Genomic DNA, 70,982 nt, shown 5'->3' on the forward strand with positions numbered 1-70,982 from the left:
CAGGCAACCAAGGATTTATCAATGTTCAAGGACATATTCCAGCCAGGCAAAAGCACTCAAGGCAAGTTCAAGGCAGGTCCAAGTGAGGAGTGTGGCCTGCAGAGAGCCCTTAGGGCCAGACAGAAAGGCTTTGAGGGCCACATTCTCCTCCACCCCCCTTGCCCTGAGGTGCCCGACTCCTTTAGGGGTTCTGTATCTTGGGGGCATGAGTTTTGTTGTAGCAGTTGTTCCCCAGCTTTGAATTTGAGATCTATTTAGAACTCGAGTCCTAAGAAGGATCATTATTCTTTTTATAAACAACTCTGAGGTTTTATTACTATCAAGTGAGATATAAATGCTGGGAAATAAAATAAATAACTAAATTCCCTAACAGTCTTTTTTTTCCTTTTCAAGTTGCTGGGGCAGTGAAGTTTAAAAAGCAGATAAAGAGGTTAGGGCTTTTGCAGATTTAATAGGAAGAACCATTGGTTGTTTTTTTCTTGAAAAATAGGTGCCCAGTACTCACCCATGAAGTTGTTACAGTAAGTGAGACACTTTTTAGCAACAACGAAAAGACGTGCCGCTACTGCGTACACCTGAGTACCGCCTGGGAAGCACTGGTAGGAACTACCTCTTTTATACGAGAAGAGGTTAGGCATTCGATATCTCGGATCCAACGTCTGAAGTCCTTATCCCCTTTGAATCTGTTGCTTTTTAAAAAGATGCCTTTGTTGAAAACTAGCCTCCTTTCTTTTCATATGCAAAGCAGGAATATAACAATGATCTCCCATCAGCTGCTTCCGTTTGTCTGTGGAGAGGCTATATTCACCATTCATGATGACACTTGATTATGTTGGATTTTATCTATTCTGTGTTAATCTTTTTGCTTTTTGCTTTTTTTTCTTTGTTTGTTTTATCTGGGTGATGGTATTTTATGTGTTTGGTGATTTATTGTTTAAAACCTTTAATAAATATCTTTAATATATATATATATATTCACCATTCATGCCTTTTTAGGAATATGCTCGCAAAGACATTGCCTGCAGACACAGCACATAACTAGACTCGCACGCACCCAGGTATTATTGCCCACATTTTATAATTGTTTCGGAAAATATATATTTTTTATTGGGGGGGAAACCCTTAAATGGGAAGGAAGACTCAAGAGTCACCTTAACATGAAAATATAGAGATCACTGAGTTTAAGGGAAAACTGGACCTGCAATTTACCTGTAAGATTCCAGCCCCCAGTGCGCCCGGACCCAAAGGATTATGGGAGCTGTAGTCCAAAGCGCCGCGAACGGGGGGAAAGAGGCGGGGCGCCGAAGCTCTCGCGAGACTTGGGGTGGGGTTCCTCACCGCCTCACCTGAGGGAAGCCGCTCAGTCCTTCCCGGGCAGCGGCAGAGAGCGGGTGTCAGGCGGACGGCGAAGAAATGTCGGCCCCAGGCTCTCCGTCGTCTCTGGGGCCCCGCTGGGCCCCGACCCACGTCCAGGTGACGGTGCTCCAGGCGCGGGGGCTTCGCTCCAAGGCCAAGGGGGGCGGCGGCGGCGGCGGCGGGAGCGACGCTTACGCGGTGATGGCGCTGGGCAAGGAGAAGTTCGCCACGTCGGTGGCCGAGCGCTGCCTGGGCTCTCCCGTGTGGCGGGAGGAGGCCACCTTCGAGCTGCCGCCGCCGCCCCGGAGGAGCCTGTCGGCGGGGGGGCCTCCGCTCTCGGCCGGGCCCACGGCCGTGCTGCAGCTCACCGTCCTCCACCGCGCCCTGCTCGGCCTCGACAAGTTCCTGGGCCGCGCCGAGATCAGCCTGGCCGAGCTGCACTCCGAGGGCGGCCGCCGAAGCACACGGTGAGGGGAGAGCGAGCGAGCGCGGAGCTCCCGCTGCCAGGGGCAGTCTACCTGCTGAGGCGCGGGGCGCATGCGCGGAGGGAGGGAGGGGGCTGGTGCCAGGCGCTGCCCAGAGAGGCCTCCTAAATATGACCCGTTGCATCTTATTTTCGCTCCTTCTTTATTTAGGGAGTCATAGCAGGACTTCTGAAGGAATGCGGATAAGGGCATGCTTTAACTTCGAAGGAGAGAGAGGAAATGCGCCAGAGTGTTGTGGTCAGTGTAGGATTAGCCGGGTTCAATGGGCTTCCTCTTGATATGCGGCCAAATTATGTATTTCTGAAGGTGTCACATCTCGTCGCGCACTCAACCCCCCAAAGTTTGCTTCTGTTCTTGGCCGCACGCCTTCCCAGCTAAGATGGGCAAAAATCTGGTTTTGCTGCCTTTTGACTCCTGTCAATCGGTTTTGTAAAAGGTAATGTGATCAGTAGGAACACAAACCGGGAGGTAAAGTCGCTTTGACAGGTGAAATCCGACTTAACTATGACGATTTCAAATTACTCATCTGTTGTTCAGTGTTGTTTTGTATATAATGGATTGTAATTTTGGCAACATAAGTAGTATCACTATATTCACTCCTCAGTGGCACTCTTGAAAAAATTAATTTCAGTTCTATGCTTCAGTTCTGGTTTGAAACTTGTTGGGCGCAGTAATATTTTTTTTTTACTTGTTGTGCATCTGGTGGCTTCCTTTTCTTGTGCACTTGTTGTGTGTGCCAGATATGTGACTAAAGAATAGCATCAAATAGTATGATCATATCTGTAGTACTTTGTCCAGTTCCACTTGCTGCATTTTAAGGAGGAGATAGACAAACTAGAGCAGGAACCTTCCTGGCTGTGGGGGGGCCAAAAACTTTGACGTGAAGCCTTTTGCAAGCCTTCAATGAGCTGCAGCTTGGACAGTAGGAGCGATGGTTGAATGGGAGCCTACTTTAATGGCATCCCTTATTGGGCAGGTGAGCGTGGCTTCTCCAGATTGGCCTCGTGGGCAAATGGGACTGGTGGGTCACGTTTGGTCTGTGAGCTGGAGGTTCTGCACCCCTGAACTACAGCATATTCCAAAGATGGTGAGGAGTCTGGAAACCAAGTCCTATGAGGAACAGTTGAAAAAGCTGGGCATGGTTATCTTGGAGAATAAAGGTTAAGAGGAGGCAGGAGAATAGTTCTCAAAGAACTGAAAGACTGTGATGCAGAATGTGGAGCAGATTTGTTCTATGTTACTCCAGATGACAGATGTAAATGCAATGACTGAAAACTTTTAAATAAGATGGTTTTGACTTTACGTTAGGAGAAACTTCTTAAGTGTATGAGTAGTTCATAGGCGGATCAGACTGCCTTGGGAAGTGGTGGGATCTCCTCCTATGAAGGTTTCTAAGCTATGGCTAGATGCCCATTTGCTTAGGAAGCTGTGTATTTGCAAGATTCCTGCACTGAATCCGTTGGGCATTGGACTAGATGACATCCAAGGTCCCTTACTACTCCATAGTTCTGTTTGAAGATGTTGACTTCCTGCTGACTAAATGGCATTCCCAGGTGCAATTTACCTGTGTATGTCAGAGGCTCAAGGTCCACATGTCCAAACAGGTGTCAAACAGCACACTGCATGAGAATTATTCATCTCAGCTGTTTATCTGACAGCAGTGAAAGCTAAGCTCTTAACACGATGGATCATGGATTAAAAATGCCACTTTTAGTAAAGATTCCACCGTTGTCCATAGAGTTTACTGGGAGACCACGGGCGAGTCACACTCAGTCTAATCAATCACAAGGGTTGTTGTGAGAATGAAATGGGATGGGGAAATGAGAACTATGTATGTCACTCATACATAGTTATTTGAAGTAAGGGTGTGGCAAAAATGCAATAAGCAAACATTGCAAGCAGAGGCGGGATCAAACTTTTAAAAACACTTTATTAAAACTTGAAATAAACAGCAGTATAATGTGCTACACCATAATATAAAGAGTTGGTGTGGTGTAAAGGTTAGTGTCAGACTACGACCTAAGAGACCAGGGTTCAAGTGACCGCTCAGCCATGAAGCTCACTGACTGACCTTGGCTCTCAGTCTAACATAGGGTTGTTATGGGGATTAAATGAGGAGGGGTAGAATCGCGTATGCCATCTTGAGCTCATTGGAGAAGGTGGGTATTAAATAAGCAAGCAAGCTTTGAAAAACTTGTAAAGTATCCTGTTGATACCTTTCCTGAGCAGAGTCCTGCTGGATCACAGTAGTTGGCATACTTAATTTTATTCCATTGTTGTAAACTTCCCTAACAACCTACTTTTAGCTAAAGGGAAGAATAAACATCTATTAAATAAAATAATTTGTATCCAGCTTTGGATAGCGGTTATCTCAATGCATCCAGGAAACATGCAAGCAGGGTGTGGAACTGACAGTTCTTCCTCAGTTTGCTGCCTTGGCAACTGATATTCAGTGGTATTAATGCTTGTGAACATGGAAGTTCCATTAAGTTGTCAAGGCGAGTAGCCGATACAAATTTAGTTAATTCCTTTAAAGAGCCTCCTAAACTAGGGTCCATCTCCCAATCGTGAATCCCCTAAACGTTGGCATCTTTGTCTTCTCCTTAAATCTTGGTTTGCAGCGGACTGAGCAGTGGGTGCTCTTTAGAGATGTTGGTTACCAGGATGCAGTGAAAGAAAATAATATTAAGCTGGTTAGAATTTAACACTTATATATTTTGGAGGTTATTGGGTCGTCTTCTATAAAATATTGACTCAGTTTGATGTGGACAAAGGGATTGGCTGAATCAAGGCTAGAAATTAACAGCACCACAGAAGAATTTGATGAGTTATTTGATAAATTGGACTCTTTCTGATTACTCCTCCAGTCATGATACTAACTGGATGACAATTAATAGTGAGGAGGAAGTGAGAGAAAAGGGAAACACTAAACAAACATCATGGGACAAGGTAGGAGTGGTGAGGTTACTAGGACTTGACACTTCCCTATTGCAAAGAAATACTCTAAAGAACCGAGGCTAGATCCAAGAGGAATGAAACCCACACCACCCACTCAAGGGAGTATTGGCCAGGATATTCAGGGCACTAGCATTCCTATACAACATTTATAACATATTTTCCCATATATAGCTGGCCATTGTTTGTAGAAAACATCCCCTCCCCATACTTTTGTATTGAGATGCTGTATTGTACTTTTACTATTTTTTGTTAGGAGCTGCTCCGAATGGCTGGAGCAACCCAGTCAGATGGGTGGCATATAACTAATAAGTTGTTGTTACTATAAGTCTCCCCCCTTTAAAATATCAATCAATAATCCCACTACAAAAAGGTGCCTAGACATTCCTTTGTGGCAACTGTAACCGAGGTTTATGGTGCCGTTTGGTGACTAGCTTATATATCTGAGTTTCTAACACTAGTTTAAAAAATAAAAAAGGTAAAGGAACCCTGACAGTTAAGTCCAGTCACGGATGACTCTGGGGTTGCGCCGTTCATCTCGCTTTACAGGCCCAGGAAAGCGGCGTTTGTCCGCTGACAGTTTTTCCGGGTCATGTGGCCAGCATGACTAAGCCGCTTCTGGTGAAACCGCAGCAGTGCATGGAAACACCGTTTATCTCCCCACTTGAGTGGTACCTATTTATCTACTTGCACTTTTTGGCGTGCTTTTGAACTGCTAGGTTGGCAGGAGCTGGGACCAAACAATGGGAGCTCACCCCGTCGTGGGGCTTCAAACCGCTGACCATCTGATTAGCAAGCCCAAGAGGCTCAGTGGTTTAGACCACAAAGATGACCCATTAATTAGCTGACAGATTTGAAAAGTGCAATAATGTTTTCAGAAATTGAATACCTTTTTAAATTACAGAATCGCTTTTTCTAAGATGTGTGCTGCAACACATGCATTATTTTAAAACAAAATATGCTTGCATCAGAACAGTTTGTTTTATATTTGTACATATTATTCAGTAGGTTGATTGACTAAAACTCATTATCAGTTAAGTTTTCTTCAATAGGTTGATAGCTCTTGGGATTTCACACCTACCCAGTTATGCTTCACATTGTGCCATTTTATGTATAAGGTTTAAACCAGTGAGTAAGAATTTTTAAAAAATCTGCTTAGCATTTATATAGTTTAAATAGCCTCATGTACATTTTCTTGTTGTTCTTTACAAACAAGCCTGTAATGCAGATTAGTATTATTCCCATCCTGGCTTGTGTAATATAACTACTTTGTAAGTTCATTACAAAAGCAATATTCAATCCAGGTTCCTAGGTAGCTTTTTAGTCACATTGTGCTATTCAAGCAATTTATCTAGTACTGTCAGGTGAGCTGTTGGCCAGCAATGATATTTGAGTTTCACATCTGAAGTGCAATAGATTCAAATATAAATACTGATAAAATAAGTAATGTGCTATAGTAATTTTCCACTGATGCTTGCTTCCATAGCTATTGTAGAACAAACCCTGCCATTAAAATGTGTATGTGCACTATGATTCTTTGCTATCTGTGTTAAGAGTAGAAAAAGCAACATTTTGTAAGAATGCATAATACCCTTCTGTTTGGCAAACATATTTTTAGACTGAGCTAAACATCCTAGTTTTTAAAACTGTAAGTCACAGTGTATTACAAAAACAGTGTTTGTAAAGAACTCTTTTAAAAGTGTCTTACTGTGAATAATGGCAGCTCTCATACTCAAATATTTAACGTAACAAGTCCAGCAGGCTTACCAAGTTTACTTTGGCAGTCTTGACTGCTTTATGCAGCCATGATAAGTATTCAAAGTATGTTAGAAACAAATGTCTTGTTCATAATACTTTATTGTTAGAATAAACAGCACAAGTCAGAGTTGAAGCACTTTATTAGTTTTACAGATGAAAATTGGGGCTTCAAAGTTTATGTCGGGATCTATCAATTAAGAGGTAGCTCACTAATCAACACCACACCCTTAACATGTGGACAGACAATGCAAAGATGCAATTCAGACCAGTTAATATTTTTTCATCTGAAGGCAGGGAGATCTGAAATTTGGATGAAACTGTTGCCAGATCTCAAGACTGGATGCTTATTTGTAAAACAGAAACACTTCCCTGTACTGAAAGAATTAGATGTCAATGAGATTATTTCTGTCAGGCCTTTTCCCTGATGTGGTAGTACTGTGTGTGATTTTTGTTTTTGTTTTTTAAGGGTAATCTTTTAGCCATGCAATAACTTCCTGTAGTTTGTCTAGAAATAGTTTCACCATGCTATCCGCTGTTTTAGGAAATTGGGCCACATGATGAGCTTTTAAAATGTGAATATAGAAAATCACTCACTTTTGTTCTAGTGCTTTTCCCTCCTCTAGTTCTTCTCTTTTGTTTCCTTTCCTGTTTTGATATGTATGCTTTTAAGGCATGCAATTTTCTGAAAATATTGTCGGAAAATTCCATATTTGGGGAGAAATTGCATGCTTTTGTACATAAGCTGCTGTTTCTGTTCTAAAACTTTCCTGGTAATGACTTTCTCATTTTCTCTCTTTCTAGCTCTGTATCCTCTGCTGTATCCCGCTCCGTTCAAGACTGTTCTGCAGAATTTGTCTTGGTTCATGTTGTGCCTTTCAGGGAGTAAGAAGGTTAGACACGCTAAGATGGCATGCATCTTGGGTTTTAGTGCAGAAACAGTCTATTCTACAGAGTTCCTCTGACTGTTGATACCTTTTATGCAGATGTCTTCATGGCATAACCTTAAATGGAGAGGTAGCTGTTTGGCAATGGACAAGGTCATGCTGTGGAGCTGTTCTACCATAACTCATGAACTAGTAAGGCCTGCTGATATTGCATGATACCAGAGCATAACAGCACAGGTTAGGTGGAGCTGTTAAGCGATCATGGGACTCGGCTTAGTAGCAGAGCCTTTCCTGTGTCTTCCTGCAAAATTATATGAATATTTGGGGGAACCCATTGCCCTGAACAATGGATAAATTTACAGTACAAAATTAACCCTTTCCTGGCATGGTTCTCATTGATCCTCTGGGGGGAGTCCCCAGAAAGCAATTCTGGAGAAACACTTGTTTTGTGAGAGTGCTTTATTACATTATTGTAATCCCCTTTATTGAACCACACTTCCAAGGACTTAACTGAGAACCATGACGCTATAGACAAAGTCTGTAAATATGTGACACATGACAGATTTAATCTAGCTTTGAAGTCCTGTGACAGAAAAGGTGAAATAGAAATATAGGTAACTCGCAATGCTTATTTTACCTATGTGATTGCTGATTTGGGCCAGGGGGTGGGGTGGAGCAGAACAAACAAACAAATGGAGAGTGGAGGAAACATTACAGAGCAGCATGCTAGAGCCCTCGTGCTGCCTGCTGAGAACCAGGTAAGCGAGACACCTGGTTCTGAGGGTTCCTGGCTCTACGCGATTTTGCTTTTAGGTGCAATGGCCAGGAATGTAACCACTGCATAAGATGCGAGGTAGCTGTAATTATATCTTCTGTTAGTACAGGCATAGGCAAACGGCTCTCCAGATGTTTTCGGCTGACAGCTCCCATCATTCCTAGCTAATAGGACCACTGGTGAGGGATGATGGGAGTTGTAGTCCCAAAACATCTGGAGGGCTGAGTTTGCCTATGCCTGTGTTAGTATGTCTGTGAATATTCACTTGGATGAGAAAACAAACTTTTTCTAGACATCTTGGGAACATGCCCAACATACTGGTAGCATGCCGGCTACCAGTTTCTTATCACAGATCTGTAAAGACCCTCTGTTCCAGGAGTGACGTCCTTAGCATTTTAGAAATCTTTGCATGATGCTTCCAGAGTAACTATTTCTGAGACTCATGTGGTAATATGGATAAATTATTTCATAACAGCATGTTCGCCTTTTAAAATAGGCTATTTGTTCTCTTCTCTTCCTCTTCCCCTTTACTTTTTCTTTTCTTTTCTTTTTCGAAAATTGACTTTGCTGGCTAAATGCCACTAATATCAGTCTACAGACCTACCTGGCATTTTGCTTACATGGAGAACCTGACTCTGTTTAGCTTGAACTGAAAATTAACTATTTTATATGTAACACACCCTGAGACCTTGTGGGAAAAGGGTGGGTAGGAAATATTTAAGCCCCTGATGCTGAACTTTTGCTGTTCTTTATTTATACAGATGGTACAAACTTCACTCCAAACCAGGAAAGAAGGAAAAAGAGAGAGGTGAGATTGAGGTGGATATCCAATTCATGAGGAGCAACATGACAGCCAGCATGTTTGATCTGTCCATGAAAGATAAGTCACGGACACCATTTGGCAAGCTGAAAGACAAGCTAAAGGGGAAACGAGGCAATGGATTGCCAGACACAGCTTCAGCTATTGTTCCTAGCATTAGTCACTCCCCGGCTGACAGTGAGGAAGAGTCAAATGAGAAAGAAAAGAAAAAATCAAAGTTCAAGACCTTATTCTCCAAACCTGGTTTACAGAAAAGCAACCTCTCTCAGTCCATGTCTGTGTTACCTTCTCTCCAACCGGTTACAGAGAGAGTTCGACTTAATCCCAGTGACTTTTCATCGCGATGGAGTGATAGTGATGATGACACTTTAACTCCTGTTTCAGAGAGTAAGTATTGTCTATTGAAAAGAGAATAAATTTCTCATATGTTTTAACAGTTGTGTAGTTTACAAAGTGTGCTAAGTAGTAAAATGTGCCATTTCTTCATAATAGTTAAAGCTGGACTTCTTGTATTATTTAAAGGCAGTGCTTGGAAGCTGTGAAGAAACAGAAGTGTTTTCATGATTGTGCCTAATAGTTGTAAATGAGTAGGATGCAGGTGGGTCTCAGTGTACTGCTGTTGTTAAGAGCCATCAGTTGATCTAGGGCTGGATTAGGTATTAGTATTTTCAGTAGTATTGGGACTTGTGCTTTCACTATTCTGATGCTGATTTCTTTCTTTTCAGAACCCTCCACAAATGAAGATAACCTGCTTTATCCACCTTCCACCAAGTCTCATAAGAGAACAAGTAGTGCAGATAACAAGCAACTAAGCCAAATCTCCTCCAGTAACACCAAGAAGGATGTACATTCTTTATTTGGTGGACTGAAGTCCAAAAGTGACCCCACTTCTCGGTCCAATGTGTGTATCAATGGCAGTCATGTTTACATGGAGGAGCGTGACCCCAAAAGTGATACTCTTCCAAAAGACGGCACTCTATCTTCCCCTCAGATATCCCAGCGAAAACGGCTCTTTTTGTCCCAGGAGAACTTATCTTCTGAACCCAGTAAGGAGCCTGAAATGACAGGAAGACTACCTTCTGACAAAGGACCACCAGGGTCTTCTTCACTGGAGTCCTTTAAAGCCATGACTCTACCATCATACAAGTTGCTGAGTGCTGGGGATATGCCAGAGAGCAACACTCCAGTTATTTCAGACACTCCAAAAGAAACCAAAGAGAACAAAAAGCAGGAGAACAAGAAATCTGGCTTGCTGTCTCTTATGACAGGGAAAAAAGAAGCTAAAGTTAGTGAGGAAGTAGAGAGCAACGCAGACACCACTCCGAAGGTGAAGGAAGTAAAACGTAATGAAAAAGAGTTGGCCAAGAAAGAAGCAAACCCTTTTGAAGTCCCTGCGGATAACAGAAGAGGTCATAGCTCAGATAAGAGCAGCACTGCGGATCTCCGAATCACAAAGACATCCTTGAACCCTTTTGACGAAAACATCTCAGCAGAAGAGAAGCCAGAAAAAAACTCAGCTTCTGTGAAACCATCTCAGACCAAACCCGTCAAGCCCAGGTTAGTCTTGAGAAATGATCTTTTCAATTGAATTTTGAGATCTTGAGATGCTTTAAGGCTATTGCTACCCAGTGGTTTTCATTGTATGTCATAGAAAATATCTATCCTCCTGATAGGGCAGGCATGCCCTGTGTAGGTTTCTGTTGATTAGTAACTCTGCAGGTAATTTGGAGGGTTTCTGTCTCTAGCCTTCTTGAAAGGAGAGAAATGACAGTGCATGCTGCCTTCAGAACAAAGATGATCCACTTTCTTGCAAGGGGAGGGCAAAGAGAGCGAGTAAGTCCCTCTTCTGCCTCCAGGATGAAATGCTGTCTAGCAGAGAATGTATCCAAGCTGGCTGAACTTGATCCTTTCTATCTCTTCTCCCCACTGTCTATCTTACAGGGAGAGGAATCGAAACAAAGGCAGGCACTAGCTTTGTTGTGTTTGCCCAGCTGGTCAAATGCAGCTGAGCTAGTTTTCACTCATCTTTTTATGTCTTATCTTTTTTTGCTGAGGAGAGGAAAAGACGGTGGTTAGTCCAGCCAACGTATTGGGCTTGTCTGACCCAGAAAACTGGTGTAACTAGCTAGCTGCTGCTCTTTGTGGCAAGGAGGAATTTTAAAACACAATTATGGGTTAAAGTCTTTGTGTCAATGTCATGTAGGTGGGCCAAGGCCTGAAGTTCTTTAGCCCTCCCAGACTTAAAGCATTAGTTCTAAATCAGGAAGGAAAAAGAGAACAGCTGTCTTTCGTGAAGAAACAGCCAGTGCTACTGGCAGTTGTCCTTCGTGGTTCCTTCTTGCTTGAGTTGGGGAGGGGTGTGATATTATCTCTCTTCTGTCGTCTGAAAGTAGAGGTGGGAGGAATACTGAGATGGAGCAGGAAAGACTCAGAAAAGTGAATCAAAATGGGTTACCTCCTAAGCCCCTGAATATTTAAGGCTGCCACATATTAGCTGATTACGTGATCTTGTGGTGTATTTGTTCATAAGTTGATATTTAAATATTCAGACATGTATGTAAGTGCTGTGAACACCATTAGTGACTTGGCTTTGTTTTATGTTACTGACACTGGTGCATGTGGGAGAATTGCTCCCTATTGCTCTAACTTTAAACTTGCATCTCTTTCTTTACAGTTTTGACTAGTGAAACAACATTCTTTTAACATTGTTGGGTGACCTTGTTTCTGTTCAGCTCCTGCAAAATGATTAAATTTTGCACCTTTCAGCAATCTAAAATGCAATTTTTATGGCTTGGTGGAATGCAACCTTTGGATAAAACATTGCTTTTGCATGGAAGCTGTGTGTCACAGAGGCACCACTCTTTTTCCTGCCTAACTCCCATTTACTTGGTGCTTTGTATATTTCACTGTACTACTAATACTTTGATAATACTATAATGTAATTGGGATTAAAAAGGTGTTCCATTGAAAAGAGATGTTACTGATAGACTTTTTTAAATGTACAAAATACTTTCATTCAGGCAACGTGTTGTTTTCTTTTATAAGCATTTGCTGCTGTTAAAAGGTAAATTATAATATGAAGGGGGTGGTTTGCTAAAACCCTTCACCTTTCCTATTCACTTAACATGCAGCAGCCTTGTTGAACTTGTCTTCAAAATGTTTCTGCCTGTCTTACGTTGCATCTGCAACTGACATGCAGGTTTTATTTTGTCCCTTTTTACAGACTGGGCGTGTCTTCAGAGGATGAAACCAAAGCCACTTCTGCTATTTCTGCACCTCCTTCTGCTTCTCTTTTCTCTCCTTCCTCTCACTCTAATAAAAACAACCCTTTTATCTCTAAATTTGATCCAGAAGAGCAACCTCGGGACACTGATAGGTTTGCTAGTGACAACAATCCTTTCACTATTAAATGGGGACAGAAATCCAAGCAAGATACTGAATGCTTTATAGCTACTTCTTCTGCTTCTGGAAATGAAAATAAACCATTTGCTCCTAAAAGGGAACAAGAATCCCAGATAGAGGATTCTTCAAACTCTGCTAAGTCTCCCCTGCCTGCAACTTCTGTTCTTGAGTTGGATCCTTCTGCTTTTCAGCTTTCTGATATTGATAATTCTCCCGTGTCTAAAGTGGGAGAGGACTCTGAAAGTTTTAACAGTCCTCCAGCATCTTTCTCTACTTCCTCCTTAGCAGGAAACCTTGATGATTCCAAGCACGTTCATGTTGTTCCTTCAGACAAGCCCCAAAAGGAAGGTTTAACTAACCAGATAGATCCTGTATCCAGTTTTCCTGGATCTCTAGCTGGCAGTCACCCTTCACGGTTTTATGATAGGGTTGGACTCATCCTGAAGTCTCAGGGCGATGACAAAGTGCACATAGTGCCACCATTTAAGGAAAACCGAGGGAGCATAAAGAAGTCGGTAACCTTTGCCCTTGAGGATGAAAATGTGGGGAGTAGTGGCGACGATGCTTCAGGTGGTGAAGATTCAGTTGAGAGCTGGCATGATGAAAACAAGATTTCAATAAATCCCACTGAAAGGAATGAGGGGCAAAGCCCTCAACTATATGTAGAACATTGTGCTGCACCTGAGCCCCGTAATGGAAACGTACAATCTCTTCATAACAGTGAGGGTCCTTTGGAAAGACAGGCTGAAGCCGGCTTCTCAGTTAAAGCAGAGCCACCGGTTCCAACTCCGAGAATTCTCCTGCCTTTGCCTAACATGCCGAGGACTGTGTCGGGTAGCAGTTCTCTCTCTGAGCCCCCAAAGCCAGCACCAAGAAGTGCCCTAAAACAAAAAAAGAGTGTATCTGTTTCTTTGATGGATGAATCAGAAACAGAAGATGGGTCAAGCTCTGCCTCTACATATAAAGAATTTTCTGCAGAAAATTCTTTCATCTCTAGTGAAAAACTAACAAGCGATAGCTCGTTAGCAACTTCAGTATCCAATATACTTAGTTCTGGAAGAGATGGTGGAACCATGGATTCCTCTCAAAGTATTAGTACCAATCTCCCTCACTACGCAACAAGCACACAGCCTGGCAGTTTGATCCCTGGAGATCTGAATGTAAAACCCACCACCCTTTCTGTTATTCCAGAAGTGGGATCAGATGATGAGCAGCTGAGTGATTATCCCCAGGGTACTGAAAAAATAGCAGTTTCTGGAGATTTGTCCAGGAGTGGAGATGTTTCCTCAGAGTTACGTTCCTCCATTGAGGGGGGAGAGCTGACAGCAAATAAAAAGGCGACTGGTGAGAGGCAGACTGTATCGCTTCTCATGAAGACAAGTGCTCCTGATGATGGATTTGAACTAAACAAACCATTGGTTGCACCTTCAGCACGAGCCCTTGAAAATGCAAGCCATGATGTAAAGGGATTGGAGCAGAAGAACGCTGACAGCTTAAAAGAAAATAGACAGGGTGATAGTCCTGAGTTCTCTGTTAAGCCTGTTCATCTTTCCCCTCTGCCCAGTTCTTCTCACTCTATTAGTTCTTTCCAGTCTGATGCTTCTGGCTGTAATAGAGCAGAGCCTACGAAAAAAGCTACAGCAGAGGGCTTGGGTACCAAAGTGGATCCCTCTGGCAAGAAGAAGCTGCTCCAGGCATGGGTTTCACCCTCTGAAACACATCCCAATCAGAATCTGCAGAGTGACGGAACTTATCCTGCTAAGCTCAGGTGAGAGGAATTGGGGGGGGGGGAGCAAAGATAAAGGCTCAAGTGCTATACTGTGCATGGCTTTGATTCTTCCCTCCCCTTTTTAATGGAGTAAGGGATTTTGTGTCCTATGGACAGGTGAAAATCTTTCCCTGTTGATCTGTATCTATTTCTTGTAGCAATGTCAATGAAGGAATGAAACTGAGCAAAGGTTTGTTTTGCTTAGGCAGTAATCAGACTCTATTTTCACATTGCTGTGACATGACAATAAAGGTATCATAAACAGGAATCAGCACTTCATATTTTACCTCTAATTTTACTTTATTTTTTAAACCCACTGTCCTGTTAAAATACTAAATATAGTTTTCATGTTCTGCCAAAATAAGTGAAAGCAGCAGTTGGATAAATGCTTAACTTTTTTTAAAAAGCGGTGTTAGTTGTGATCATAAGTGCAGTGCAATTTACTGCGGCACAGGTTTTGTGTTACCTAGATTTCTGAAGTGTCCCACGGGTGTAATTTAACTAAAAAAGAAATCAGGGCAAACTTTTGCAATAAACTTTGTTGAAAACTCTATTTTTCACACTTGCTAAACATCTGGGTAACTGCACAAATATCCAAGGAACCAACCATATTTTATTGGGGGGGGGGGGGAGGAACAGATGTTTAGAACCATCAAGAGTGTCAGACTAGGATTCCACTCAGTGATGGGCCAGTCTCTTATCTCTATGTCTAACCTCCTTCACAGGGTGGTAGTGAGGAAAATTGGGGTTGGGTGGGCATGTATTCAAGGTCCTTGAAGGGATGTAAATAAATAGGTAAGTAAAACTTTTCATTTGAGAGCTTCTTAATCAGTCTTGAAGTGTAGAGAGGAGGGCAGAATAAATCTTCCGTTTTAACAGTAAATATAAAATCTAAACTTGCACTAATAGAGGTACGTAGAAGAGGAAAATGTTCTTTATTCTTTTTAGAAGCCAAAGCAGGAACATGTGTGCATGCAGTGCTTCATGCAAGACCAAATGTAAAGGTAAAGGGACCCCTGACCATTAGGTCCAGTTGTGGTCGACTCTGGCCGATGTCACTTCCAGGTCATGTGGCCAGCATGACTAAGCTGCTTCTGGCGAAACCAGGGCAGCGCACGGAAATGCCGTTTACCTTCCCGCCAGAACGTTACCTATTTACTTGCACTGCGTGCTTTCAAACTGCTAGGTTGGCAGGAGCAGGGAGCGAGCACCGGGAGCTCACCCTGTCGCGGGGGTTCGAACCGCAAACCTTCTGATTGGCAAGTCCTAGGCTCTGTGGTTTAACCCACAGCACCACCCGTGTCCCTTCAGACCAAAAGTAGAACTGCACAAAATTGTTCAGGTACAAAGTACTATAGGATTGCCTGAACTAATTGTGTGTGCTTCTTTCAGACTTCATCCTGTGAAACCAATGCATACTACAACAAGCAAATCACCTGCCAAAAACCAGAGCATAACATCAAAGATCTTGGATAACCAAAATGAAGCCGACATAAAGGTAATTTAAGACATACTATGTTTTAAAACCTAATTGGGTGGTCTGTGCCTTGAGTTAGGAAGCTTGTAAATTTATTGGCGGGATTAGACAAACTGCAAAGGGGTATAGTCGTTTGGAGACAGAAATGTGTTCAAGTTTTCTAGTTGTATGATTCCCCCTGCCCCTGCTATCCTACCCATCTGGGCAATTTTCTGAGCATTTCACTGACACAAGTTTAGATCTGTGAGTGGGTATGAATTCCCCAGGCTCAAAACTTGCTATCTTCACCAAAGGACTTTGGCCTGAAAGGGATTTTTGTTTTCAGATAAGCAAGGTTTAGTGATTTAGTGCCTCCAACTAATATTGCAAATGATCTGTTTGGTGTTTGAGCACAGAACCTGAATTATTATCACTTAACTGAAACAACCACTACTGCTGCTGCAGTACTTTTCGCATATTTTGAGGAGGGTCTTATCTTCACTTTTCCATGTTTATTACTGGGAAGAAATAGTTGAAGGCAGGTGTACAGAAACCTTGTATGCACATTTGTCTGCATGCCATAAAAGTACTTACTGGCAAATCCTGAAATTCTAGTTTTTTGTGAATCTTCAGTAGCTTTTAAGATGCTTTGACAGATGACCTCTTTGCTCTGACATCATTCCTGGGATTCCCCAGTAATCCCTGAAACCAAAGGTTTCTATACCTTCCTTCTGATCCTTTGACGCCACCCTTGCAACAGTGCTTGATATCAAAATGACTTTAACCTGTTCATTCTTCCTTCCTAAAGAAATATGATCCTTCAGATCCCGCCTACGCTTATGGCCAGCTGACACACAGCGAGCTGATCCAGCTGGTCTTGAAGCAGAAAGATGTGATTGCAAAGCGAGATCAGCAGGTGCGGGAGCTGGAAGACTACATTGATAACTTGCTTGTCAGAGTTATGGAGGAAACCCCTAACATTCTTCGAGCTCAAGCTCATGTGAATAAGAAAGCTGGAAAAATGTGAAGGAACTAATTTCACCTAATCAGTGGCTTTCTTACTCAAACTTTGGAAGTAGTGAATGTGGAAAAGCTGCTTGTACCGAAACAGATTATTATTTACTTGTCTTAGGATAGAGTTGACTTACCTTGAAGACTGCCTTACATAATCTACAAAGTCAATAGTGTTAAAAAAACACCTTTTACCTTTTAGTACACTGTACATGTTTTGCTGCTCCGCAGGTGAAAGGCCTGAAATTATGGGACTGTGGAAGGAGTTGTGAGCCAGATTTTATCTGTGAATAAGCTCCAAGGGGCACATTTTTAAGGGTTTAGTCAAAAAATGAACACTTCTCTATAGTTTTTCAACTCCTGATTTCTTGACTCTTTTAGGATATTAAGTTTTAGTGCAATATAAGCAATCATATTTACATTAGATATACTGGATGAATAAATATTTATGAAGTACCTTGTTTGGATTTGAGTTCCTGGGAAATAAGCACTTCCTCCTGAAAGCTGGTTGTCTCTCTGCATACAAGCAGCCCAGTCCATTAGGAATTTCTGTTGTTCTAGCGCCACTGAATCAGTAATTATTAAGAAAACAGCTCATTCATTTGGGTGGGGCTTAAGCTGTGCAGGTTTCCTGCCAATTGTGCAAAATTGCCTGCATTTGCCTTTGGGAAGTGAGGAAGATCCATAGTTAAGAAATAAAAAGTGATGGTGGTTGTGCGAGCAAACCCTCCTGGAGTGCCGTGATATCACTATCAAAATGAAATGTCATTTGAGTAAGAGGAGGTTAGCTTCTAAGCACTAAACTGACCTCTGTGTCTTATGGTAGTCAGTACAGGACGTATTAAACTTTTGAAAGCAATACTGATTTAAACTAATTGCCAGAAGCGGCAGTCTGGCTGGCTTGCTTCATTGCAGCTGGTTGCTTTAAGTACAGTTAGACGAGAGGGGCATTCCCCCTGCATTTCCTCATAGGTGTTAAAATGCTCAAACCTGTGGGTTTTCAGTAGCTGACTTTGGAGGTACACATTAATCCCTCGTCATTGAAATTTTTACTTTTAATATGTTTGTTCCATAGAAGCATCTTTCTTCTTATTTCCCAGATTTGATTACTTTTCTTTCGTTCTTAACTTTACTTTTGAATTGCTGATCTTTCCCTTTTGTCTTTGGGTATGTTACCCCTCTGTTCAGAAGTCTGCTTAGATCTTTATTTTTGAATACAGGAAAAGCATCTGAGTATATTGAATCAAAGAGACTGAACAAATTTCTCTGATTCAATAATCCCAGGTGTCTTTGTGAATACTTTCTATTGTAAAAGTTTCATTTTTGACCAGTTCCTCATCATGCTGATAAAATTTTTCAGAAGTTATTATTATTATTATTATGAAAGGGTTGAAATGCAGATAAAAACACATTTCTACTGTCAGCTAAAGTACGTAGCTTCCATCAATTTTCCCAGGTTTTTTGTAATACTTCTTTCCACATCTTTTCTGTTTCAGAAATTCCTGATTAGAGAACGTTGATCTTATCTTGTTTATGCCCAGTTTCTTTATTATATGTTTCATTCTTTTGCAGTTCCAAATGTCTCTGCTCTACCTTTGAGCAGCTTTTGAATGTATTGCCTTGTAGCTCAAACCAACTAGGAGGAATAAGTAGGGCAGGCATAGGGCATCTGGCCCTCCCAATGTGCTTGGACTCGACTCCCATCCTCCTCACAGATGGCCATTGGGAGCCCAAAGGTATCTGGATGACCACATGTTTCTCAACCCCATAAGAGAGGCTTAGCACAAAGCTGTATGTGTGCAATGTCTCACTGTGCCTGTTTTGGTTCCAGTTTCTGTATCTGTATGATAGAACAGTTTCTGTAGTCAGACGACACTTTCCTCAGTTACAAAAGATTCTGTTTATGCTGCCTCATAAATTGCTGGAAGATGTGAATAGTCAGAATTACTTCAATATGATTTCTGCTGCAGACTAAAAAAACTGGAGACTTTTTCTGATTTCATTTTTTTTGGATTTTAGTCCTGGGTTGAAGATTGAATTCTTAATTTCAGTATCTCCATCTGCCCCTTAATTTTTAAAGGGTACCTTTACATCGTGGTCCCTTACTCTGGATGGGGCACTAGCCCAGTATATGAGTTTAAAGTTTCCAAAGGATTAACTTTTGTAGGTTTCCTAATAAAACAATACATCCACCATCACTAGGCATTTGGGGTGAAATCCACATTGACCATTGTATGGGAAATTGAACTATTTGAAGATAGCAACTATAAGGTAAAGCATGGCTTTTTGCAAGCTGAAGCTTGTATATGCACTTTTGGCTTCCAGTCAGATCAACTGTGATTAAAAAAAATATTTTGTTGAAAATCTGAGCTACAAATGCAGGCAGCCAAACAGCAATCAAAGTGATGTCTGAAGACGTGGACGGATTAATTTTCATGCTTTTGACTGTAGCCATTCTTCATTTTCTTCCTATGCACTTTCAAGAGGGATGAGCTTGGCACTGAATATCTCTTCAGCCCTCCCTTTGTATTCAGTCACAACACTGGATTATAAACTTCTCAGGTAATCAAAGAGGGGTTAATTCTAAGCAAGTCATACATGGGAGTAGACCTCTTGTAATCAATGACTGATGACTGTTGATTGTTGTGGGCCTGCTCTTAGTATGACATGATCGGATATCACCCATAGATCTGGACGTTTCCTGAATGGTGCACTGTTAATTGCTCTTGATACTGTACAATCTCATTTGCAAACACCAAAGAATAGAAACAGCTAACTACACACTACATGGAGTGTGGTGCTTGTTGAATAGATTTGTTGATCTTCTTGCATAGTGCTAATTCTCTTGATGAAATCCTCTGGCTGATGCTGTCGCCTTGACTCAACTAGGTCAATGATTTCAGGTGATTGAAAGGGGAGGAACTGTTGTCTACCATATCTAATGGAGATATGTCATACCATATCTCCAGGGCCTGTGGTGTTTTCACATATCTGTGGCTCCATAATAGCTGGACCATAAAGTCTGTAAACTTCTTGTGTGTAAAACCAGCATTTAGATGCTTGGGCATCTTTTTAAAGCTAGTATATCTCATTTAAAAGAACCAAATTGCTTTTTAAAAACTTTATTTTAAGAGGCTTCATGTCTCTTTGCTCCTGCTGGAGCCATAAGCTCACAGGATCATGCTTTTGGGAACAAGTATTTTATTGAAATACAGTTTTGCTGTGTACTAGAAAATGTTTCTTCCTGATGGTTATATGGTCCCAAAGTACAGTGGACATTTGTGTTTAATACATATTCAGTAGGAATGGATCTAGTAACAAATAGTGTTGACCGTTTTAATAGAAATAGTACAGGACCAGCTTCCAGCAGATTGTGAAAATCTTCTAGTTTCTAACCTGTCCTAAAATCTCCAGGGACCACGGGGCTGCAGCTGGCAACACAATGTGCCACATGCAAGAGGGAGTATTCTCACTGGGCCCACATCTGCTGACCATTCTTCATATAAAGGTCTGCTCAGTTCTATACATTATGATGAGATTTGGGCAATACACAGCAAGGATACCTTGCAATCTGTGCCTTCTCTTTGGTATCTGTGACTTACGCAATCCTGACATCGAAATGCTGAATTTTGTGAAAAGTGTGGTACATTGTGAGGGATATTTCCCCTTGTGCAAACATTTGCTCAGTGCTTAATGTTGAAGTGTTTGAATGTATATTTATATTCTGCCTTGTTACTCTTGGTACTTAATCCCATTGTGTTTTTGGTTTTTTTACGAAGACCTTCATCCTTGTGAAATGTTAAAAATAAAGTTATTTAAACTTGTGAGAACACTTGTGTTTCTTTGCCTATCTTCACAAACTTTATGTGAAGAATGCTGTATATATAATTCACATTATTGCACGCTATATCAGAATGGTTCCTTAGTCCATACTGATAGAAATGATTCTCTGCTGTACAAGGACTGGATTCCATCGTGGTGATTCCAAAGTGTGAAAGAAAAAGGGCTTCATATGCAACTGAAACTTCTATTGTGAGAGCTGTTTGTACATTAAGCCTTATGGGTTTTAAGAAGCAGACATTCCTCAATGATCCTAGAATTGGTAGGCTTGAAAGAACCTGAAAAGATAGTGTAGTTTTAATTAACACTGAAGATTGTGCAAGTTTATAGAGAGAGAGGCTTGCAGCAAAGATTTTGGCTGGTAAATTCCAGTATTACTGTGTTCCTATCCTGCTTGTGGGTTTCCCATAGGCATCTGGTAGGCCGATATGAGAACAGAGCTGGATTAAATGGGCCTTTAGTCTGATCCAGGACTTCTTATGTTCTTACATAGAAGCTTCCTCTCCCCTTCTGCTTCCTAGCTAACCAGTCAGTGAGCACTGGGAGAATCTTACAAGTGCTCCCTTAGCAAAATAGAAAGGTGCCTTAAACAGATCATTGATCCATCTAGCTTAGAATTGTCTATGCCAACTGGGAGAAGCTCTCCAGGGGTTCAAGAAAGGGGCATTCACAGCCTTATTTGAACCTTCTGCAGGCAAAACGTGTTCAACCATTGAACAGTAGCTCTTTGCCTTCTCTCGTGTCTTCCACTCTGCAGTCTCTTCCTACCATCTCCCCATCTGTCTCTCTGGCATGCCTTCTATTAAATTTCCGTGCCACCTTTTTCATAACTACTGCCTTTTTCTTTCCCCTGACCCACCCCTGTGCCCCTGTTGTTTGATGACAAGGCTTCGCATCCAAAGTGTACAGCGTGCAGCTGTTGTGGAAATTAAATAGGAAATTAAATAGGATTAGGAGAAAATGTGAACCCCATAAGGGTGCCCTTGTAAATGTTTTGAGTGAAGACTCAAAGGGCTGTCATTTAAATCTAGAGAGCAAATTTTAAATCATTTTTGAAGCCCACTCCAGAATATGGAGCAGGGGCTAAGGTCAGGCTCCCTCTTCCTGCAAGGAAGTAATGGAACACAAAAATACCGGTAATAATCTAGCAAGATGTGTTTTTGTTTTGTTTTTTGCGGGGGGCGGGGCGATGGCTGTTTGCAGAAGAAATCTTTTCAACTACTCAAATTCCACAATTTGAGGCAGCTTTGGCTCCTAAATGCTTCCACGAAACCTAGATCAGGTTGATAAACGTAGCTCATTGCAGCTTAAGAAGCACATAGCTTGTGAAGTCCTGTGACAGTTGAGCTTTGACACCACTCACTTCCCTGTGCTGTGAAGCCGGAATGTGCCGGAACCAATTTGGATCAAGACTGTGATTCAGACTTAATAGATCAGGAAAAGACAGAATCACCTGATGCAGCAGCACTGAGATGGAAAGACAGGGGAAGCATGGCATGTTAAATGCTTCAAATGAGATCTCAGCTATGATCCGAATGCCCAAATTGCTTGTTTCCAAGGGCCAATAGAGACATCTGTGGCTCAAACCTGTGTCTATTAGAATACTGCCAGTCTGCTACGTAGCATCCTTAATTCACAGAGTCTAGATTGGGGTGGGGGACCTTCCGAATGTTGTTGGTATGTTTACCCCCATCCGCCACCGTGGTGAATGGTCAGGGATGGTGGGAGTCCTACTCCAACACATGGAGGGCCACCTCTGGTCTAGAACCCACACTAGTTTCATATTTTGAAGGAAATACATTCATACCCTAGAATGAAGTCACGGCGTCAATGATCACATGGTGGCTTCATTCCAATTATTTTCCAGCCTGTCATCTACTATACCTGTGGGAATACCAGGTTTAGGACATCTCTTTAATGATTCAGAAACCAAGTGCTTTGTGCTGACGACATAATTATATAATAACTGTCAACATGGTCTCCACCCCTGTCAAAATAGCATGCTTTGAACCAGCTCACCCTTCACTGAGCTATAACTACAAGCTATTATGTCTCAGAGTCTCATTAATATCTCTTGGGCACAGCCCTGCAACAGCAGCTATTGCTTTCTTAAGCATGCTGTAGGCTGGGCTGCTTTGCTTCGTTCTGAACTAAAACACGCACAGCCAGCAGAAGCCCGCTATAGACTGGATGTGGAAAACAACACAAACTATTTAATTTTACTTTTTAGGGCAATTGCCCGATCGGCCCTCCACTGCCGCTGCGCCTGAGCAGCTCACACCAGAGGCGGAGCTGCCCATGCACTTCTTTTTTTAAATCCAAAATCCAGGACTTTTGCTTTAAAATGTAATATCCCACCCTGCCCTGGACGGCCATGTAGGACCCCCAAAAGAGGGCATATGTCAATCCTCGCATAGATCCCTTGTACCTTAGGACCTGATGTGATCGAATGTTTCGCCAATAAAGACCTAAACTTCCAATTGCTTGTCCTCATTGGGGCTCAAGGTGCAGCATGATTCAAAAATGGTCCACTACGTTCAACATCTATCTAACAGCAGCATAATGTTTACCTTTCCCTGAATGGCTTGGCAGATACTTCCATTGCCTGGTGAGGTGAGTAGGAATTGAACTGAAGAGACCTTTGCCCTGCTGTGGGGCATTCCAAAATTGTGGGATCAAAACTAAGCAGGCTAGAGTAGCCCTGTGTGCTTCATTAGAGAGGACAAGCCTCTATTTGAAGGTTGTATGTTCCAAGCATGGATTAAAGATGATGAACCACAAGGGAGAGCAGAGGCCTTGAATTTGCCCAGCACCAGTTAATACTTGGACAGCAGCTACACAACTCACCTGATCTGTCCTCCTCAGAGGACAGATGCAGAGGGGGTTTTTTAGCCAGAACTTACAGGAACTCAGTTCCGGCACCTCTCAGGTGAGCACCATTGCATTATATGAGAACAAGGGAGGAGTTCATGGTGAGTTCCAGCACCTCATTTTCTAGAAAAACAGCACTGGGAATCATAGCTGTCAACCTTCCCTTATTTGTCGGGAAACTCCCTTATTCCAGCGCCATTTCCCACTGCTGTCCCAGATTTTTGATATCCTGTAAATTTCCCGGATTTCAAAGGAAACAACTCCTCTCCCTCCCTGCCGGCCAGGGAGGCTCCTCAACTGCGTTGCTCACCAGTAAGGAGTCTTAGAACGACTGGCGGGTGGAGCTTGCATGCCTTGTGCCGATCAAATCGGCCGCGTTGCCTGGGGACTCGCCTTTGCTCAGCGCTTCCCAGCGGAGAGGTGACAGTGTGGTTTTCCTTGCTGCTGTATCCCTTTGCCGGGTTGCTGCGCTGTGGGAACCACCGCTTGAGGCTTCGTTTGGCTGCTGGCTGGGCTTTCTGCCTTTGGGCCTTTGGCTCGGAGGGTGTGTGTGTGTGTGTGTGTGAGAGAGAGAGAGAGAGAGGGAGAGAGTGACTGTCACTTAAGCGGATAATAGGAATGCTGTAGCTTCACACACTTACCTTCACACAATGTGTAATTAGGGAAGTTTTTTACGCAGGATGTCAGTACTTTAGATTTACAAGGGGATCTGAGAGATGAATGGGAGATACGGTTTGGCAGTATTAATGGGACAGCTAAATAGAAACTTAACCCCAATAGTTAGGACCAAGATTCAAATCCTGACTGGGTAGCTTTGCTCACTAGTAACATTGAACCATGAGGACGAGATGGTTGGACAGTGTTCTCGAAGCTACCAGCATGAGTTTGGCCAAATTGGGGGAAGCAGTGGAATACAGGAGTGCCTGGGACAGGTGAGGCTGCTGATCCCTTATTTTCAAATCTGAAAGTTGACAGCTATGCTGGGAATATGTCATATTGATTCGTTTCAATGGGCCTACTCTCAGTAGGTCTAATGTTGGATACAACACATTGCTTTTTTGTTGTTGCTCGCATAATTGTGCTTCTGTTTATCAGAAGAGGCCAGGACTGGTGCAAAACTGCCTCTCCACCTATAACCTCAAAAAATCTTGTCCCTTGTCCCCCTGCCCTCCAAGATTTCAAGCATTGCTTAAATGAGAACATTTATGAATTTGTTGTATTCTGAATGCCCATCACTGCTGCACTCTCATAGATGCTGTGTGTAGCAGCATCTTAGAGCTTCAGCTGTATTTTGGAATTTTGGGGTCCCCTGCTGCAACAAAAATCAGATTTAAGCTGGTTAACACCTTTGTTCAATGGGCAAATTTATAGAAAAGCGATGTAACAACTTTTAGGGAGAGCTCCAAGTGTAAAGTAAGGGCGCCATCTCCTGGTTTGAGTTTTGCTCATCCATATTTTGTTCACAATAACGCAGCATTAAATTCCCTTGTGTGCAGTGCATGGCTCATAAATGTATATGGTGTGTGCATATGTAAGTTTCTATAGTCCTCCATTCCTTCCTATGAGGGTTGCTGAAGGTGGAGGGCTTGTGCAAGTTAGTCGAGGAATGGAAGAGAGTGTCTTGTAATACTGTGGCATCTGAATATAGACTGCATTTTTAATCAAGGCATATATTGGCTAATATCTTGATCAGGTTCCTAAATTAAAGAGAGAGTTTAAAGATTTTCAAAAGTTTCATGCCAAGCAAGAAGGCCAGCTGTTTAAAGGACACAGGCAATGTTTTTCCTCCTAGACAAGCCCCCCCCCCTTTGATTGATAGCAGAAAACAATTCTCAAAGTCGTAAAAGCTGGAATTACAGGCTGAAGAGCAAGGTTACGGACCCAACATAATTAAGAGTTTGGTAAACAGTAAAATAAAACCATGTGCCTTAAACTTGAGCCTAAGGTCAAAAGGCCAAGAGCACATGGAAAACAAACCGGCTGGAGAAGGGGGGGAAGTGTGAACAGGGGAAAAGGTTTTTTTTCCTATTTTATTTTGAGGCTGTAAACTGTTCCTTCCTTGTTACTTTTAGGAAGTTTATCCTTCTAAAAAGCTATCTATGATAATGTATGAAATATCCTGGCTTAAATGTAATTATGCAAAGGATTTAAGAAATGCTAGATTTATCCTGAAATTAAGTCAGCCAGCCCAGCCCCCTGTCAGACAAGAAGACGCCAATCGAGCACTTATGACAAATGGCTGTCAGACCTTTGTTTAAAGACCTCTAAAAGGAGATATTTCATTGATGATGCATGAGAATATGAACCCGAGGTCTCTGACATCTGTTCAAGATAAAAATTTAAAATTATTAACCATTTGTTTTAGAAGGCAATAGGGCAAGGGGGGCAAGAGGTGAGCTGGTAATTAAGATTCCTTGTTGAGACGCATGTAAGATATATTAATACTTATTTGTCATTTATAGATGTAACAATATATAGCTCTTTGTGTTCCATATAAGGACAGGAGGATATGAGTGTATTTTTGTGATTGGTTATAGCAATCAGCCAATAGGAAATTCGAGCAGGCTGATTGAACAGAGGCAGCCACAGGAGGAACAAAGGGGGGTGGATTAAGGGAATATAAGTGCTGGCCATAATGGCAGGAGGCCAGGCCAGAGCTTGGTAACCATATACCACTGTGCCTCTTATTTATTTGTCTGACAAATAAATTATTTTTTTAATTTCTCTGTTGCTGCGTTGAATATTTCATTCCAGCTAAGCGTTAACCACAAGCAGGGTGCTACATTTTATGGTGCCTGCGACTCGGATCAGTGGTCTGCTGGAACGCAGCCCCTTCGCCTCACTGAGCGGGGTACAAGAGAGAGGACAACTGTGCCTACCCAGCGCGCACTGGAAAAATTTTTTCCAGGGGAACGCAGCAGTCTCGTCTGTCTGATACCCTGCCCACTGACGGCGACGGACCGGGGGGGACCAGAGAAATAAACAGGGAACCAGCTAAGGGTAAGTGCACTAAGGGGTTTTGGCCCTCCAATTAATTGGGAGGAAGAGAAGTCCTGATCAAACTTCTGCGTCTCAGTAAAGGGGAACTGAGTACGCTAGGTGGCTGGGTACATCAGATGGTGATCTGGTGTAGGGAAAAGGGAAGAATGGGAGGTAGTGTGTGGTGAAGTATCTGGCGCATTGCATGTGTGAGAAAGTACAATGTGTAGCTGACCTAAGTGTGGAGTGAGTACTACTTCGTTTACCAGTAAGGTGTGTGTGTGAGTGACTGAGTGGATACTTCACAGGGCCATACAATGGGAGTTGGGGGTTCAAAGGGGGGAAATACACCTTTTGAATGTATGTTAAATAATTTTAAGAAAGCCTTCTCAGGGGCATATGGAGTCAAAATGACGCCAGAACGCTTGAGAACGTTATGTGAACTAGAATGGCCAAAACAAAATATTGGATGGCCATCTCAAGGAACCTTTGATATAAATTTAGTAAGCAAACTTTGGTCTAACATCGCCAAAGAAACTGGAGGGTGCCCAGAACAATTTTCATATATAGATTCTTGGCTGAGCACATTAAATAAAAATCCTCCATGGATAAGGGAATGCAAAGTCCAACAATGCAAATTATTGGCTGTAAAAGCCAAAGCTAGGAAAGGAATCTTGCCAAATAAATTCAAACCCTCCACCAGTTGTAACCCCAAGGCAAGAAAGTGGAATGAATAATGGGGCTGGAGTCACAGAACTTGATTCCTTGATAGATTATGATAAATATCTTCAGGAGGCATTGGAGTCCTATAATGAAGCCCAAGCAGAAGTGGTTATTCCACCTGTGAGTCCCAGTAGAACTCCATCTACAGTCTCCTTTAGTGGAACAACTGATTGCCTACCCCAAACCCCTGTACATCCAAGTCCTAGAGAATTATTACAGAAGTTACAGGGAGACCTTAATCGGTCAGCAAGCAATACAGCCGGGCGTATAAAGCTGCTAAAAGAACGCCTTGGGACAAATACCATCCCCTATGATTTGAGGTCCCTAGAGCAAAGCGAAGAAAAAGGTCACGTAGTAGCCCCTCCAGTACATTCCATTCACAACTACGGATCTGATGAATTGGAAAACACCCCATCTTTCGCAGAAAAACCTCAGGCTATGATGGACTTGGTGAACTTCAATAGTAAATACTCATAGTCCTACTTGGACAGGTTGTCGCCAGCTCCTGAATACTCTCTTCACCACTGAGGAAAGGAGAGACATAATTGAAAAGGCACAGATATATTTGCGTGAGCAGGCCAGAGTGGGAAATATTTATAATATTGACCGTCATCTCCAGGAAAACTTTCCCTTGGAAGATCCTAATTGGGATCCAAACAATGCAATTCACCTGGCCAGGCTTACCACCTATCGCCAGACGCTTGTGCAAGGTATCTGCAGGGCATGCCAGAAGCCCACTAATATGTCTAAAGTCTCAGGAGGGTAGACGTGTTACCCATAACACTGTTTCGTGTTCGGTGCACACCCACAAAAAGACTTAAGTTGTCACCTTTTGAGCTCCTGTATGGGAGGCCGCCCTCCTTTGTTCAGGATATTCCAACTGACCTCAAACAAATAGGAGAACATGTGACACAGGGACAAGTGCAATCTCTCTCCCGTGTTTTTGTCTCTCTCCCGTGTTTGTTTGTTTTGTTTTGTTTTTTATCTTAACAGGTGGGCCCTCGAGCGCACGCCGTGCAGCATTGCCAAGCCGATTCATCAGCTCCAGGCTGGCATAGCATATGGGTGAAAGAGTGGAAACGTGATCCACTTGCACCTAAGTGGCGTGGACCTTACACCGTCTTGCTCTCTACTCCAACAGCGGTGAAGGTAGCTGAGGTGACCCCCTGGATTCATCACTCCCGTTTGAAGAAGTCCGAAGGCAGTTGGACGTGCAAAGGTGACCCCTCTAATCCTTTAAAACTGACTCTCTCCAAAAACCCCTGTATCTAGCCCTACGGGGAACGGGCTAGGTCACGGGCAACATTAGACGACCGGCCTGCTGCAGCCACAAACCTGGAAGCTGGCTGACCTGCGCACGCCTGAAGCTTGAGGAGCGTCTGAACCAGCAGCTGTGAAAGGGAAGATTCTCTTATACAATTGATTGACTGCCCCCTTGTGGAACAATTATCAGAGATATTACACATTGGGGATCCTTGGGATATATGTTTTGGTCTTGGTGGTTCCCCATTCCTGTCACTGGGGGAATTATATTGGGACTAATATTTATGCTATCACTATTACCAATACCATTAAATGCCATTGGTATGGTAAGCGAAATGCCACACCAAACAGAAGTACAGAATTTCCCCGGATGGAACTCAACTAAACCATTACGAGTTATACCTGTACAAGGGGAATTCTGTGTACATAAATCATCAGATGCAGCTGATTCTACCATGATAGGCTCTTCTCATTGTCACTATACTTGGGATAATATTAAGAATACCTGGGCACACGATACTACCTATCGAACTCGGAATACCTTGCCCTGTGCACTTCCTTTTATTCATGCATGGAAAGTGGTATGGAACATAACTGTGACAGAAGAAAGGCAATCTAACATACTGCACTGTGAACTCTATACCTCTTGTGATATTTCGCCTTATGCACTCCACATACCAAAACCCTCAGACCCGATGGTTGTGGTGGATATGTGGAGAATGGGCATACAAGAAACTCCCTTCCAAATGGAGTGGGACTTGTTTCCTGGGATGGGTATTACCACCAATGTGGATTTTGCCCACTAGTATATTTCTCATATAGCAGGAGGAAGTACCCAAAGTTGGAGCGATACTGATGATTGGCCACCAGAGCGCATTATAGCCTATTATGATCCTGCCTCCTGGAATCCTGGTGAGCTCATACAAGGGGCACGGGATCCTATTTATAATCTAAACAGAATAATTCGATTGCAAGCAGTAGTGGAACTTGTAACCAATGCAACGGCCCAGAGTTTGAGACTTATTGCACAACAGTTGGATGAAAGTAGAGCCCCATTTTGCAGCTGAAAATGGGAATGGATTATGTACTTGCCAGGCAGGGAGGCCTGTGTGGAGTCTTGAACTTGACAGGGAATGCCTGTTGCTTTAACATTTCTGATAATGGTGAGGCAATCCGTGTGTTGGCCACAAAGATGGAGAGTATAGCACATGTCAAAGGGATATTATTGTCTTGCTTGTTTTTCTTGACAGTAGTGATGGTTTTATGTATGATGCCATGTATCATCTCATGTTTTAGGAGTACAATTAGCAAGATGGTTTCAAATGAAACTCTACCTCATATCATGGCACTATATAGAGCTTTTACTCAGGAAGATCAAGCTATCAAGGACGCTTGGTAGCAAGGTCCTTGAGCTTGAAAGGGGGGATTGTGGCATCTGAATATAGACTGCATTTTTAATCAAGGCATATATTGGCTAATATCTTGATCAGGTTCCTAAATTAAAGAGAGAGTTTAAAGATTTTCAAAAGTTTCATGCCAAGCAAGAAGGCCAGCTGTTTAAAGGACACAGGCAATGTTTTTCCTCCTAGACAAGGCCCCCCCCCCCTTTGATTGATAGCAGAAAACAATTCTCAAAGTCGTAAAAGCTGGAATTACAGGCTGAAGAGCAAGGTTACGGACCCAACATAATTAAGAGTTTGGTAAACAGTAAAATAAAACCATGTGCCTTAAACTTGAGCCTAAGGTCAAAAGGCCAAGAGCACATGGAAAACAAACCGGCTGGAGAAGGGGGGGAAGTGTGAACAGGGGAAAAGGTTTTTTTTCCTATTTTATTTTGAGGCTGTAAACTGTTCCTTCCTTGTTACTTTTAGGAAGTTTATCCTTCTAAAAAGCTATCTATGATAATGTATGAAATATCCTGGCTTAAATGTAATTATGCAAAGGATTTAAGAAATGCTAGATTTATCCTGAAATTAAGTCAGCCAGCCCAGCCCCCTGTCAGACAAGAAGACGCCAATCGAGCACTTATGACAAATGGCTGTCAGACCTTTGTTTAAAGACCTCTAAAAGGAGATATTTCATTGATGATGCATGAGAATATGAACCCGAGGTCTCTGACATCTGTTCAAGATAAAAATTTAAAATTATTAACCATTTGTTTTAGAAGGCAATAGGGCAAGGGGGGCAAGAGGTGAGCTGGTAATTAAGATTCCTTGTTGAGACGCATGTAAGATATATTAATACTTATTTGTCATTTATAGATGTAACAATATATAGCTCTTTGTGTTCCATATAAGGACAGGAGGATATGAGTGTATTTTTGTGATTGGTTATAGCAATCAGCCAATAGGAAATTCGAGCAGGCTGATTGAACAGAGGCAGCCACAGGAGGAACAAAGGGGGGTGGATTAAGGGAATATAAGTGCTGGCCATTATGGCAGGAGGCCAGGCCAGAGCTTGGTAACCATATACCACTGTGCCTCTTATTTATTTGTCTGACAAATAAATTATTTTTTTAATTTCTCTGTTGCTGCGTTGAATATTTCATTCCAGCTAAGCGTTAACCACAAGCAGGGTGCTACAATACTTCTCTTGGAGATGCCACAGGTCCCATAGCACAGATGTGCAGTCACATCCCCACAGTAAAACTTTCAGGTTCCACTTGCTGTTGCAAGAATTGTTGTTTACCCATGTTTTAGGTTTACCAAATGGTTTAGGTTTTAGCTGTTTGACTGTTAATAAACATCAGTTTCGCCAAAGTGGAAGCATTTTGCTGCTAGGATTATTTTTATCAGGTCTGGGAAATGTGGTGCCAGTTTCACAACCACAGCATGCGGAACTGCACAGCACTGAAGCTATTATCAAAGTGCTAAATGATCGGTCTGATTGTTCTATCCAGAATATGACATTACTTTGACATAGCACTCTTGAAATACCCTAAAAGAATAGGGCAGAAACTTGCTCTCTGCTTCCCTAGAGGGCAAGACTAGATTTAAGTCACAGAAAGGTAGATTTTGGTTGAATCCAGATTAAGGCTACAACCTGAGTCAACATGGCTAGATTTGCAGAGTATGTCTCCAGTCCTAAGTGTTGATATTAATATTTCCCCCTATTACATAAGGAGCTAGGGTCTCACCCACTCAAAAGTATTCCAAGGGGAACTTATTTTAAATGAAAAATGCAAAGAAAAGATCAGGAAAGATGGGGTGAAAATGAGGCAAAATGAGGCAAAGGGAGGCTGCTAACAGACGGTTTACTACAAAGATGGAAAAGGAAGTCTTCAGCTTTCCTGGTCCTGGTGTTGTTTTTTATTTTATTTTTATTAAATTCCAAGAAAAAAACTCCGAGAAAAGGAGCTTAAAAGGCTGGAACTTCAGCTCATTCCCGGAGATCTGACAACCCCTCAGTCCAGACACAAATGCTCCAGCCTTTGCGAAAAGGCTGTCTCGCCGCTTCTCTAACGCCCTCGAGCTGAGCGGCTCTGGCGGAACCTTTCTCCTGTGCTCCCTTGTTTCTTTCCGGAGGCCGCTTAGCGTTGGGGCGCGTCTGGGCCCGATTGCCCCGTTGCCATGGGGATTGCCCGGAAGGAGCGTGTGCCCTCTTGAAAAAGCTCCCCCGGCTTCTTCCGGTGTTGCGAAAGCGGCGGCGAGAAGGTAAGTCAGCCCGCGAAAAGGGAGAAAGAGGCTCCTGGGTGGCTGTCTAGGAGCCAAGCCGGGTTGTTGGGTTTTTTTTTGGGGGGGGGGATGTGGGATTTTTTTGGAGGGCCTGCAAGCCCCGAGTGGCGTGGGCAGAAACCCCCTTCACCTGCCGCTGATTCTGCGAGCACCGCCAGCAATCCTCCTCCTCTCCCTTGTTATAAGAATTCTAAGGCCTCAAATATAGACTAAATATTCATAAATGCACACATATCTCTATATATAAACCATGTGTCTGAAATAGTACGGGAGAGCAATCCTGAGGCCATTTTGACTCTCAGTGACCTCAAATGCTCACCTGCAGTGAGGGAGGCAAATAGGGAAAGCCTCCCCATTGCCTTTGCGCTTGCAAATCCTGTCTTAAGGGTGTATTTGTGTATGAATAGGGTGAGCCTGTGACCTGGATTCAGGAACTAAAGTAATAACCATCACAAAAGAATGGCCAGGCTGCCCAGCTAATGCAATCGGCGACCATTATCAGGTATCCTGCTAGGCAGGGTTTCTGCTGTAGACCGCCTCCAATGATATATGTATGATGATTTTGGGGTGGTCTTTGGCTTAGGGGGTTGGGCAATGTCAAAAGTCTTTAAAGCTTCCTGCACACTTTTGTTGAGGGTCTCTCCCCTCCTTGGAAGGAGGGGAGGGGACTCTGTTGCAACAGAAAAATAAACATCTGCCTCCATCCATTCTTCTCTGGCCGATCATGGACTTAGGGGACTCAGATTCCCATGGGGAGTTGGGAAGCAAAAGCCAAACCCCAATTTTTACATCACCATTATCGAAATCACACAAGTCAGTTTCCCCCTCTTTTTTCTGTGTCCCCTAACCAGCCAGCAGTTCACATCTCTTCCCCTTTCCCGCACTCCAGGTTGCCCTGGCATTATTCACTTGCCTTTAGGAGCCTCTGGAAAAACAAAGGAGGAGCTTTCCACAACAACTTTGTCTCCGTGCCCTTTTTTAAAATTATGAAGCACTTGTTTAGCGAATGGGTGTGGGGCAAGTCTTGCCAGGCCACCAGAAAAGTGTTCATGGTGCTAGGTGTTTTCTTAGCACCAAACTCTAATGGAAATGCTGGTGATGCTTCAAATGCGAGAGGAAAAACTGCATTCTGTAGCTCTTTTCAGAAATGTAACGCTGTACTGTAGAATTCTCAGACTGATTTTATGATGATACTTTTCAAATGTGAGAGTATGGTAGGCCTTCAAACTAGGAGACACCTTGATTTTGAGGGAAATAAAAAGACTTTGTTTTTCTATCTTCTCCATACTTTTTGTCCTATTATGTCTTCTAACATCCCGGCAGTGACTGTGGTTTTTGAATAGAATTTGATATACTTTAATACTTAGTAAATGATAAAAAAAATCAACAATTCTGTGGGCAATTCCAACTGGTTAGGTTGATACTGTTCTTTAAACCGCCCTGAAAGCCCTGGGTATAGGATGGTATATAAACTCAATTAATAATAATAGTAGTAGTAGCAGTAGTAGTAGTAGTAGTAGTAATAAAGGTAAAGGGACCCCTGACCATTAGGTCCAGTCGTGAGCGACTCTGGGGTTGCGGTGCTCATCTTGCTTTATTGGCCAAGGGAGCCGGCGTACAGCTTCCGGGTCATGTGGCCAGCATGACCAAGCCGCCTCTGGCAAACCAGAGCAGCGCACAGAAATGCTGTTTACCTTGCCGCCGGAGTGGTACCTATTTATCTACTTGCACTTTGACGTGCTTTCGAACTGCTAGGTGGGCAGGAGCAGGGACCGAGCAACGGGAGCTCACCTCGTCACGGGGATTCGAACCGCCGACCTTCTGATCGGCAAGTCCTAGGCTATGTGGCTTAACCCACAGCGCCATCCGCGTCCCAGTAGTAGTAATACAAACAACTAATTTCACAGAGTTGTGAGAATAAAAATTGGGTGGCGAGAGAACCATTATACCACCTTGAGCTCTTCAAAGGACAGGTGGGATATACGGTAAATGTAATACATGGAAGTAATTAAATAATACCAAAATATCAGTAACCAACTGTGGACCTGATTTATGCTTTCAGGCTGCTAAGATGTCGAGCCAAAAGAAGTGTCCAGACTGTGGCTCCTTGGAAATTGTAGAGGACTCTCATTATGCTCAGAACCAGCTGGTGTGCGCAGACTGTGGCTTCATTCTGACTGAAGGGCTTCTCACAACCACATATGCTGATGAAGAACATTTACAAGGTGAGGCTAAGAATAGCAAAATAGCTCAAAACTCTTTGTATCTTACAAAGACATCGGATTTGAGATATGACTTGCAAGCAGTTCTCAAATATAGACAGGCCCTACACCATTCAACAGTTTAAAAATGGGTGCATGTTTGAGAGCTTGGACCAAAGTTTGGCTGATACCTGTGTTTTTATCTCATAGAAGTCACATATTCACGGAGTACTGGTCAGAATGAGCAAACGAGCCGTTGTGTACAGCGAGGTACGTATTCTGCATTACTCTGTTGATGCTTTGTGGAAATTAATGTGCCTGTCATCCACAAGAGCTGCATTGTTTCACTTTCTAAAAGCAAAGAGAAATTTGCATTTTTAAAACAGTCTTACCTATTTGCTGTGGGACCAACATCAAAACAACCTATTTTCGAGTTTTAGAGTCCACAGTTCAGTTTGATTGCCTGATCAAATCCCACCTGAATCATTGACAGACTGGTTAACCATAGTCAAAATAAAAAAATTCCTTCCAGTAGCACCTTAAAGACCAACTAAGTTAGTTCTTGGTATGAGCTTTCGTGTGCATGCACACGAAAGCTCATACCAAGAACTAACTTAGTTGGTCTTTAAGGTGCTACTGGAAGGAATTTTTTTTATTTTGACTATGGCAGACCAACACGGCTACCTATCTGTAACTGGTTAACCATAGATCAGTCTGTTTCCATTACCATTAAATGGCCATTACAATTGTGTGTACAGCTGCAAAAAATAAAAATCAGTACATAACTAAAAGCTAAATCAAAATCAAATATGAAGTTGAAACAGCAATACTAACAGCCATTCTCAATTAGAGCCCCCAAAGACTTTCATTTGAAAAAGTTCTCCATAATATCCAAAAAAAGCCAAAGTAGGCTTGGTTTGGACACTCCAGTTACACTACCACAATTGAAAATATGTTGTCCATGATTGCCACCCATCTATCCTCTGAAAGTGGGAGCATGTGAAACAGAGCCTCCACAGATTATCTTAGTATATGGGCAGCTTCATACAGGCAGAGACCTACCCTGCGGTTAGATTTGTCACTGATAAATGTGTATGTGGAACATAGGCGCCGACTCCATGGGGCTTGAGGGGGCTCGAGCCCCCTCAAAAAATTTTTTTGGGGGGCTCAGCCCCCCCAATAATCTCGGGCGCCCTTCCAGCAGAGCGCCGCCGCCGTCCCCCGCCTCCTCCCCACCTGCTCCTTCGCCAGCCAGCCGCGCGCCCTAATGGCGGGGGCTCCTGCCTCGCTGCTTCGCAGCACCACCGCCACTGCCAAGGCACTGCCGGAAATCCCGCGAGAACAGGGGAATCCCGACTGGCCACACCTCCCAGCCAGCCAATCGGCTGGCTGGGGGGCGTGGCTTGCCCTATTTAGGGCCGGAGCCACTTTATTTGCATATTCATGAGCTTATTTATTATTCATGAGCTTTCCCGGGCCCCCCCAATATTTTTTATAAGTCCGCGTCCCTGATGTGGAAACATTTCTTAAGTACTGCTGTGGTATTTTCCCCCACAGGAGTCAAAGGTGTTCGGGATCTCTGCAAAGTTCTGCGGCTTCCTTCTCTGTTTGAAGATACAGCCGTGTCCTATTACCAGCAGGCAATCAAACGTCCCTGCTTCAGTTTAGTCAGCTTGGAGAAGAAGGAGATGCTTGTGGGCTGTTGCGTCTTTGTGACCTGCCGCCAGCACAACTGGCCCCTGACCATGGGCACAGTCTGCCTGCTACTCTATGGAGACAAGGAGTTGTTTGCAAAGACCTATCTACGCTTCCTGAAGGAACTGGCTCTGGGTGTGCCTACTCTCAGCTTGATGGATATGGTGAAAACCCACCTAAACGGGTATGTTGAAGTTCTTATGCCCTTTCCTTGACAATACTTCTCAAAGTTGGTGTGCAATTTCCATATTTCAGAGACAGAATTTACAAGTATCATACGGACTGTGTGGTATATTGATTGGAAGGCTGATGAAACAGCAAGCTTCTTAAAGTTCAGCAGGGATGGGTGTGGTCAGTGCTTGGATGTAGGAACCCTGTGTGTGCTGTGTGCTTCCATCATGGAAGAAATGGGTATTTTCATATGTGCATGTATACTCCAACTCCCTGATTTCTGAGATTTCATCTGAGGCACTTCAGGCAGGTCCAGGCTTTTCTCTTTAGCCACAGGGGCAGCAAACTTCCTTTTTTAAACAAATAATTCTGAGAATTGTGAATTCTGCTCCTGCTACCAATCCCGTAATTGATTGGAAATCCTTCCCATTATTATTAAGGGCAAGAAGCCAACAAACAGAATTTTGTTGAGCACAAGTTAGGAATAAGTGTCAATTCAGCCCTGTCCATATAGTGCTGGTTAATGGAAGATGCTTGCCTTTTTGATTCAAGCTGCTCAGCTTGCCTTTTTGGTGTCCTTGGAAAATGCAGGGCCTTCTGCCCTTTGCCCTTTCACAGAATGCTTTATTTTCCTCTTTCTTCTATTTGTCTTCTCCATCCTGCCACATCTCCCAACCCAAGGCAGTCTATCTAAATGGCTTGTTTGATTTTCATCTTTCCAGCTTCAAGATTTTCCAGAATTCACCCAGCGTCCCGACTAAGTTTGTGGAAGAAAAGGAGCAGCTGGTGGCAAGGACTATCCAGATGGTGGAACTTGCCAGCGACACGTGGCTGGTGACCGGCCGGCACCCCATCCCCATAGTGACAGCAGCAGCCTTCCTGGCTTGGCAGTCTCTTCGGCCTGTCGATTGCCTCACTTGCACCCTTTCTCAGTTCTGTAAGCTTGCTGCTATGGAGGCTCCCCGGCCAGCCCACCAGAGACTGAAGGAGCTGCATAACATCCTCCTGCAAATGGCTTCTCAGCTGGGCTGGTTGCGAGTGCTGAAAGTGGACCGTCGGAGTGTGGCAAAGTAAATCGGTGACCTTCTACAGGCTGCCTTCCGCATCGTGGATACTACGGAAGACCGTGACCTAGAAAACTCAGCAGCTGCACCACTGCAGCTAATCGATGAGAGCGCTGCAACAGCAGAAGAGGCCTCCCTTTCAGGAGAGAAGCAGAAGTTCAGCAAGCGGAAACCTTTGCTCCCACCCTGTGTCTTGAACCCCGCAAAGAGGCTACGAACTCCTCAGCTAAGCCTTGAAGATTCTGCTATCACTGGGGATGAGCCCATTTTAGACAGTGAAATAGAGCAGTATATCCGGACTCCAGAAGAAAAGGAGATGTTTAGCAAGGCTCAAGCGTGCCTGTGACCTCAAAGCGGCAAGTGATTCAGACAGGCGTGCAAGCAATAGCCTTCTGATACATATTATCTCTAGGAGGCTAAGTTTGGTAAGAATAGAGTATACACTTCCAAAGTTAATGCTAAATACATTACTTCTGGTAAATGAGCCATCATAACCACTAGAGGATTGTGAAAATTTGTGTCCTGGGCTTTTTAGACTTGTCTACCTATGTACTGTCTGAAGCAAAGGGATTCATTGGTTGCCAGATGTGATTCCCGCCCCCTGCCCCCCCAGCTCTCCTGTCCCACTAAGAATCTCCCGCATCCTTCAGGCATGGCTCCTTCCACCCTACTGTGGTAATAATTAAAGACAGGTTTGGGTGGCTTGGATAACTTTGGTTACTGGTAGGGACCACTAGGAACTAGTTGGCGAGGTTGATTATTTTCCTTCAACTCTGAGAAGAGGTATAGGAAGTGGCCACATTGCAGTGGTTTGCATGCTGTTTAGGACAACTTTTGGTGTAAAGATTGGCAGGCTTCCATGCGTATCTCTGGGTGAGAAGTAGTATCCACTCTTGAAGGGTTGGGTGGAGGCAGTCAGCCAGCCTGAGCAACAAATACCTCTTTCAGTTGGCGTTTGACTTGAATTAATGTTTGTCTGGTCTACTTATGGTCCTCATAGTTAGGCATGAGAGAGTGGAAGAGAAGTGTAAAAATCTAATTGCAAGTTGTTTCAGGCATGCATGCTTTAAACCTAGATCCAGAAGGAAAAGTTGTGGCTTTGCAAGCATCTCTTTATAGAACATGGTATGGTGGTTCCTGAACATGATGCCCGTGTCACTAGATAGGTGCTGAGTCAGTTGCCCTGATTAATGGAGCTGCTTAGTTAATTTTTGTCCCTACATGCACACGGTGAGGGGAGAGCGAGCGAGGGGCCTTGGTGCAGCTCCCGCTACCAGGGGCAGTCTACCTGCTGGGGTGTGGGGTGCATGCGCGGAGGGAGGGAGGGAGCTGGTGCCAGGCGCTGCCCAGAGAGGCCTCCTAAATATGACCCGTTGCATCTGATTTTCGCTCCTTCTTTATTTAGGCAGTCATAGCAGGACTTCTGAAGGAATGCGGATAAGGGCATGCTTTAACTTCGAAGGGAGAGAGTGGAAATGCGCCAGAGTGTTGTGTCAATGTAGGATTAGCTGGGTTCAGTACTTTGTCCAGTTCCAGTTGGTGCATTTTAAGGAGGAGATAGACAAACTAGAGTAGGAATCTTTCTGGCGTGTGGGTGGGGCAACCAGCATGTAAATCACATTCTGCCATTGTGACATCAAAATGTTGGCAAGTGGGTTGTCTTGACTACCTGCCAACATAAATTGTGTAGGGTTCCATGTTGGGGTTCCAGAGTGCAAGAGGCTTCGGCAGTGTTATGCCTTGTAAGCCTCCCTGCATTCCTCCTTTCCGTCTCTTATGTCAGAGATCAAAAGGAGCTTCACGGAATTGCTTTCAAAGCCTTTTGCAAGCCTTCAATGAGCTGCAGCTTGGACAGTAGGAGCGATGGTTGAATGGGAGCCTACTTTAATGGCATCCCTTATTGGGCAGGTGAGCATGGCTTCTCCAGATTGGCCTCATGGGCAAATGGGACTGGTGGGTCACGTTTGGTCTGTGAGCCGGAGGTTCTGCACCCCTGAACTACAGCATATTCCAAAGATGGTGAGGAGTCTGGAAACCAAGTCCTATGAGGAACAGTTGAAAAAGCTGGGCATGGTTATCTTGGAGAAGGAAAGGTTAAGAGGAGACAGGAGAATAGTTCTCAAATACTGTATTTTTTGCTCTATAAGACTCACTTTTTCCCTCCTAAAAAGTAAGGGGAAAAGTGTGTGTATCTTATGGAGCGAATGCAGGCTGCGCAGCTATCCCAGAAGCCAGAACAGCAAGAGGGATTGCTGCTTTCACTGTGCAGCGATCCCTCTTGCTGCTCTGGCTTCTGAGAGTCAGAATATTTTTTTTCTTGTTTTCCTCTTCCAAAAACTAGGTGCGTCTTGTGGTCTGGTGCGTCTTATAGAGCGAAAAATACAGTAACTGAAAGACTGTGATGCAAAAGGTGGAGCAGATTTGTTCTATGTTACTCCAGATGACAGATGTAAATGCAATGACTGAAAACATTTAAATAAGATGGTTTTGACTTTACGTTAGGAGAAACTTCTTAAGTGTATGAGTAGTTCAGAGGCGGATCAGACTGCCTTGGGAAGTGGTGGGATCTCCTCCTATGAAGGTTTCTAAGCTATGGCTAGATGCCCATTTGCTTAGGAAGCTGTGTATTTGCAAGATTCCTGCACTGAATCCGTTGGGCATTGGACTAGATGACATCCAAGGTCCCTTACTAGTCCATAGTTCTGTTTGAAGATGTTGACTTCCTGCTGACTAAATGGCATTTCCAGGTGCAATTTACCTATGTATGTCAGAGGCTCAAGGTCCACATGTCCAAACAGGTGTCAAACAGCATGCTGCATGAGAATTATTCATCTCAGCTGTTTATCTGACAGCAGCAAAAGCTAAGCTCTTAACACGATGGATCATGGATTAAAAATGCCACTTTTAGTAAAGATTCCACCGTTGTCCATAGAGTTTACTGGGAGACCACGGGCGAGTCGCACTCAGTCTAATCAATCACAAGGGTTGTTGTGAGAATGAAATGGGATGGGGAAATGAGAACTATGTATGTCACTCATACATAGTTATTTGAAGTAAGGGTGGGGCAAAAATGCAATAAGCAAACATTGCAAGCAGAGGTGGGATCAAACTTTTAAAAACACTTTATTAAAACTTGAAATAAACAGCAGTATAATGTGCTACACCATAATATAAAGAGTTGGTGTGGTGTGAAGGTTAGTGTCAGACTACGACCTAGGAGACCAGGGTTCAAGTGACCGCTCAGCCATGAAGCTCACTGACTGACCTTGGCTCTCAGTCTAACATAGGGTTGTTATGGGGATTAAATGAGGAGGGGTAGAATTACGTATGCCATCTTGAGCTCACTGGAGAAGAAGGTGGGTATTAAATAAGCAGGCAAGCTTTGAAAAACTTGTAAAGTATCCTGTTGATACCTTTCCTGAGCAGAGTCCTGCTGGATCACAGTAGTTGGCATACTTAATTTTATTCCATTGTTGTAAACTTCCCTAACAACCTACTTTTAGCTAAAGGGAAGAATAAACATCTATTAAATAAAATAATTTGTGTCCAGCTTTGGATAGCGGTTATCTCAATGCATCCAGGAAACATGCAAGCAGGGTGTGGAACTGACAGTTCTTCCTTAGTTTGCTGCCTTGGCAACTGATATTCAGTGGTATTAATGCTTGTGAACATGGAAGTTCCATTAAGTTGTCAAGGCGAGTAGCCGATACAAATTTAGTTAATTCCTTTAAAGAGCCTCCTAAACTCTTTAGGTCCATCTCCCAATCGTGAATCCCCTAAACGTTGGCATCTTTGTCTTCTCCTTAAATCTTGGTTTGCAAGAATTTCTTTCTCTAAGATGTGTGCTGCAACACATGCATTATTTTAAAACAAAATATGCTTGCTTCAGAACAGTTTGTTTTATATTTGTACAAATTATTCAGTAGGTTAATTGACTAAAACTCATGATGCCATTTTATGTATAAGGTTTAAACCAGTGAGTAAGAATTAAAAATTTTTTAGCCACATTGTGCTATTCAAGCAATTTATCTAGTACTGCTTTTAAAATGTGAATATAGAAAATCGCTCACTTGTGTTCTAGTGCTTTTCCCTCCTCTAGTTCTTCTCTTTTGTTTCCTTTCCTGTTTTGATATGTATGCTTTTAAGGCATGCAATTTTCTGAAAATATTGTCGGAAAATTCAATATTTTGGGAGAAATTACATGCTTTTGTACATAAGCTGCTGTTTCTGTTCTAAAACTTTCCTGGTAATGACTTTCTCATTTTCTCTCTTTCTAGCTCTGTATCCTCTGCTGTATCCCGCTCCGTTCAAGACTGTTCGGCAGAATTTGTCTTGGTTCATGTTGTGCCTTTCAGGGAGTAAGAAGGTTAGACACACTAAGATGGCATGCATCTTGGGTTTTAGTGCAGAAACAGTCTATTCTACAGAGTTCCTCTGACTGTTGATACCTTTTATGCAGATGTCTTCATGGCATAACCTTAAATGGAGAGGTAGCTGTTTGGCAATGGACAAGGTCATGCTGTGGAGCTGTTCTACCATAACTCATGAACTAGTAAGGCCTGCTGATATTGCATGATACCAGAGCATAACAGCACAGGTTAGGTGGAGCTGTTAAGCGATCATGGGACTCGGCTTAGTAGCAGAGCCTTTCCTGTGTCTTCCTGCAAAATTATATGAATATTTGGGGGAACCCATTGCCCTGGACAATGGATAAATTTACAGTACAAAATTAACCCTTTCCTGGCATGGTTCTCGGTGATCCTCTGGGGGGAGGCCCCAGAAAGCAATTCTGGAGAAACACTTGTTTTGTTTGCTTATAATTATTACATGATTGTAATCCCCTTTATTGAAATTGCTGGCTAAATGCCACTAATATCAGTCTACAGACCTATCTGGCATTTTGCTTACATGGAGAACCTGACTCTGTTTAGCTTGAACTGAAAATTAACTATTTTATACGTAACAGAATCTGAGACCTTGTGGGAAAAGGGTGGGTAGGAAATATTTAAGCCCCTGATGCTGAACCTTTGCTGTTCTTTATTTGTACAGATGGTACAGGCATCACTCCAAACCAGGAAAGAAGGAAAAAGAGAGAGGTGAGATTGAGGTGGATATCCAATTCATGAGGAGCAACATGACAGCCAGCATGTTTGATCTGCCCATGAAAGATAAGTCACGGAGACCATTTGGCAAGCTGAAAGACAAGCTAAAGGGGAAACGAGGCAATGGATTGCCAGACACAGCTTCAGCTATGGTTCTTAGCATTAGTCACTCCCCAGCTGACAGTGAGGAAGAGTCAAATGAGAAAGAAAAGAAAAAATCAAAGTTCAAGACCTTATTCTCCAAACGTGGTTTACAGAAAAGCAACCTCTCTCAGTCCATGTCTGTGTTATCTTCTCTCCAACCGGTTACAGAGAGAGTTCGACTTAATCCCAGTGACTTTTCATCGCGATGGAGTGATAGTGATGATGACACTTTAACTCCTGTTTCAGAGAGTAAGTATTGTCTATTGAAAAGAGAATATATTTCTCATATGTTTTAACAGTTGTGTAGTTTACAAAGTGTGCTAAGTAGTAAAATGTGCCATTTCTTCATAATAGTTAAAGCTGGACTTCTTGTATTATTTAAAGACAGTGCTTGGAAGCTGTGAAGAAACAGAAGTGTTTTCATGATTGTGCCTAATAGTTGTAAATGGGAGGATGCAGGTGGGTCTCAGTGTACTGCTGTTGTTAAGAGCCATCAGTTGATCTAGGGCTGGATTAGGTATTAGTATTTTCAGTAGTATTGGGACTTGTGCTTTCACTATTCTGATGCTGATTTCTTTCTTTTCAGAACCCTCCACAAATGAGGGTCACAGAAGAGGTCATAGCTCAGATAAGAGCAGCACTGCGGACCTCCGAATCACAAAGGCATCCTTGAACCCTTTTGATGAAAACATCTCAGCAGAAGAGAAGCCAGAAAAAAACTCAGCTTCTGTGAAACCATCTCAGACCAAACGCGTCAGGCCAAGGTTAGTCTTGAGAAATGAATTTTGAGATCTTGACATGCTTTAAGGCTATTGCTACCCAGTGGTTTTCATTGTATGTCATAGAAAATATTTACTTTACAGGCTGAGTAAGAACTTTCCTCCTGATAGGGCAGGCATGCCCTGTGTAGGTTTCAGTTGATTAGTAACTCTGCAGGTACCGTATTTTTTGCACCAAAACACTCACTTTTTTCCTCCTAGAAAGTAAGGGGAAATGTCTGTGCGTGTTATGGAGCGAATGCCTGCGGGTGGCGGCGGCGGCGGGGGGGGGGGGGGGATCTGCTGCAGTCGTGAGCAGAGGATCCATAGTTCCCCTTCCTTCCCTTCTCCGTGGTTACAAAGCATGGATCCACATGGATCCTCAGGATTTTTGCATTGGGCTACTCCAAACTCACTGTCAGATCACATGTCTGTGGCCACAGCATGAACACACAAAAATCATATATCTACTATTTCGTTTAGAATAATTTTTTTCTTGTTTTCCTCCTCTAAAAACTATGTGCGCATTATGGTCTGGTGCGTGTTATAGTGCGAAAAATACGGTAATTTGTAGGGTTTCTGTCTCTAGCCTTCTTGAAAGGAGAGAAATGACAATGCATGCTGCCTTCAGAACAAAGATGATCCACTTTCTTGCGAGGGGAGGGCAAAGAGAGCGAGTCAGTCCCTCTTCTGCCTCCAGGATGGAATGATGTCTAGCAGAGAATGTAATCCCCTTTATTGAAGCACACTTCCAAGGACTTAACTGAGAACCATGAAGCTCTAGACAAAAGTCTGTAAATATGTGACACATGACACACTTAATCTAGCTTTGAGGTCCTGTGACAGAAAAGGTGAAATAGAAATATAGGTAACTCGCAATGCTTATTTTACCTACGTGATTGCTGATTTGGGCCGGGGGTTGGGGTGGAGCAGAACAAACAAACAAATGGAGAGCGGAGGAAGCATTACAGAGCAGCATGCTAGAGCCCTCGTGCTGCCTGCTGAGAACCAGGTAAGCGAGACACCTGGTTCTGAGGGTTCCTGGCTCTACGCGATTTTGCTTTTATGTGCAATGGCCAGGAATGTAACCACTGCATAAGATGCGAGGTAGCTGTAATTATATCTTCTGTTAGTGCAGGCATAGGCAAACGGCTCTCTAGATGTTTTCGGCTGACAGCTCCCATCATTCCTAGCTAACAGGACCAGTGGTGAGGGATGATGGGAGTTGTATTCCCAAAACATCTGGAGGGCTGTTTGCCTATGCCTGTGTTAGTATGTCTGCGAATATTCACTTGGATGAGAAAACAAACTTTTTCTAGACATCTTGGGAACATGCCCAACATACTGGTAGCATGCCGGCTACCAGTTTCTTATCACAGATCTGTAAAGGCCCCCTGTTCCAGGAGTGACGTCCTTAGCATTTTAGAAATCTTTGCATGATGCTTCCAAAGTAACTATTTCTGAGACTCATGTGGTAATATGGATAAATTATTTCATAACAGCATGTTCTCCTTTTAAAATAGGCTATTTCTTCTCTTCTCTTCCTCTTCCCCTTTACTTTTTCTTTTCTTTTTCGAAAATGGACTTTGCTGGCTAAATGCCATTAATATCAGTCTACAGACCTATCTGGCATTTTGCTTACATGGAGAACCTGACTCTGTTTAGCTTGAACTGAAAATTAACTATTTTATACGTAACACACCCTGAGGCCTTGTGGGAAAAGGGTGGGTAGGAAATATTTAAGCCCCTGATGCTGAACCTTTGCTGTTCTTTATTTATACAGACGGTACAAGCTTCACTTCAAACCCACCACCCTTTCTGTTATTCCAGAAGTGGGTTCAGATGATGAGCAGCTAGGTGATTATTCCCAGGGTACTGAAAAGAATGCAGTTTCTGGAGATTTGTCCAGGAGTGGAGATGGTTCCACAGAGTTACGGTCCTCCATTGAGGGGGGAGAGCTGACAGCAGATAAAAAGGCGACTGGTGAGAGGCAGACTGAAACACATCCCAAAAAGATCTTGGGTAACCAAAATGAAGCCGATATAGAGGTAATTTAAGACATACTATATTTTAAAACCTAATTGGGTGGTCTGTGCCCTGAGTTAGGAAGCTTGTAAATTTATTGGCGGGATTAGACAAACTGCAAAGGGGTATAGTCGTTTGGAGACAGAAATGTGTTCAAGTTTTCTAGTTGTACGATTCCCCCTGCCCCTGCTATCCTACCCATCTGGGCAATTTTCTGAGCCTTTTACTGACACAAGTTTAGATCTGTGAGTGGGTATGAATTCCCCAGGCTCAAAACTTGCTATCTTCACCAAAGGACTTTGGCCTGAAAGGGATTTTTGTTTTCAGATAAGCAAGGTTTAGTGATTTAGTGCCTCCAACTAATATTGCAAATGATCTGTTTGGTGTTTGAGCACAGAACCTGAATTATTATCACTTAACTGAAACAACCACTACTGCTGCTGCTTTGTATTTATTTAGTACTTTTTGCATGTTATGAGGAGGGTCTTATCTTCACTTTTCCATGTTTATTACTGGGAAGAAATAGTTGAAGGCAGGTGTGTGCACATTTGTCTGCATGCCATAAAAGTACTTACTGGCAAATCCTGAAATCCTGTCGCCCGAAGCATGGGGAGCCCTCCGGAGGGCTCCCCGTGCTTCGGGCGAGTGTCTGCAAGCCTTGCGCGCCCGGCAGGAGGTCCCGCCGGGTGCGCGAGGCTTGGGGCGGCAGCCTGCAGCCCGAAGCACGCGGAGCCCTCCGGAGGGTGCCCCGTGCTTCGGGCAGGTGTGCGCAAGGCTTGGGGCGGCAGCCGCGGCGGGGGGCGGGGAATAATTTTTTTTTATTCATTTCCTCCCCCCCAAAAAAACGAGGTGCGTCCTATGGGCCGGTGCGCCCTATAGGACGAAAAATATGGTACCTCTTTGCCCTGAAATCATTCCTGGGATTCCCCAGTAATCCCTGAAACCAAAGGTTTCTATAGCTTCTTTCTGATCCTTTGACGCCATCCTTGCAACAGTTCTTGATATCAAAATGACTTTAACCTGTTCATGCTTCCTTCCTAAAGAAATATGATCCTTCAGATCCCGCCTACGCTTATGGCCAGCTGACACACAGCGAGCTGATCCAGCTGGTCTTGAAGCAGAAAGATGTCATTGCAAAGCGAGATCAGCAGGTGCGGGAGCTGCAAGACTGCATTGAGCAGCTTTTGAATGCATTGCCTTGTAGCTGAAACCAACTAGGAGGAATAAGTAGGGCAGGCATAGGGCATCTGGCCCTCCCAATGTGCTTGGACTCGACTCCCATCCTCCTCACAGATGGCCATTGGGAGCCCAGAGGTATCTGGATGACCACATGTTTCTCAACCCCATAAGAGAGGCTTAGCACAAAGCTGTATGTGTGCAATGTCTCACTGTGCCTCTTTTGGTTCCAGTTTCTGTATCTGTATGATAGAACAGTTTCTGTAGACAGACGACACTTTCTTCAGTTACAAAAGATTCTGTTTATGCTGCTGCATAAATTGCTGGAAGATGTGAATAGTCAGAATTACTTCAATATGATTTCTGCTGCAGACTAAAAAAACTGGAGACTTTTTCTGATTTCATTTTTTATGGATCTTAGTCCTGGGTTGAAGATTGAATTATTAATTTCAGTATCTCCATCTGCCCCTTAATTTTTAAAGGGTACCTTTACATCGTGGTCCCTTACTCTGGATGGGGCACTAGCCCAGTATATGAGTTTAAAGTTTCCAAAGGATTAACTTTTGTAGGTTTCCTAATAAAACAATACATCCACCATCACTAGGCATTTGGGGTGAAATCCACATTGACCATTGTATGGGAAATTGAACTATTTGAAGATAGCAACTATAAGGTAAAGCATGGCTTTTTGCAAGCGTAAGCTTGTATATGCACTTTTGGCTTCCAGTCAGATCAACTGTGATTAAAAAAAATATTTTGTTGAAAATCTGAGCTACAAATGCAGGCAGCCAAACAGCAATCAAAGTGATGTCTGAAGACGTGGACGGATTAATTTTCATGCTTTTGACTGTAGCCATTCTTCATTTTCTGCCTATGCACTTTCAAGAGGGATGAGCTTGGCACTGAATATCTCTTCAGCCCTCCCTTTGTATTCAGTCACAACACTGGATTATAAACTTCTCAGGTAATCAAAGAGGGGTTGATTCTAAGCAAGTCATACATGGGAGTAGACCTCTTGTAATCAATGACTAAGGACTCTTGATTGTTGTGGGCCTGCTCTTAGTATGACATGATCCGATATCACCCATACATCTTGACTTTTTCTCAATGGTGCACTCTTAATTGCTCTTGATACTGTGCAATCTCATTTGCAAACACCAAAGAATAGGAACAGCTAAGTGGTTCCTCTAGTTTATTCCTCATTTGACATGGCAATATTTATGCAATGAGAGCCCTAAGTACATAGTTTGGAGGTTGGTAGAAAAATTAATACTGTAAGGTTTGAATATAAGACTTGGACTGTGAGCTTGGACTCCATGTTCCTGTTGCCCTACATGGAATGTGGTGCTTGTTGAATAGATTTGTCGATCTTCTTGCATAGTGCTAATTCTCTTGATGAAATCCTCTGGCTGATGCTGTCACCTTTCCTCAACTAGGTCAATGAATTCAGGTGATTGAAAGGGGAGGAACTGTTGTTTACCGTATCTAAAATCTCCAGGGCCTGTGGTGTTTTCAGATATCTGTGGCTCCATAATAGCTGGACCATAAAGTCTGTAAAGGCAAACTTCTGGCGTGTAAAACCAGCATCTAGACGCTTGGGCATCTTTTTAAAGCTAGTATATCTCATTTAAAAGAACCAAATTGCTTTTTAAAAACTTTATTTTAAGAGGCTTCATGTCTCTTGGCTCCTGCTGGAGCCATAAGCACACAGGATCATGCTTTTGGGAACAAGTATTTTATTGAAATACAGTTTTACTGTGTACTAGAAAATGTTTATTCCTGATGGTTATATGGTCCCAAAGTACAGTGGACATTTGTGTTTAATACATATTCAGTAGGAATGGATCTAGTAACAAATAGCGTTGACCGTTTTAATAGAAATAGTTCAGGACCAGCTTCCAGCAGATGGTGAAAATCTTCTAGTTTCTAACCTGTCCTAAAATCTCCAGGGACCACGGGGCTGCAGCTGGCAACACAATGTGCCACATGCAAGAGGGAGTATTCTCACTGGGCCCAAATCTGCTGACCATTCTTCATATAAAGGTCTGCTCAGTTGTATACATTTTGATGAGATTTGGGCAATACACAGCAAGGATACCTTGCAATCTGTGCCTTCTCTTTGGTATCTGTGACTTACGCAATCCTGACATCGAAATGCTGAATTTTGTGAAAAGTGTGGTACATTGTGAGGGATATTTCCCCTTGTGCAAACATTTGCTCAGTGCTTAATGTTGAAGGATCTGAATGTATATTTATATTCTGCCTTGTTACTCTTGGTACTTAATCCCATTGTGTTTTTGGTTTTTTTACGAAGACCTTCATCCTTGTGAAATGTTAAAAATAAAGTTATTTAAACTTGTGAGAACACTTGTGTTTCTTTGCCTATCTTCACAAACTTTAAGTGAAGAATGCTGTATATACAATCCACATTATTGCACGCTATATCAGAATGGTTCCTTAGTCCATACTGATAGAAATGATTCTCTGCTGTACAAGGACTGGATTCCATCATGGTGATTCCAAAGTGTGAAAGAAAAAGGGCTTCATATGCAACTGAAACTTCTATTGTGAGAGCTGTTTGTACATTAAGCCTTATGGGTTTTAAGAAGCAGACATTCCTCAATGATCCTAGAATTGGTAGGCTTGAAAGAACCTGAAAAGATAGTGTAGTTTTAATTAACACTGAAGATTGTGCAAGTTTATAGAGAGAGAGGCTTGCAGCAAAGATTTTGGCTGGTAAATTCCAGTATTACTGTGTTCCTATCCTGCTTGTGGGTTTCCCATAGGCATCTGGTAGGCCGATATGAGAACAGAGCTGGATTAAATGGGCCTTAGTCTGATCCAGGACTTCTTCTTATGTTCTTACATAGAAGCTTCCTCTCCCCTTCTGCCTCCTTAGCTAACCAGTCAGTGAGCACTGGGAGAATCTTTGCAAGTGCTCCCTTAGCAAAATAGAAAGGTGCCTTAAACAGATCATTGATCCATCTAGCTTAGAATTGTCTATGCCAACTGGGAGAAGCTCTCCAGGGGTTCAAGAAAGGGGCATTCACAGCCTTATTTGAACCTTCTGCAGGCAAAATGTGTTCAACCATTGAACAGTAGCTCTTTGCCTTCTCTCGTGTCTTCCACTCTGCAGTCTCTTCCTACCATCTCCCCATCTGTCTCTCTGGCACACCTTCTATTAAATTTCTGTACCACTTTTTCATAACTCCTGCCTTTTTCCTTCCCCTGACCCACCCCTGTTGTTTGATGACAAGGCTTCACATCCAAAGTGTACAGCGTGCAGCTGTTGTGGAAATTAAATAGGCTTAGGAGAAAATGTGAACCCCATAAGGGTGCCCTTGTAAATGTTTTGAGTGAAGACTCAAAAGGCGGTCATTTAAATCTAGAGAGCAAATTCTAAAATCATTTTTGAAGCCCACTCCAGAATATGGCGCAGGGGCTAAGGTCAGGCTCCCTCTTCCTGCAAGGAAGTAACGGAACACAAAAATGCCGGTAATAATCTAGCAAGATGTGTTTTTGTGTTGTTTTTTGCGGGGGGCGGGGCGATGGCTGTTTGCAGAAGAAATCTTTTCAACTACTCAAATTCCACAATTTGAGGCAGCTTTGGCTCCTAAATGCTTCCACGAAACCTAGATCAGGTTGATAAACGTAGCTCATTGCAGCTTAAGAAGCACATAGCTTGTGAAGTCCTGTGACAGTTGAGCTTTGACACCACTCACTTCCCTGTGAAGTAGGAATGTGCCGGAACCAATTTGGATCAAGACTGTCCAGGGGTCCTTTACCTTTACCATAACATTGTGAAGTAAATAAAATAGTGCACCTTATCATCTAAGCCTACCCCATTAAGTGAGAGTCTATGGCTGTGTACACACTCTACCTTTAAAGCACATTCAAAGCACATTTTTTGAAGGAAACAGCTTGTTTTGCATGTGATTTGGGTATACAACCCAAAATTACTGACTTGCACCACTGTATACAAAAATGTACTGTGCTGTTTACCAATCAGTCACAGATCAGTAACCATTCCAGGGCAATGTTAATTTGCTGTAGTAGAAACAAGAACATGTCTTGTGGCACCTTAGTGACTAAGGCTAGCTACATTCTATGCCTTTAAGCCGTATTTGAAACATGTTTCCACTGGTGCCTCCCTGACTCTGCTGTTATTGCTTCTTACCTGGACGAGGCAGCAAGAAAGAGCTTCCTGGGTGTACCAGTGGGGCAACCAGATTAATGGGGACCCTGCTGATGCTTTTGTGTTGCTCTGAGCTCCCTGCCTCTAGTGTGTCTGGATAAGCAGTGGTGACACGGTTATAAGGAGTGCTGGTCTGTGGCTCCACCTCAAAACATGCCCTGCTACTGCAACAGTAATAAACCGGTGATAACTCAGTCGTCTTATAATTGAACATCTTAATAAGCTGCAATTCAGCAGTGTCATGCTGGAGTTTCCCTTCAAAATCCCTTTCTAAATCACAATTTACTCGGAAGTTCCGTTCCGTTCATCCAATTTTGAATACAGACAATGGTTTCTTATCCCACTACCAATGTTTATTTATGCAGCCTTGCTAAGATGATTGTGCTATCATAACTGACTGCTGCTGTGAAGGGTCCTTGTGCTTATTTTGCATTCATATTTTAAGCCTTTTCTGCTTTGCTGGTGGGATTCCTAGAAGCATCTGGCTGGTCACTGTTGGAGATGGTATGATGCACTAGATCAGGAATGGGAAACTGTGGTTCCCAGATGTTGGGCTCCAACTCCCATCATCCCTGACTGCTGGCCAGACTGGCTGGGGCTAAAGCGAGTCAGTCCAACAACATCTGGAGGGCCTTCATACCAGATCCCACCCCCTAGTTTACTTGGGATTGAACAAAGAATGCCACAAGCGAAAAGGGGGGTGGGGAGGGGGGTTATTGGTTTGTTTTTAATTCTTGTTTTTATTCTGTATTTTGTGTTTTATACCTTGTATTTTTACGTGGTGAACTGCCTTGAACTCTATGGATGAAGGGCAGTGTAGAAACTGATGATGATGATGATGATGATAACAACAACAACAACAACAACAACAACAACAACAACAACAACAACAACAGTAATAATTTATATTCCGCCCTCCCCAGCTGAAGCTGGGCTCAGAGCAGCCAACAACAATAAAAGCAACACAGTTCACATAAAATCACAATCAATCAATTGAAATGTATTCTAAAACGTGTCCAGAGGAGGGCAACCAAAATGGTCAAAGGCCTGGAAACGATGCCTTATGAGGAACGGCTAAGGGAGCTGGGCATGTTTAGCCTGGAGAAGAGGAGGTTAAGGGGTGATATGATAGCCATGTTCCAATATATAAAAGGATGTCACATAGAGGAGGGAGAAAGGTTGTTTTCTGCTGCTCCAGAGAAGCGGACACGGAGCAATGGATCCAAACTACAAGAAAGAAGATTCCACCTAAACATTAGGAAGAACTTCTTGACAGTAAGAGCTGTTTGACAGTGGAATTTGCTGCCAAGGAGTGTGGTGGAGTCTCCTTCTTTGGATGTCTTTAAGCAGAGGCTTGACAACCATATGTCAGGAGTGCTCTGATGGTGTTTACTGCTTGGCAGGGGGTTGGACTCGATGGCCCTTGTGGTCTCTTCCAACTCTATGATTCTATGAGTCTATGAAAATCAATTCATTCTAAAATCAATTCAAAATCAAATGAATGGCAACCATTGGGCTAGAGTTCTGTGAGGATTACTGAAGGAGGGGGTCAGACTGTGGAGGAAAGGCCTGGTGGAACAGCTCTGTCTTGCATAATAATAATAATAATAATAATAATAATAATAATAACAACAACAACAACAACAACAATACTGTAGCTCTGGTGTTTTGCCCCAAATACTTACCCAGATGCCGTCACTGCACAAGGGTGAGTATGGAACTCCCAATTCTTTCCCACCACCTTGTCAAAATTTTGTCTTTTGAACAGCTTTGTTCCACTAGAGGGAGTCCGAGGACAAGCAGCTCACAAAGAACTATGGTTTGACACTTGCTCTGAGGACTAGGCAAATTTTCATTTGAAAGCTACGTAATCTCTGAGGTTCTGTAAAGTCCTGCGCTGATACTGGTACGATGAGGAGCCCCTGACCTTGATGTTCACTTGGTGCAACACAAATTCCTACACACAGGATAAAAGCAACAACATGCGAACTTCAATTCACTGCCATCTGTTATAACGAGTCACCTACAGCTTCTTCATCCTTCTCCAGCTGAAAATATAACTCCTTGAATGAGGGTGTCTCCCTGAGCCACCCCAATGAACTCTCATCATTTCTGCTTGTTGACTATGCTGGTGAATAGAATTCAAAGGGGTGCTTTCCAGCTCTACAGCTCTGTGATTGAAGTCCAGCAACATCTGAAGGAAACCACATTGACTGTTCCTGTTCTGGAACAGTGCTACAATGCTATGATCAGTGAGGCTTATTAGTTAAGGGTAACTAAATTGGGATTGCCGGCTTAAATACTTTGTTCTCCAGGCTCGATCCTTAGGAATCTTCTGAATATACTGCAACCCCAGTCCATAGTTTCTGGTTACCCAAAAGCATTCTCATTTTGTCAATGCTTGGATTCCACCACGAGCTCCCCTCCCTCTTTGAAATATGAAGCATGAGCTACAGATTTTAACATATGGAAGCGTGGGCCACAGAAAGTAGTTGTGCTTATTCTGGGATGCTCCAACATCCTTTTAGGATATTTGCAAGACTTTTAGGGATAAAAGCTTCTGGAGAACCCCACAGATGACACTGAGGACAATCCCTAAGGCAGAAGGCAGTGAACGATCCCAGAAAACCGCCACATCTGGTATAGTTATGAGGCTGAAATAACTTGTCATCCAAGTATACCTGTTATGTTTTCCTTCTTCCATCCCTCCTTTAGCTGAATCATTATGGGATGGGCTACTTACCTGTCATCAATCACTGCTGGAAGTAGAGTCATGCAAGAGTCATGCAAGTACATCCAGGAAGATATCCTTACCAATGAGAAGTGGAATTCCCCCTAAAAGGCATCTTATGCAGTCTGGGAAGACTCTTAATTAAACAGCAGGTATAACTAGTCATTTCTATACCTGAGTCTTCAGTGTTTCAATCAGGCCTGGCGTCATCATCCAGCACTTTAAGGTAACTGCCAGGGCTTGTCGGTATAAGTGTCTTCCCTGGGTTCCTTGCGCTATAAGTCAGGTCTGGAAACTACCACTGTAGTTGTCTGCAATGCTCTGGAGCAGGGGTCAGCAAACTTTTTCAGCAGGGGGCCGGTCCACTGTCCCTCAGACCGGACGATATTTTGGAGAGAGAAAAAAAAAGAATTCCTATGCCCCACAAATAACCCAGAGATGCATTTTAAATAAAACTACACATTCTACCCATGTAAAAACACCAAGCAGGCCCCACAAATAACCCAGGGATGCATTTTACTGTATTTTTTGCTCTATAAGACTCACTTTTTCCCTCCTAAAAAGTAAGGGGAAATGTGTGTGCGTCTTATCAGTGGCGTAGCGTGGGGGGTGCCGGCCGCACCGGGCGCAACATCTGGGGGTTAGGGTTAGGGGGCGCAAATCCACGAGTTAGGGGGCGCAAATTACTTGCCTTGCCCCGGGTGCTGACAACCCACGCTACGCCACTGCGTCTTATGGAGCGAATGCAGGCTGCGTAGCTATCCCAGAAGCTAGGACAGCAAGAGGGATTGCTCCTTTCACTGGTCAGTGATCCCTCTTGCTGTTCTGGCTTCTGAGATTCAAAATATTTTTTTTCTTGTTTTCCTCCTCCAAAAACTAGGTGCATCTTGTGGTCTGGTGCGTCTTATAGAGCGAAAAATACGGTAAATAAAAGGACACATTCTACTCATGTAAAAGCACACTGATTCCCGGACCATCCGCAGGCCGGATTTAGAAGGCGATTGGGCCGGAACCAGCCCCCAGGCCTTAGTTTGCCTACCCATGCTCTAGAGTGATACTAGAATCATAGAATCATAGAATCATAGAGTTGGAAGAGACCACAAGGGCCATCGAGTCCAACCCCCTGCCAAGCAGGAAACACCATCAGAGCACTCCTGACATATGGTTGTCAAGCCTCTGCTTAAAGACCTCCAAAGAAGGAGACTCCACCACACTCCTTGGCAGCAAATTCCACTGTCAAACAGCTCTTACTGTCAGGAAGCTCTTCCTAATGTTTAGGTGGAATCTTCTTTCTTGTAGTTTGGATCCATTGCTCCGTGTCCGCTTCTCTGGAGCAGCAGAAAACAACCTTTCTCCCTCCTCTATGTGACCTCCTTTTCTATATTTGAACATGGCTATCATATCACCCCTTAACCTCCTCTACTCCAGGCTAAACATGCCCAGCTCCCTTAGCCGTTCCTCATAAGGCATCGTTTCCAGACCTTTGACCATTTTGGTTGCCCTCCTCTGGACACGTTCCAGTTTGTCAGTGTCCTTCTTGAATTGTGGTGCCCAGAACTGGACACAGTACTCCAGGTGAGGTCTGACCAGAGCAGAATACAGTGGCACTATTACTTCCCTTGATCTACGTGGGGGAATTTGTGGAGAATAGAAATTATGATTCAGAATGCTGCCACTGACTGGGGTTGGATACCCCAGGGCCCCATTTGCACTATATATTTAAAGGAGTATCATACCACCTTAAAGAGCCATGGCTTCTCCCAAAGGATCATGGGAACTGTAGTTTGCCAAGGGTGCTGAGTTTTGTTAGGATGTCCCTCTCCCCCCACCCACAGCTACAATTCCAGAGCTCCACAGGGAAAGGGATTGTCTGTTACCTCTATGGCATTTTGTACTGGAGATCTTTTGCATGCAAGACTGTACCACTGATCGATGGCTCTTGCCCCACAACCACTAACCATTGAGCTAAAATCACCTTCTTTCCCCCACATTCTGTTTATCCATCTGCTACAGAAGCACTGATCAGGAAACTAAAAGAAACGACCTTGTCCCTCTTCATCAATTTAGTTATTTACTTATTATCCATTTGGGTGTTACCCTGTTGTTCAGAAAAGCACCCCTGTCCCCAGAGGCGATCCTCTCCACTTTCTCAAAGTTGTTGACCTTACATTAAACTCTCTGTATTTAACGCTGCCTCCCTGTGATCTGCCACTGATTGCTTTGGTGCGCTTAGATGCCTGATGGAGAGATATGATCTCTCCCAGCGGTTTTTTTCCAATTGCCTGGTTACTGCTGCAGGCTGCAATGCTCTGGGGAGTTCTCATGACATGCAGCCAAAGCATAGCAGCCAGATACTCAAGAATACTCGTGGTGGTGCTAAACCAGATTACAGCAGGGTTCATAAACCCCCCAAACCCAAAACTAGCTGCAGGGCAGTCAGGCAACACCAGGAACAATGTAGAAAGTGAACCACATGATTAAACATCCACCTATGTACCCATAAACACCCACTCCTCAAAGGTGATATTGTTGAGAAATCTTGTGTGTGCATGTGTCTCCACTCCACTAGCAATTTAGCTCTTATGTGGAAACTCTGCTTGCCATAGAAACAGAGAGTTTGTAGGGACATCAAAAGGCCTTCTTCAACCTTGGATACCCCAATGTTATTGGACTACAGTTCCCATCATCCCTAACCATTGGCTAAGCTGGCTGGAGATGATGGGAGTTGTAGTCCCACAAACACTTGGGGAGTCAAGGCTGAAGAACTTTGACCTAGTCCAACATTGCTAATGAAGGAGGAAAGGTGGTCATCCAGTTTCTTCTTAAACACACCTAAGGAAGAGGAGCCATGCACATTCACTATGTGCATGTGTGTCTCGCACATGTGTCTCGCATTCACTATCAAAGGACCCGATCCATTGTTACCATCTTCGTTTAGAATGATCTCAACGCTCTTGGATTCTGCTTTCCAGGAATGGCAGCCCACGACAGTGGTGCATAAAATCCCACACAGCATGGGGGAAATGGGGAGAGGAAAGTTTTTTTTATTCTTGTAGCACTAGAACCCCGGGACATCCAGTGAAACTGAATGTTGGAAGATTCAGGATGGACAAAATAAAGTCCTTCTTCACACGGTGCATAAGTTAGACTATGGAAAACAACAACAACAACAACAACAACAACAACAACAACAACAACAACAACAACAACAACAATTTTATTAATAATAGTTTTATTATTAATAGTTTTATTATTAATAATTTTATTATTAATACCCCGCCCATCTGGCCGGGCCTCCCTAGCCACTCTGGGAGGCTCCAAACAGAATATTAAAAACACGATAAAACAACAAACATTAAAAACTTCCTTAAACAGGGCTACCTTCAGATGTCTTCTAAAAGTTGTTTATTTCCTTGACATCTGATGGGAGGGCGTTCCACAGGGCAGGCGCCAAAACCTAGAAGGCCCTCGAAACTGGACCTAAGTGTCCGGGCTAAATGATGAGGGTGGAGATGTTCCTTCGGGTATACTGGGCCAAGGCCATTTAGGGCTTTAAAGGTCAGCACCAACACTTTGAATGGTGCTCAGAAATGTACTGGGAGCCAATGTAGGACTTTCAGGCTCCCACAGGAGGCCACTAACTTGGATGGCTTTAAAAGAAGACTAGACAAACCCATGGAGGATATCAATGGCTACGAGCTATGATGACTATGTTCTGCCTCCACTCCAAGAAGTAGTATTCCTCTAAATGGCAGCTGCTGGGAACTGCAGGTGCAGAAGGTACTGTTGCTTTGGGGAGTCCCATTGGCATCTGGGTGGTTGCTGTGAAAGGAAGATTCTGGACTAAATGAGCCACTGGCCTGATCCAGTCAGCTCTTCTTATGATTAACTCCCATGAGGAGTCTAGTGTTGAATGCAGAAGAGGCATACAAGAGCCTGGAAGCTCAACTGATAATAGAGAAGGACTGGAGAAAATAAAAGAGGTTGTAGAGATGGAACCCAAGAAGAAAGAGACTCCTAAGAAGGATGTGGACCAGGAAATGGCAGATTTATTCCATGATGATGATGATGATTTATTTAAATGCTGCCCATCAAACTTGGGTTGCCCTAGCTACTCTGGGCAGCTTCCAACAAATTAAAACATCAAACACAAGTCAAAACCAGAGAATTATTATTTTTTAAAGGTTTTCTATTGGTTACCCTTTAGTTGTCCCTAAACTGTACAGTTATCCTTAATCATTCAAACGAGGGATTTAAACCAGGGCTTAAAAAAAAATAAACTTAGGACTCAGCTATACAGCCACAAATAAAATGTTTTAAGGGTGTTTTAAGTGCAATATACTAATGTGACACTAGATGGCCTTATGGAAAATTCAATGAATTTAAAAAAAAAACTTCTTTTTTTTTTTTTTAAAAAGCATTTTCAGAACGGTTTTTATATGTGTGTATCTTCCACCACAGTTTCCAATGTTCGCTCTTCTGTTCACAAAGAGAGAATAGGTTCAGAATTTCTTCACAAGGGATTAGCTGTCTAAGACAAGTTATTCTGAACTCTTGGTAAATGAAATGTCCAGTTGATGAATACTGAAACCAAAGGTATATTGTGAGTTTGTTTCTTTGTTTTTTTTTGGGGGGGGCATGTAGGAGACACCAGCTTTTATAGCCTTGCTTTGCTTTAAATTTTCATGGCTCAGCATGTTTCTCTGTCCCACTTTTATTGCACAGAGCCTGCTATAGGCATCCCATCTCACAGAACAAGAGATTCGGATCACAGGCATTGGCAACAGTTTGAGTAAATAATCGGGAAAGTGATACAGAGCAAAATGATCTCCAGCTGGAATTGTTGGGGGAGAAGGTGGGGAACAGTTTAAGAATCTAGTTAAACCTGTCAGTTGAGAATATTTAGCTTTTACCCAAGCCAATCCCATTGAAATCAGTGCAACTAAGAAATCCCAGCTGATTCCTGCCCACTGGGCAGAGCGAAACCCCTGGGGATAGGGTGGAGTCACCTGGGAACAAGCTTGGACCAAGAGGGACATGACTCAAAGCCAGAGGCCAAGCAGCAAGTCAAGATATAATGCAGGAAGCTTACCTGATACTAGAATTGTGGGCAGCTCCAAGGCAAAGGACAGTACTGTGTAGCTGGGCAGGTCATAAAGCTGGGGTAAGATGAGGTGCTGGTGGCGCTAGGACTTGCCGATCAGAAGGTCGGCGGTTCGAATCCCCGTGATGGGGTGAGCTCCCATTACTCAGTCTCTGCTCCTGCCAACCTGGCAGTTCGAAAGCACGTCAAAGTGCAAGTAGATAAATAGGTAAATGTAGATAAAGTAGATAAATAGGTAAACCACAGTGCAAGTAGATAAATAGGTAAATGTAGATAAAGTAGATAAATAGGTAAACCTCCAGCAGGAAGGTAAATGGCGTTTCCCTGTGCTGCTCTGGTTTGCCAGAAGTGGCTTAGTCATGCTGGCCACATGACCCGGAAGCTGTACGCCGGCTCCCTCGGCCAATAAAGCGAGATGAGTGCCGCAACCCCAGAGTCGATCATGACTGGACCTAATGGTCAGGGGTCCCTTTACCTTTACCTTTAAGGTGAGGTGAGGTGGGCCAGCAGGTTAGGAAACATGCAGCAGCTAAGTGTATGGGCAGGTGAGTTGCAAGAAAGCTGGGGAATCTGACAAAAGGTCTCATTGAAAATCTCTGGTTTGTTAATACACGCCTCCCCCACAAAAAATAATAAAAACATGTATTGTTTTGGAACAAAGTGTGTGCGTCTGTGTTTAAAAATATATATTTGGAACTGAATGAGAAGGAAAAAGGAATGAGGAAAGAGTCAACTTAAGTGAGGGAGACAATTTTTTTTAAATAATATTTTATTAGGTTTTATCAATAGAAAAGTTTAGAAAAATACAAAAGCAAAAAGGATACAAAATTACAAAGTACAAAAATACAGACATTAAACACAAAAAAGTGAAAAAAGAAAAAACACATATAAAAGAAGAACAAAATTTCCCTCTTTCTTAATTTCTCATCTTTAGTTAACTTATTTTCATGACTTCCTCACGTCTCCCATTTTTGTATCCCTTTTTAAAAATTGGTTCAGCAAATTAATGTCCTATTAGTTTATCTATTATTAATCCCCTCTTACATTTTACCTTGTTGCTAGAACCCCTTCAATTCATTTCAATGTCATCAGCATTCAAAAATTTTGCAGTATTTCTGCAAATAAATTTTAAATTTCCTCCAATCTTCTTCCACCGACTCTTCTCCTTGGTCTCGGATTCTGCCAGTCATTTCCACCATCTCCATATAGTCTATTAGTTGCATCTGCCATTCTTCCAAGGTGAGTAGATCTTGTGTCTTCCAATGCTTTGCGATAAGAATTCTTGCTGCTCTGTAGCATACATAAAAAAAGTTCTATCCTTCTTTAACACCGATTGGCCAACTATGCCCAGGAGAAAGGCCTCTGGTTTCTTTGGGAAAGTATATTTAAATACCTTTTTCAGCTCATTATATATCATTTCCCAGAAAGCCTTAATCCTTGGGCACGTCCACCAAAGGTGAAAGAATGTACCTTCAATTTCTTTACATTTCCAACATTTGTTATCGGGCAAGTGATATATTTTTGAGAGCTTGACTGGGGTCATGTACCACCTGTACATCATTTTCATAATATTCTCTCTTAGGGCATTACATGCCGTAAATTTAATCCTGGTGGTCCACAACTTCTCCCAGTCAGCAAACATAATATTGATGGGAAAGGGATATTTTTTGTGTGGTGGACGCTCCTCCATCCTGAGGGCATTTTTAATTGCCCAAAAGGTGCTCCCAGGGTACTATGTTTCAAATGTGAATTGCTGCTGTTATTTTGATTTTTTAAATTCCTACTGTAAGATTGGAGTCATGTTCCTTCAAGCTGTTCCTTTTCATTTTGAACAAAAAGATCAGAATGTATTTTGTTTGATTATGATGATGATGATGATGATGATGGTTAAAATGTTTAAACTAGGTGGCATTCTGGCACCTGGAAATGCTTTTTAAATGGTGGGGCTTTTCACTCCTCGTTTCTTTTGTGCAGTGTTTGCAGAAACGAGGAGCGAATGTGGCTCCCCCCCCCCCGTCCCGCAAAATGGCTGCTCCTCTCTGCGCTGGATTGCCTTGCCAAGAGCCAATGCGTTGTAATGCTCAGTAGTGCTGGATTAGGACCCAGGAGAGCAGGGTTCAAATCCTTACTCGGCCTGGAAGTTCTCTGGGTGATCTTGAGGTAGCCACTCTCTCTTGGCCTAACTGACCTCATAGGGCTGTGGCGAAGGTAAAATGGAGAAGGAGACCCATACATGCCATCTTGAGCTCCTTGCAAGAGTGGTGGGGTGCAAATGTAATAAAAAATAAATAAAAGTAAGTTGCTCTCTCTATGATTTCATGAAGAGTCAAGTCCTCTGTTTGTTGCATTCTTCCAGAAATATATATATATATATATATATATATATATATATATATATATGCTTTCGTAGATTTTCACGGGTACAGGAATGCAGGTTTTGGTGTCTTCGGGTGTCTTCCCGTGTAAGAGTTGGGGTGTCTAGGCGACGTTTCGACGAGGTCTCACTCGTCATCTTCAGGCTGGTGCTCCGTAGCCAAGACTCTCATCTCCAGAACCAAACGCCTGGCTGACAAAGACCACTTGACAACTGAGTTACAGAATCTCTCAAATGTGTTAATCGCCAATGGATACCAGCAAAACAGGGTTACGAAGCTAATCCAAAAAGAAACACCCCCCAAAAACCAAGACACAGAAGAAAACAATGGCATGGCCCTCCTTCCTTATATCAAGGGCACTACAGATAAAATTAGCAAAATCCTCCATAAACACAATATCAAAACAGCCTTTTGCACCAACCAAAAAATAGCCAATATCCTCAGAAACCCCAAAGATAAAATCCAAAGATAAAGATAAAATCCACTCAGACCAATAGTCAGCTCCATAGGCTCACCTCTACAAAATCTCGCTAAATTTCTCGCTAAGCAACTTCAGCCCTATGCAGGACACGAAATTAATTTTGCAGATTCCAAATTGCTCTTCAACATGGAACATCACCACAAGAGAATAATCATGGAAGCCATCGAGATAGAGAAACACCCTCACAACATGAACAAGCGTGACGACACGTCCCGCCTGCCAGACATCTGGAAATTAGCCCTCCCCACAAAAACCGACACCAGATCCAGAGGCACACAGAACGCCACCACCAATCAACCACACCAGACCCAAACCCAGACCCTCTCCACAGATAAATTACAGACACCATCCAGTAACCAAACCATAGTGGCACCTCCGGATGCTGCACCCCCCTGCAATCCCTACACAGATCTGGCTGGCACAGGGCACAAAACCACAGCTCGCCCCTATACACGAAGCCAAGCCAAAGCACAACTAAGTGCAGTACAGCCATCTTCCCAGAAAAACTCTTCACAAATTCAAGAGGTCAAGACACGAAGGCTTTAGCAACTAATCCACACCTAATGACCCACCTAAGTGGTACTCAGAATATCACTCAAGAAATCACTCAAGATATCCCTCAAGTAATTAAGGAACAAAAGAAGAAAAGAACACTAGCCTGGGAACTTCCCCTCTGCCCAGAACTTTTGAGGCAATACACCACACCCCTCTACAGTATTTATAGGAACTCAAACACTGAGATCCCGCTCTGCTCCAGTAACAAGAAGCCGAAAGCACCAGCCTGAAGATGACGAGTGAGACCTCGTCGAAACGTCGCCTAGACACCCCAACTTTTACACGGGAAGACACCCGAGGACACCAAAACCTGCATTCCTGTACCCGTGAAAATCTACGAAAACAAATATATATATATATATATATATATATATATATATATAAATTTTTTCTGTTTTACAATTTGAAACACTCATTCAAACATCCTTAAGATATCCATGATTTCCCTTCTCCTTTTTCCATGATTCATTTTACATCTCTTAAATCCCTGCATATTTTACATAAACTAAACCATTCAGTATTCCATTACACCCATCAAAGCTTGTTTACGCTGTTGAATTTACAGTGGTGCCTCGCAAGACGAAAAGAATCCGTTCTGTGATTCTCTTCGTCTAGCGGTTTTTTCGTCTTGCGAAGCAAGCCCATTGACGGATTAGCGGATTAGCGCTATTAGCACTATTAGCGGCTTTTAGCAGCTTTTAGCGGCTTATCTGCTGATCGGATCAGCTGATAAGCGGCTTATCGGCTTAGAAAAAGGGGGGGGGAGGAAAAAAAACCAGCAGGAACTCACAAGACATTTTCGTCTTGCGAAGCAAGCCCATAGGAAATTCGTTTTGCGAAGCACCTCCAAAACAGAAAACTCTTTCGTCTAGCGAGTTTTCCGTCTTGCGAGGCATTCGTCTTGCGGGGCACCACTGTATCTTAATGCTGCCAATGTTTTCAAGAGTACACAATTCCCCCCCATTTATTCAATAAACACTCTCAATGTTCAGACAATTAAAATCTCTCTCTCCCCCTCCCCCGATTTCTGAGATTTGTGAGACAGAAGCAGAGCCTGTCATAAACCACATTCTTCTTAGAGATGAAATTGCACCAACCTTGGCCAGAACAGCCTCATAGTTGTGTTTATGGCTCTCCTTCAGCAAAGGTAATGTATTTATACAATTGTGAGCTTCACCTCCACCCCATTCCCTTTAGCATAAAGGAATGACTTTACCTGCGGTATTCCTTCTGCCTTGAGGAATGCTATGAATGAGTGAAAGGAAGCAAATCTTTCATGCCGTGCTATAGGATTATCATCAAAACTGCCAACCACCTTGTTCCAATTGCTCTCATGAAGGGGGCCATCCCTTTAGGGCCATTGGCCCTGGATGGCTGTGAGGACTCACAGACATTTGGGGGAAAGGTTCTCAGCAGGATTATTAAAAAGCTAAAGGCTTCTGGTGGAAGCCTTGTTAGAAATTTATGGATTTCAAATATGATTTCTTTGGCATGGGAATAATTATTATCATCATTTATTTGTTATATACCCATCACCCACACTTTTTCCAATTATACAGTATGTTCAGTTCTCTACATTTCCATGGTTTTTTTAAAAAAATAGTGATCATGATGTAATTGCATAATATTGCATACAATTGCATATGCAATTTCCCCTAAAAGAATGCATTTTTGTATGTTATTTTCACTAATATATGCATTTCAATGGACATCCTTCTTGGCCAGAGAACTGCACTGCAAAATTCAGAGCAGTGGGGATTTGCAAGTATGAGTGTGGATGATTCGCATATTGTTTTCAGGTGGGTTTGCCTTTAAATGAGAATTGAATGAAATTTCTCCCTCATCCCTATTTCCAGTGAAGGTCTAGTGTGATCCTCAGTTGCTTAATTTTCCCAGTTAGCTTTTCCAGTTTCACATCTAGATTCAAACCAGCCATGCAATTGGCATTGCAGAAAGGTCTGCCCCGTTTCCATCGGAGAGACAACAATATATATATATTTTAAAGAAAGGGTTACGTGAATAGATCTGTACACAGAGATGCTTCTGTCCCTCCCTGAACACTTCTGAATATTAGAGGGAAAATCCAACTAGCCATTTTCCAAAAGGCCTATGAGACTTTCATTTATTTATGTCTTTATTGCATTCATAGCCCATCCTTTTCGCCAAGGATCTCAAGGTAGAGTATGTCTTCTCCGCTGCTCATTCAACCCCCACAACAACCCTGTGAGGTAGGATAGGCTGAGAGGCAGTGACTGGCCCAAGGTCACCCAGGAAGCTTCATGGCTGAATCGAGAATTGAATCCTGATCTCCCAGCTCCTAGTCCAACACAAACTTTTTCAGCAGGGGGCCGGTCCACTGTCCCTCAGACCTTGTTGGGGGCCGGACTATATTTTGAAAATAAAAATAAATGAACGAATTGCTATGCCCCACAAATAACCCAGAGATGCATTTTAAATAAAAGGAAACATTCTACTCATGTAAAAACACACTGATTCCTGGACCATCTGCGGACCAGATTTAGAATGTGATTGGGCCGGATCCGGCCCCCGGGCCTTAGTTTGCCTACCCATGCACTAACCACTACACTACACTGGTGGCATGGACTCTTGCCTTAAAAAGCTTGTTCTGTCTTAACTTACATTTTAAAGTATCACAGGACTCACAACCTGCAGAAAGAAGCAGCTTGCAAAAAGGCTTAGCCATGCATTTGACCCCCAAATTACCCTTAAGCATGTACTCACACCCACCAGTGTCACCAAGCCACTATAAAGCACCCTGCAAATTCTAGAGGAGAGCACTGAGAGAATCTTCTGCTCAAGGCACAGGAGTCTCCCAGCTCAGGCTCACAGGTACAATCTTCTCAATTACTTCTCTGGACTTTCTTTCATTTGGTTAGATGGTCTGCTTCCAGGACTGTTTGTAAATAGGGATGAATGACGCTTTCAATTCTGGTTTCTTTTTCTTTCTCATTTTTCCAGTCTTAAGTTGAGTTCACCACATTTCCGCATCAGATGGGTTTTTTAAACAACAACGACACAAGAGTTATCAAAATAATTCACCAGGATTTTGGTGCTTATTTCACCGTACAAATTTTTGTGCAAGCTGTTTCCCCATAGATAATGCAATGGTGCATGTTATGTTACATTGCATTATTTGTATACTATATGCATTTTCATGGTCACTTTCTTCTAATATATGCATTTTCGCACATGCGTTAGATGGTTTGAAAACTGAATCACAGAATTTGGAGAAGTACTGATTTCAAAGGATCTTTGTTTTTCAGTTCACATGTTGTTTTGGAAGGTGCAAATTAGGGAGATTTTCAGTAAACTGTGAACAGATCCAAATTATTTCTCATCCCACCCTGTGAGGCAAGGGGATCTGAGTCTATCCCTTTCCTCAGCCAATTTCCCTATCTCCCATTATGGTTCGTTTGGGGGATCAGGCATGTAAGATTTCCCTGAGATTTTTAACTAACAAGAAGAGGTCATATGTCCATATATGGTTTGCTGATCTTTAAAAATCCCTCACCACTTTTAGTTATTCTTGTAGTAATTTGGCTTTTCATTTCCTGATTTCCTTTCTTGTATATCTCTTTCTTCTAGTGGTTCCCATGTAGCCATCTATTCAGGCACTGACCGGACTAAGTCTTTAGCAAGGTGATAGCCATGTGTGCTTTCAGATCATACCCTGGGCTGTAGCCAACCAGAGTAGACCTGCTGAAATTGATGTACAATGGTACCTTGCTTCTCAAGCTTAATCCGTTCCGGAAATCCGCTCCAAAACCAAAGCATTCCAAAACCAAGGTGCACTTTCTCATAGAAAGTAATGCAAAATGGATTAATCTGTTCCAGGCTTTTTAAAACAAGCCCTAAAACAGCAATTTAACATGAATTTTACTATCTAATGATACCATTGATCCATAAAATGAAAGCAAGAATCAATGTATTGTACTATAAAATAAATAAGACAGTATTGTAGATGATAAAAATTAGAATTAATTTTTTTTCTTACCTGCACTGATGATAGTCATTGTTTGGATGGGGGGCTTTTATTCATTTCCACAGTCACTCACTCACTCACTGACTCAATCAGTAGCTGAACTGGGTTCCACACAGTCATAAAAACAAATTAACCAAAAGAGCCTCAAAAACAAAAACGCAAAATAAATAGCAAAAACAAAAGCGCCAAACTTAATCCGTCCCGGAAGTCCATTTGACTTCCGAAATCTTCGGAAACCATGCCGCAGCTTCTGATTGGTGCAGGCGCCCCAGAAGCAATGGCTGACAGCCGCATCGGACACTTGGCTTCTAAAAAACATTTGAAAACCGGAACATTTACTTCCGGGATTTCGGCGTTTGAGAACCAAGGCATTTGAAAACCAAGGTGTTTGAGCACCAAAGTACCACTGTACCTAAACTAGACATGTTCATCAACTTCTGTGGGTGTCCCGTGAAGAGAGCCCCATCTACACTATAGATTTAAAGCAGTATCATACTATTTTTAACTAGCGATGGCTTCCCCCGAAGAATCCTGGTACTTCCCAGGTGCTGACAGAGCTACAATTGTCAGAGTTATCTGTGAAGTGGGATCGGTTGTTAAACCACTATAGGAATTGTGGGTCTGTGAGGAGACAAGGTAGGGAGGTGGCCTTGGGCACTTCTGCCCTGGTTTAGGCAGTGCTTTCCACCCTGGAAAAATAGTTACTGGTACTGACCATGAAGTTCTTACAGTAAGCACCACACTTTTTAACAACAACAAAAAGAGGTGCAGGTACTGAGTGCCCTTGGTAAAGGTAAAGATAAAGGACCCCTGACCATACGGTCCAGTCGTGACCGACTCTGGGGTTGCGTGCTCATCTCGCTCAAGAGGCTGGGAGCTGGCGCTTGTCCGCAGACAGCTTCCGAGTCACGTGGCCAGCGTGACTAAGCCGCTACTGTCGAACCAGAGCAGCACACGGAAACACCGTTTACCTTTCCACCGGAGAGAGGTCCCTATTTATCTACTTGCACTTTGAGGTGCTTTTGAACTGCTAGGTGGGCAGGAGTTGGGACCGAGCAACGGGAGCTCACCCCGTCGCGGGGATTCGAACCGCCGACCATCCGATTGGCAAGTCCTAGGCGCAGTGGTTTAGCCCAAAGCGCCACCCGCGTCCCTTGAGTGCCCTTGAGTACCCCCTAAAAAGCACTGGGGCAAATAGTTGTTGTCTTGTTCGGTGGCTTTCAATCTCCATACTGCCTCTGCCTCCTCTTACCCTGTCGAGAGTCATTGTGGTATAGTTGTTGGACTAGGACCTGGGAGACCAGGGCTCAAATTGCCACTCAGCCACAAAGCTTGCTGGGTGATATTGGACCAGTCTCTGGCTCTCAGCCTAAGCTACCTCACTAGGTTGCTGTGAGGATAAAAACAGGGAGGAGAAGAAGCACATCTGTGGCCTTAGCTCTTTGGAGGAAAGGTGGGATATAAATGCATTAATAAATACCTAAGTACTTAGTAATTAGGGACACGGGTGGCACTGTGGGTTAAACCACAGAGCCTAGGACTTGCCAATCAGAAGGTCGGTGGTTCGAATCCCCGTGACGGGGTGAGCTCCCGTTGCTCAGTCCCTGCTCCTGCCAACCTAGCAGTTTGAAAGCACCTCAAAGTGCAAGTAGATAAATAGGTACCACTCCAGCGGGAAGGTAAACGGCGTTTCCGTGTGCTGCTCTGGTTCGCCAGAAGCAGCTTAGTCATGCTGGCCACATGACCCGGAAGCTGTATGCCGGCTCCCTCGGCCAGTAAAGCGAGGCGAGCGCCACAACCCCAGAGTCGGTCATGACTGGACCTAATGGTCAGGGTCCCTTTGCCTTTACCTTTACTTAGTAATTGAATGGATTTTCCAGTAAGGTCAAAGCATTTAAAAAGGACAACAAGAAGTGAAAACAGAATAAAACTTTTCCTACAGACTACAACAAACAAACAAGCAGCCTAACAATTGAATCAAAATTTAGCAGAAACAGTTGTACAGTGGTACCTCGGGTTATCCGTACATGAGACGTGTCCTGCTGGACATCATTGAGGACTAGAGCACTGCAAAATGACTTGGGTACTAAAACCTAAGTGAGTGAAATAAAACTGAAGCACCTGATTCTCTTTCTGTAAGAGTACATTTACATGCCAAGCACAATTGCTTTACATACGCTAGTGTTTCTTGCAGCAAACATTGAAATAATGTGTCCTTGAACACCTGTGTACAGTGGTACCTTGGGTTAAGAACTTAATTCATTCTGGAGGTCCGTTCTTAACCTGAAACTGTTCTTAACAGAGCTGTCAACTTTTCCCTTTTCTTGCGAGGAATCCTATTCGGAATAAGGGAATTTCCCTTTAAAAAAAGGAAATGTTGACAGCTATGGTTCTTAAGCTGAGGCACCACTTCAGCTAATGGGGCCTCCTGCCACCACACGATTTCTTTTCTCATCCTGAAGCAAAGTTCTTAACCCGAGGTACTATTTCTGGGTTAGAGGAGTCTGTAACCTGAAGCGTCTGTAACCTGAAGCGTCTGTAACCCAAGGTACCACTGTATATAGGCTCTGTGCAGGGGAGACATGGTGATATAACTCCAAATCTCAAGGGATAAGTCAGTGGTGGTCCTACATTTTGGGGGCCTTGATGCTTAAACTGTAATGGGGGCCCCTTCGCAACCAGCAATGAGGTCTGGGCAAAAACCGTGTTCCATGACAGATCACCACACCTTTACAAAATCTGTGCTACTGACTCAAACTAACCTGGGAGTGGGGCTGGTTGCATTGGACCACCACAGCTACTTTGCGCTCCAGAGCCTATCAGGAGAGAGGGGAGGCGATACTGCCGCAGCCTCTCTGCCACTTCTGCCCCAGAGTCACACCCTCTTCCTCCCTTCTTGGGGGGCAGCGGCGGCTGCACCTTCCCTCCCTCTCTCAGCCAGCCCAAGGGTGGGGCGTGTTTGGGCATCCCTTCACCAGACACAAGGAGAAGGAGACGCTGCCAGCATCCCAGCTCTGAAGGCCCAGCCTGTCCATGGCGTCCCTCTCCACAACTCCAGCCTTGCCTGTCGTAGGGGTGCCTGGTTGCGAACCCACAAAAATTGCACCCAAGACTGTGGGGCCCCCAGCCCCCCATGCTATGCCCATGGATCTGCCCCAGGAATAGGTTGAATGTGTGGGACAATTGGTGAACCTGCTCCACAGCCATCTTTGGTTACACCTGGATGCCCTGAGTTCTTGTCATTTAACTGTAGTCTATGATATGGATGTATTTTAATCACTACTCTCAGGATTGCAGCTGCCTCTGCAGAAGACCCTGAAGTCCAACCAATTCTAGACAAGTCCCGGAGAAAGCAGGAGAAGCTGCAGCAATGCAACCACTCTGTAAGCCCCTCAGGCCAGCTCCAGAGAAAAACTGCACGGCTCTGAAGCCTGCAGGCCGGAAGTGTAAGCTCCACAAGACGGAAAGCCGGCAGAGGACGCCGCGGAAGAAGATTTGGGATGAGGAAATGACAGAATTATTCTGTGAATTTAGGCCAGGTGAGAACCAACTCACTTATTTTGCTATTTGCTGCCCTGTTTTAGTTCCCGAACTGTGTAAATATCCTTAAATGTTCAAGGGAACCAGATAGTCTGCAGCTGAAATACCAGCCCGAGCTGCTAAATAGCACTTCTAGCTACTGGCACTTCATGGATTTTCACAGGGCTCATCTACACAGCAGCAAATAAAATGTTTTAAATGTCTTGTAAAGTGCAATATACAAATGAGAGACTAGATGGCAACAGTGAGCTATGCAAAATTCATTGTATTTTTTCAAAACTTTTTTTGAAAAAGCATTTTCACAGCGTTTTTTTATAGGTGTGTAGATTCTACCACAGACAACACTCAGTCAATCAATTGCAAACTTGGTCCTGCAATCCCATCCCAGACTGACTGCAAACCTCCATCCAGACTGGCAAACTTCCCTACCTATGACACCTCTGTCTTGACTCAGTTAAGCTTCCGCATATTTGCCTTCATCCACCCCAAATTCTATTCCTTCTTTCCTGTCTAATGTTGCCCTAACCCTAATATCTCATGATGGGAGAGGACAAGAACACAGCCTGATGCAATACCTGATTAAAGAAATAGGAGCATTTACCCAAGAGGAAAGTGACAGCCCTACTAGGCGATGGAATTAAATGACCTCCTGTGGGAATTCTTGGAGAAACCAGTCCAACAAGCCAGTTAAACTAGTTCAACAAGACTACTTGGTTTTCAAGCCAGGTCAGTCCAGTTGGAACAAAGAGGACCAAACAATAGTATATCCCAGGAATTGTTTCAGCTACAGGCTGCAGGGCAGCAGTGCCAAATCAAACCCTGTAGTAAAAATCTCAGGGTTCCCCAGGCAAATTATCTCCTAATACATTTTTGAAAGCTTCTTATCTGGAGGTTTCCTGAACATGAGCTATAGTGGGATAACATTGAACTGTAGTGGGATAACATTGAACTAAGAAAGCTTGATTGTAATTTTCTTGCAAGCTCAAATCAATATTATTTTGGTCTGTTGTTGCAGGGCCCCCAACAGGCGTGGGGCTCATAGGCCAGTGCCTACTCTGCCTATTTAGTAATCTGGCATGGCAGGACAGGGCAGAAAAGCCACGGTGACAAAGTGGAGCCACCTGGAAGCAGAGGGAGGTGACAATGCCAGAGGCCAAACAGTAAAGGCAAGAACAGGAAGCCAGTGAGCCAGCCAGATAAAAGATATGTTGTCACTCCAGCTATATAGTTGTGTATCCGCTAAATCAGCCTTTCCCAACCTGGTGCCCTCTACATATTTCGGTCGACAACTCCCATCATCCCTGCCCATCAGTCTTGCTAGCTGGGGCTGATAGGAGCTGTCATACAAATAATCTACAGTGGTACCTCTGGATGCGAACGGGATCCGTTCCGGAGCCCCATTCGCATCCTGAAGCGAATGCAACCGCGTCCGCGCGTCTGCATGTGCGCAGGTTGCGATTTGCCGCTTCTGCGCATGCACATGATGTCATTTTGACAGTCTGTGCATGCGCGAGCAGCGAAATCCAGAAGTAACACATACCATTACTTCCGGGTTGCCACAGCGTGCAACCCGAAAATACTCAAAAAGGCACCAAGTCAGGAAAATGATGGGTTTTTTGAAAGACACTGCACTCTAGCTTGG

At 43.3% G+C, this 70,982-nt stretch overlaps 3 protein-coding genes across 10 annotated transcripts; all 3 read left to right on the forward strand.

Annotated features, from left to right (window-relative positions):
* The first annotated feature begins 1,317 nt into the window (after window positions 1–1,317).
* On the forward strand, window positions 1,318–48,721 carry RAB11FIP1 (RAB11 family interacting protein 1). Of its 7 annotated transcripts, none has more exons than XR_014520202.1 (7): window positions 1,318–1,823; window positions 8,975–9,420; window positions 9,759–10,590; window positions 12,257–14,203; window positions 15,596–15,701; window positions 16,468–18,328; window positions 46,417–48,721. XR_014520202.1 is itself a non-coding variant. In XM_083480356.1 (7 exons), exons 1-7 carry the CDS (start codon window positions 1,414–1,416, stop codon window positions 16,684–16,686), a joined length of 3,852 nt encoding a protein of 1,283 aa, XP_083336482.1. In that variant the 5' UTR covers window positions 1,318–1,413; the 3' UTR covers window positions 16,687–20,497. The 7 variants fall into 7 exon arrangements, 4 of the variants coding, with proteins under 4 accessions (XP_083336482.1, XP_083336481.1, XP_083336484.1 ...); XM_083480356.1 differs by lacking the exon at window positions 46,417–48,721 and having other exon boundaries at window positions 12,257–13,947; window positions 14,056–14,203; window positions 16,468–20,497; XM_083480357.1 differs by lacking the exons at window positions 1,318–1,823; window positions 46,417–48,721 and adding exons at window positions 2,725–2,817; window positions 7,356–7,444 and having other exon boundaries at window positions 16,468–20,497.
* On the forward strand, window positions 31,887–37,645 carry LOC310695749 (transcription factor IIIB 50 kDa subunit-like). Its single transcript, XM_083480655.1, is given in 6 exon segments — window positions 31,887–31,999; window positions 34,083–34,245; window positions 34,432–34,491; window positions 35,779–36,100; window positions 36,810–37,158; window positions 37,162–37,645. Coding segments are annotated over 5 exon segments (1,221 nt in total). The 5' UTR covers window positions 31,887–31,999; window positions 34,083–34,091; the 3' UTR covers window positions 37,498–37,645.
* On the forward strand, window positions 38,742–48,721 carry LOC310695771 (rab11 family-interacting protein 1-like). Of its 2 annotated transcripts, XM_083480725.1 has the most exons (6): window positions 38,742–39,059; window positions 41,429–41,517; window positions 42,201–42,247; window positions 42,984–43,161; window positions 44,939–45,203; window positions 46,224–48,721. In XM_083480725.1, exons 1-6 carry the CDS (start codon window positions 39,015–39,017, stop codon window positions 46,386–46,388), a joined length of 789 nt encoding a protein of 262 aa, XP_083336851.1. In that variant the 5' UTR covers window positions 38,742–39,014; the 3' UTR covers window positions 46,389–48,721. The 2 variants fall into 2 exon arrangements, with proteins under 2 accessions (XP_083336851.1, XP_083336850.1); XM_083480724.1 differs by lacking the exons at window positions 38,742–39,059; window positions 41,429–41,517; window positions 42,201–42,247 and adding an exon at window positions 42,266–42,646.
* Window positions 48,722–70,982: the final 22,261 nt, after the last annotated feature.

Source organism: Podarcis liolepis, assembly GCF_965112155.1.
Source record: "Podarcis liolepis genome assembly, chromosome: 16".
NCBI classification, from domain to species: domain Eukaryota; kingdom Metazoa; phylum Chordata; class Lepidosauria; order Squamata; family Lacertidae; genus Podarcis; species Podarcis liolepis.

Bases quoted from the DNA above. Each gene is read 5' to 3' on its own strand.
- RAB11FIP1 (XM_083480355.1), top strand. From the start codon at position 1,414: ATGTCGGCCCCAGGCTCTCCGTCGTCTCTGGGGCCCCGCTGGGCCCCG. The intron at 9,421-9,758 runs GTAAGTATTGTC...CTTTCTTTTCAG, and splicing joins TTTAACTCCTGTTTCAGAGA to AACCCTCCACAAATGAAGAT. The intron at 15,702-16,467 runs GTAATTTAAGAC...TCCTTCCTAAAG, and splicing joins AAAATGAAGCCGACATAAAG to AAATATGATCCTTCAGATCC.
- LOC310695771 (XM_083480724.1), top strand. From the start codon at position 42,274: ATGAGGAGCAACATGACAGCCAGCATGTTTGATCTGCCCATGAAAGAT. The intron at 42,647-42,983 runs GTAAGTATTGTC...CTTTCTTTTCAG, and splicing joins TTTAACTCCTGTTTCAGAGA to AACCCTCCACAAATGAGGGT. The intron at 45,204-46,223 runs GTAATTTAAGAC...TCCTTCCTAAAG, and splicing joins AAAATGAAGCCGATATAGAG to AAATATGATCCTTCAGATCC.